At 38.0% G+C, this 72,089-nt stretch overlaps 3 protein-coding genes and 1 long non-coding RNA gene across 4 annotated transcripts; all 4 read left to right on the top strand.

Moving 5' to 3' along the window:
- The first annotated feature begins 29,959 nt into the window (after nucleotides 1-29,959).
- LOC137726553 (uncharacterized) lies at nucleotides 29,960-31,943 on the top strand. Its single transcript, XR_011067648.1, has 2 exons — nucleotides 29,960-30,222; nucleotides 31,689-31,943. It is a non-coding gene; the product is annotated as an uncharacterized lncRNA (long non-coding RNA).
- A 4,931-nt stretch (nucleotides 31,944-36,874) lies between these two features.
- On the top strand, nucleotides 36,875-38,265 carry LOC137724972 (uncharacterized). The gene is made up of 2 exons (XM_068463597.1): nucleotides 36,875-37,024; nucleotides 37,606-38,265. Exons 1-2 carry the CDS (start codon nucleotides 36,875-36,877, stop codon nucleotides 38,263-38,265), a joined length of 810 nt encoding a protein of 269 aa, XP_068319698.1.
- A 72-nt stretch (nucleotides 38,266-38,337) lies between these two features.
- LOC137724971 (uncharacterized) lies at nucleotides 38,338-40,728 on the top strand. Its single transcript, XM_068463596.1, has 5 exons — nucleotides 38,338-38,709; nucleotides 39,225-39,348; nucleotides 39,625-39,843; nucleotides 39,926-40,173; nucleotides 40,315-40,728. The coding sequence occupies exons 1-5, from the start codon at nucleotides 38,338-38,340 to the stop codon at nucleotides 40,726-40,728; spliced, it is 1,377 nt and encodes a 458-aa protein (XP_068319697.1).
- An 18,542-nt stretch (nucleotides 40,729-59,270) lies between these two features.
- Nucleotides 59,271-59,819, top strand: LOC137724970 (secreted RxLR effector protein 161-like). The gene has a single exon (XM_068463595.1). It carries the CDS (start codon nucleotides 59,271-59,273, stop codon nucleotides 59,817-59,819), a length of 549 nt encoding a protein of 182 aa, XP_068319696.1.
- Nucleotides 59,820-72,089: the final 12,270 nt, after the last annotated feature.

Below are 72,089 nucleotides of genomic sequence, written 5' to 3'. Positions count from 1 at the left end.
ATGAGATCATACCTAAACATGCTTATTAACTCCAGAAATTGCTCTCTTTATGATACATATATGTGAGTGTTCGTTTTCATGTTTACATCAATCTTCTCACATATGACTAGATTAGGGTGTGTAGTTAGAAATTCTGAGTGAAAATCGAGTGCATATCTTGTAAGGAATTGAGCAAATTCTCTAAGGCATGTTACTACATTCAAAACATGGTTTTAAATGCTTAATTGTGAACTAGTATATGGTGACTATGATTAAGAATGTACTTAAGTGTGAAGATGACTAAAAATCTGTGAGAATGATGATTTTTAACATGTCATGTGCATTGGAAATCCCTAAGACGGTTGTTGGAAGGTTTAGGTTGTGTTTTACGTGTTTAGTGTCGTTTTGTTTATTTGTTTTTATTCTGTTTTGCTCGAGGACTAGCAAAAGCTAAGTGTGGGGGTATTTGATAGGAGCATATTCATGCGACTTAAATGGCTTGTTCTCGTACATTTACGTTATGTTTCTTTAGTTATTTTAGTTCTTTATGCTTCTTTTGTGTGTTTTCAGGTTCTAAGGGCTTAGGGAGCAAGAAAGTGCATTTTGAGGCCATTTGGAGCATTTTTGGGCATGGATTGGATAGCTTATCCATGGAGCCAAAGTTTGGACGAATTTGAAGGCCTTATTTTCACTTTGGACATAAAACAAAGGGCCTAGCCCATTCTCTCTTATTCTATCCCTTATAGCCATGCAAAGAACCATCCATTCCATCAAAAACAATCCATCAATTCACATGCAAAACCACCATTAACATACATGCACCCAAACAAAGCCAACCTAGCTAACCCTACATGCATTATTTATTAGCATCTTTACAAGACATTATCATTGCATAACATTCCACTTCCACCTCTTTCCAACCTAATTCACATGCATATCAACCCTACATACATTAATTAGTCATTCTTTTCATATTACACTCAAATGCATTCACATGCATTTCAAGAAGCAAAACAACATTGTGCCGTGAGCTTCCCTTGCATTTTCAGCTTTCCTCCTTGCATTCACATGCATAACCAACCTAGTGTCACTCCCATTCATTCCCTTTAATTATTTAGCCATTATCATACATTTATTCTCCCATAAACAACCCAACAATGCCGTGAGTTCCCACTCCCATTTCCAACTTTCCATAACTTTTCCTAGTTGTTTTATTACATACATTCCCCCTTCATTATTCCAAACACATGCACCCATAATCATTCATCCCCTCCTAGCTGCAATATTCCCTCTTTTGTTCCCCCATTTCACCTATAAATAAGCATCCAACACTCCTCAAAATTCATTCACTCTTCCATACACATTTTCAGTTACAAACACTTCCATTTTCTGTGCAGTTTTTCTCCTTCATTGCAGCCACTATCCAACCACTTCCCATCCCTCCAAAACACTTCACATAATCCCCAAAGCTCACCTTAGACCTTGTGCTACAACAACGAGGAAGAAAAGAGTGCTTAAACGTTCATACAATTCAAGTTTGAGTTGTTGGAATGTTTAGGTGTTTCTTTGATTTCAAAGTTTAAATTTAATTCTCTTTGTTTTGTACGTATGAGAAGGGAAGAGAAGAGTGCCTAAACGTTCATACAATTCACGTTTGAGTTGTTGGAATGTTTAGGTGTTTCTTTGATTTCAAAGTTATGAGGAACTAAACCCCCTTTAGCTAGGGGGTGATTCGAAACTATGTTTATATTTGCATTTTGAATTGATTACGTTTGGTTGGAATTTCATAAGTTGTGGATTCAATTCGTTTAACTGTTTGATTGATAACTTATTTATGTATGTTCATTGAGATTGCAAGCTTAATTTTCATGCATAAATATGACGCTAGAATATAAGTGAATTTCACCTAATCGTTATGAACTTATATTCACAAGTAGTAGAGGTTGCTTATAAACAATCGCGTTAAACGAATTCTTGGCATAAGTTTCATGCGTATTCCATAGTAACGAATGCCTCGTCGATGTTTATGATTTCCGTTGAACTTAATGATCTTGGTTAAATGTCTCTATCATGCGTATTCCATAGTTAGGGACTTTGATTAAGAATAATTTGGTTGTAATGCGTATTCCATTCAATCCAACGAATTTAGGGAAATCTGAAAGTTAATCTAAGCGGATCTAATTAACTTGGAGCATTGAGTTTCACAACTTATCGAAAGACCAACTGAGAATCAATTTTGTTTGCAAGTGTAACATGTGTGGAGAAGAACCCCTTGGCTATTCCATCATCCATATTTTTATCACATTCATATTTACATTTTGCCTTTAATTATATTCTGTCTTTTTAATTTAATATCGTCCAACCACAATTCCCCCCCTATTTTGTTAAGTCTTAATCATTCGTATTTGTTTTATTTTTGTATCTTTAAGCTTTTGGAGTCATAAACAATTGCAAATTCGTCTAAATCAAGTTCTAGCTTCTATTTGAGTCAATTTGATTGTTTTAGACAATTTGAGTTTTTCAAAGCCATTCTGAGTCATAGTAGTCTTGTTAAGAGTATTTTAATTTAGTTTTTATGTTTTTAAGTCAATTTAGAAGGTTTTAGCAAGCCCTCCTAATCCCCGGTCTAGAACGATCCCTCACTTATCCATTCTACTACAATTGTCAAACGAGGGTTTAATTTGAGTGTCAAGTAATTCTCGCATCAGCACTCCCTTGGATGGCAGATTGCACAAGTCCTCTTCTCCTTCCTTCCTTGCTTGCGGCACTAGGGTGATGTGGTGTGAATTATGGTGTTTGATGGCTGAAAGTATGAATGAATGAATGAGTGAATGGATGGTTTGAATGGTGTGGCATAAGCTTGAATTTATAGGCTAGGTTTTGCACAATTTCTGAAGGAAAATGATTGCACAATCCTAAGGGAAAAAGGTTAAGGTTTGGCAGAAACCAAGGGGGAAAGGGATAGGGAATACACGACATAGGATTTGGGGTTTTTAGACGGAATAGGTGCGGCACCTTTTTAGGAAGAAGATAGGGCTTCTAGAAAGGATGTTTAAGGGCATATTTCTGGACCTAAATGGACAAGGACTCACGACATCGATGTAGAAGAGGGATTACAACTCCTAAACCTCCAAGGAATGGCCTATATACGGCACACAAAGGGATTAGGCTTCTAGAATCTAAATTATGTGTTTAAATGTATAACTAATCCCTTCTAAATAGCTAGAATTAAGGCACAAACTGATTTGAATAAGATAGGATAGGATAATGCTAGATTTAGGAAAGGTTAAGGTTGGTTAGGATAGGATAAGATAAGGTTGGATAATGTTCCTTATTTCTTGCTCTTTCCTTATCTTCTTTGTATTTGAACTTCTTTCTCTAGATTTGTAGGATTTCCTAGCCTCCCTTGACTTCAATTTCGTCCATCCACTTTGCTCCATAGTTAAGCTATCCAATCCATGCCCAAAACTGCTCTCCAAATGGCTCCAAAATGCACTTTCTTGCTCCTTTTGCCATTAGGACCTAAAAACATACGAAAATAGCTTAAAAGACTATAATAAGTAGTAATTAACTAACTAAATGCAAGGAATCAACATAGCTAAGTAGCATAAATATGCTCCTATCAATTCAAATGGTGCAACTTCCCATGACAAAAAGTTAACTTCTTGTGCATGTAATAATTCAAAAACAAAACCACCCAATACCATTACAGAAGTAAATTAAAGATAACCGCCCTTCATGCATATGTATTATATGCACAACGCATGTCACATCCCGGCCCGGGGCGGATCACTTCCCGGGCCCGTTCCACCACCGTAGCACGATATTGTCCGTTTTGGGCTTACCATTCCCTCACGGTTTTGTTTTTGGGAACTCACGAGCAACTTCCCAGTGGGTCACCCATCATGGGATTGCTCTAGCCCCTTTCTCGCTTAACTTCGGAGTTCCTACGGAACCCAAAGCCAGTGAGCTCCCAAAAGAGGTAGGGATTGGAATATACATTTAAGGATCACTCCCCTGGGCGATGTGGGATGTCACAATCCACCCTCCTTAGGGGCCCGACGTCCTCGTTGGCACATTTCTGGCCAGGGATTGGCTCTGATACCAATTTGTCACATCCCGGCCCGGGGCGGATCACTTCCCAGGCCCGCTCCACCACCGTAGCATGATATTGTCCGCTTTGGGCTTACCATTCCCTCACGGTTTTGTTTTTGGGAACTCACGAGCAACTTCCCAGTGGGTCACCCATCATGGGATTGCTCTACCCCCTTCTCGCTTAACTTCGGAGTTCCTACGGAACCCGAAGCCAGTGAGCTCCCAAAAGGCCTCGTGCTAGGTAGGGATTGGAATATACATTTAAGGATCACTCCCCTGGGCGATGTGGGATGTCACAACGCATGCGCACTATATCCACTAAACTTGGCATTCGTGTCATGTTTCTCGTGTTCGTGTCGTTTTCGTGTCATACCCGATAGCTTAACGGGTCGTGTCATGTAATACCCATTAAAGTAAACGGGTAATATGACCTGACCCGAAATCAACCCGTTAATATTATCAGGTAATATGATCCGACCCGTTACCCATTAAGAAAAATATATTTTAAATCAATAAAAATGAAAATGAAAAATATAATTTGACCCAAAAAAATGTAAAACATAATGCTAAATTAGTATATACATACTAAATTTCGGAGTTAACCCCTTCATGAAAGTTGTAAAACTTTTCATTACGAGTGATTACATTTTTCACACTTCTACAATAATTATTATTACTTTTGCACTCAAACAAAAAGCATTGTTCATGAGATTTGAAGGGTTTTAAAAATCTAAACAACCATGTAACCATCATCTAAGCATTGAGGATGCAATTATGAACGTTTATTATGCTTTCACATCTTTCAAACTTATACATTAATGATTATGAATTTTGTTTATTTTGAACACCCTTAAGAATACTATTCATGAGAGTTTGTATGGTTTTAAAAATTCAAACAATCATACATCCATCCTCAAAGCGTAGAGGATGCGACTACGAGCGTTTGCATATATTTTCATATTTTTCGCACATGTAAATTAATTATTATAATTTTTTTTAATGTGTTTGGTATTTTTATCATTAATGTGTTTTATGATTTTTAATCTCAATCTTTGCCTATAATATACTATAAAAATAAATAAATAAATAAAACTTAAATTTTAAAATTTATATAGAATAATAATTAATAAACAATATATACATATTCATTATATCTATTGTATTTTATAGTAAGGTTTTTTTTAGTAGTTTAAAAAATTAAAATCATTAAAATAACTTTTTTTCTTATCGTGTCGAAATAGGTTACCCGTGTGTCATTATCGTGTAAACCTGTTAAGAACCCATTATTAACGAGTTATTATCATGTGACCTGATAATAACTCGATTAGTTATCATGTTGACCCGAAAACCGTTATTTTCGTATCGTTTACGTGTCGTGTTAACGGGTCGATTAAGAAATTGTTAGGTCTAATATCCACATACTATGCACACACTAAGCAGAGGGGCGTTGAGGGGGAGTGAAAGATGCAGTCGCACAAGGGCCCAAATTTGAAGGGGCCTCCAAAATTTTTGCCATCTAATGTTATGTAATCATGTTATATATTTAGAAAATTACTTTTTAGTACTTTAAAATCTCATTGTGCATTCCTTATAAGAGTAAATTTTTTTCCTTTCTAAATATAAAAGGGTAATGCTAAAGAGACTAAATTTGTGAACTAAACGATGAGTCACCAATAGAAAATAATCACGTTTATCAATGCTTAAGTAATAATCCAATCATCAACTTACATGTCATTTAATTTACAAAATTTTGTCTACAAATTTAGTATCCCTAGCATCACTCAATATAAAAATTTCTAGTACAATGAGATATTCTAATTGTCAATAATAACACCCTAAAAACGATAGTTTTCCAATTTTATTATATAATAAGGTTATATATATTCAAGTGAACTTTAAAGTTAGAGTTTTGAAGTTTTTTTTTCTTTTTTCATGTTTGGTTGTTTAAGATTAAACTGCTTTTGATTATCTAGTGAAGGTTATGTTTGTAGCTTTTTTACTTATAATTAATGACATTTGTACACTTGCAATCAGTGAGTGCTAAAGTTTATTTTGATTTAAGTGATTGTTTTATAACATCAATACATTCAATGATCCAGGGCCCCCGAAATCTCAAAGACGGCACTGAATGATCCAAGATATGCACACTGCATGCTGCGTGTGACATCCCACATCGCCCAGGGGAGTGATCCTTAAATGTATATTCTCATCCCTACCTAGCACGAGGCATTTTGGGAGCTCACTGGCTTCGGCTTCCGTAGGAACTCCGAAGTTAAGCGAGTAGCGCACGAGAGCAATCCCATGATGGGTGACGCACTGAGAAGTTGCTCGTGAGTTCCCAAAAACAAAACCGGTGAGGGAATGGTAAGCCCAAAGCGGACAATATCGTGCTACGGTGGTGGAGCGGGCCCGGGACGGGAGTGATCCTTAAATGTATATTCCCATCCCTACCTAGCACGAGGCCTTTTGGGAGCTCACTGGCTTCGGGTTCCGTAGGAACTCCGAAGTTAAGCGAGAAGAGGGCTAGAGCAATCCCATGATGGGTGACCCACTGGGAAGTTGCTTGTGAATTCCCAAAAACAAAACCGTGAGGGAATGGTAAGCCCAAAACGGACAATATCGTGCTACGGTGGTGGAGCGGCCCGGGAAGTGGTCCGCCCCAGGCCGGGATGTGACAATTGGTATCAGAGCCTAACCCTAATTGTGGTGTGCCGACGAGGATGTCGGGCCCCTAAGGGGGGTGGATTGTGACATCCCACATCGCCTAGAGGAGTGATCCTTAAATGTATATTCTCATCCCTACCTAGCACGAGGCCTTTTGGGAGCTCACTGGCTTCGGGTTCCGTAGGAACTCCGAAGTTAAGCGAGAAGAGGGCTAGAGCAATCCCATGATGGGTGACCCACTGGGAAGTTGCTCGTGAGTTCCCAAAAACAAAACCGTGAGGGAATGGTAAGTCCAAAGCAGACAATATCGTGCTATGGTGGTGGAGCGGGCCTGGGAAGTGGTCTGCCCTGGGCCGGGATGTGACACTGCGTCCTGAATACTAAAAACATATATTCTAGGATTGGAAAATTAACATTTTCCAAAATCCCTTTCAGTCAAATTAAGTACCCAAACAAAATATTAATTAAAACCCACTACTTTTGTAATATATTACTATTAAACATTGGAAAATTTATGAGTTGACATGTGGAAAAATCACATCTTACATATATTGAATGCAATGCACACCTCAAGTAGGTTACAACAAGACATGAGGATCATGTACACCACATCTACCTTGTCTTGTCAATTTGCTAACTAGTTTGCCAACCAATCCATTTAGAAACAAAGCATGGAAGATAAAATTTGCTATCCAATTTGCACTTTATTATTTAGGATTTCACTAATACAAGGATGGTGCATTTTCGAAGATATGAAACCCTAAAATAATGGGGTAAGTCTCGTCTCTTTTGGTGCCTAGTCTTGAAAATAATCCAAAGACCAACAGGACTGGGTTTACAGTAATGTGTGGAAAAAAATTGATATTTGATGTGGTACAACATTGGGTATGTTCCAATTTTTGTTTCACTTCAATTGTATAATTTCACAAAATTTTTCCGATGTGTGCATACGACGTGCAAGTTGCGTACATATGGTGTGCATGTCTTGTGCATGGCATATTATGTGCATATGATATTATAAGGTGATATGCATATTATGTGCATTTAATGTGCATTTGGTGTGCATTGTATGTGCATGTTATGTTCATATAACAAGGATACATAGTACGCATGTTTATTATCATAAAACACTTAGCTAATACATTTGCACAACTGATGCGAGATTTATACGCACACAAATTAAACCCTCTTTTCGTCAAATTGTAGTATATGTATAAGTAGGGATTGTTCTGGACCGGGGATTAGGAGGGATTGTTAATCACTTGGATTTGACTCAAAAACGTAAAAACGTAATATAAAACACTAAACTAGACTCAAAGAATGTAAAACTAAACTTTAAAACACTAAAACAAACCAAAGACTCAAAATGCTTTAAAACATAAACTAAATTGATTTCTAACTAATTTGACATTAAAGTAAAGGGGGATTTAAGTTTATACGAAATTAAATTAAATGAACAAATTAAAACAGAATGTAAATATGAAATTGATGAAATGGAATGAATGGATGATAGAATAGCTAAGGGGTTCTTCTCCACACATGTTACACTTGCATACAAGATTGATTCTCAGTTGATCTTTCGATAAATTATGAAACTCAACGCCCCGGGTTAATTAGGTCCGCTTAAATTAACCGTCAAGTTTTCCTTAAGTTAATGAATTGGATGGGTTAGCGCAACGCAATTCACCACATTCTCCAAAAGTCCTTTACGTGAACAGCACAATAAAGATACAATCAAAGATCATTAAGCATTATGAGAACTATAAGTGTTGACGAGGCATTCGTTACTATGATGAGCATGAAACTCGTGCCAAGAATTCATTTAACGCGATTGTTTATAAGCAACCTCCACTACTTGTGAATATAAGTTCATAACGATTAGGTGAAATTCACTTATATTCTAGCGTCATATTTATGCATGAAAATTAAGCGCGCATTCTTAATAAACATTCATAAATAAGTTATCAATCAAACGGTTAAACAAATTGAATCCACAACTTATGAAATTCCAACGAAAGTTAATCAATTCATATTGCAAATATAAACATAGTTTCGAATCACCCCCTAGCTAAAGGGGGTTTAGTTCCTCATAACTTTGAAATCAAAGAAACACCTAAACATTCCAACAACTCAAACTTGAATTGTATGAACGTTTAGGCACTCTTCTCTTCCATTCCTCATACGTACAAAACAAAGAGAATTAAAATGAAACATTGAAATCAAAGAAACACCTAAACATTCCAACAACTCAAACTTGAATTGTATGAACGTTTAGGCACTCTTCTCTTCCTCGTTGTTGTAGTACAAGGTCTAAGGTGAGGTTGTGTTGAATGGATTGGGGAATTATGGAAATGGATGAGGAGTGGTGTTTGGATTATAAGGGAGAGATGGGAAGCTCACGGCTAGGGAAGAATGGAAGTGTTTGAGGGGTGTTGTGTTGTGAATGAGATGATGAATGAATGAATGCTAGGGTATTTATAGGAGTAGTGGAGGGAACATAGGGCTGTTTGTTTAAGCATGCATGTGCTGGAATGTGGTGGAAAACAGCTAGGAAAGCTGGAAAGGAGAATGAATGCCACGGCAAAGACAATTTTGTGAATGATGGCAGGTTGTGTGATGGTTTTGTTGTTGGTTAAAGCTTGTGAAAGCATGTGCAATGTGTGGTGGATGAATGAGATTGCATGTGGCTTTATGGTTGAATGATTAAAGGGTGCATGTGGGTGGATATGTGGCTGAAAATGATGAATTAGACAACCTGGAAATGGCAAGGGAAATGCACGGATTAGACTTGTTGTTTGTGTGAAGTGTGTGTGAATGCATGTGAGTGGCTGATTTGTGTGTTGGGAAATCATGTGAATTAAAGGGATGAAGGTGGGTTATGCATGGCATGGGTAGGAGTGGAATGATAGCTAGGTTATGATGATGAATGCATGTGGAATTGCAAGGAGGAAAGGTGCAGAAAATGGAAGGGGATGCACAACATTGGGTAGTGTTGTGTGATTTGTTTTGTGGTTAATGGGAATGTGGTTGAATGATTAAATGGACATGTGGGGTGTAATTGCAAAGGGAATGCAAAGTGAATGAATAATGAATGCATGTGCACTGTTTTTGGGAGAAAGGTGGCTGAATGTGCATGTGAATTAGGTTGTGAAAACATGTGGAATGTGGCTGGAATTGATGAGTAATGCACGGCTTTGTTGTTGGTTCTTTGGTGATGAATGCAATGATGAAATGGATGGGAGTGCATGTGGATTAGGTGGTGTAATGATGAAGTGGGAAGTGGAAGAATGTGGTTGGAAATGGCTAAGGGGATGCACGGCTAGGAAGAAGAATGAATGATGTGCATGTGATTTGAAATGCATATGTTTAAATGGTTGAAATGTGTAGATGATTATGAGTATGATAAGTGATAAGTGAATGATATGTTAAGTGATAAATGAATGATATGTGGTGAGTGATAAGTGAATGGAAGTGATAAGTGATAAGTGAATGGAAGTGATAAGTGAATGGTTTGATAAGTGATAAGTGAGTGGAAGTGATAAGTGATAAATGAATGATATGTTAAGTGATAAATGAATGATATGTGGTGAGTGATAAGTGAATGATATGATAAGTGAATGCTTTAAGTGTTTAAAATAGGGAACAAAGCCCTTCCTTGCATGGCAAGGAAGGGGGACACAAGGAAACACACGACAATGTCCTAAGGTTGCAAGGAATGTTGTTTTTGTGTTCTAAATTGCGTAGGAGTCTTCAATGATGCTTAAACATGAGGTCTTTTAGGATTTAACTTTCCTACTTCAAGTCTTTAATTTCGTCCATCCTCTTGGCTCCAAGCATATGATATCCATTCCAATCTCTAATTTGCTCCAAAAGGCTCCAAAAGGCATCCTTTTGCATACCTTGCCCTTAGAACCTGAAAACACACAAAAGAAGCATAAAGGACTAAAATAACTAAAGAAACATAACGTAAATGCACGAGAACAAGCCATTTAAGTCGCATGAATATGCTCCTATCAAACTCCCCCACACTTATCTTTTGCTAGTCCTCGAGCAAAACAAAACAAAAGAAACCAAAAACAAAACAAAACGAACAAAACACAACCTATACCTTCCAACAATCGTCTCAGGGATTTCCAATGCACATGACAAGTTAAAAATCATTATTCCCACAGATTTTAGCCATCTTTATACTTAAGTACATTTTTAATCATAGTCACCACATACTAGTTCACAATTAAGCATTTAAAACCATGTTTTGAATGTAGTAACATGCCTTAGAGAATTCCCTCAATTCCTTACTAGATGTACTCTCGTTTTTCACACAGATTTTCTAACTTCACACCCTACACTAGTTATATGTGAGAAGATTGATGTAAACATGAAAACGAACACTCACATATATGTATCATAAAGAGAGCAATTTCTGGAGTTAATAAGCATGTTTAGGTATGATCTCATGAATGGAATGCTACTACTTAGAAGCGAGAACCAGTGACACCATAAGCTTATACCAAGTTCAAACTCCACAAATTGAAACACATAACAATCAAGATAGAAGTCAAAGGGTTGTAACGGGGCTAGGGTATTGGCTAACAATGAAAGGTGAAGGATAAACAAACATTCTTAAAGCAATAGTGAGCAAAGTATTGAATTAGGTACTTAGAATTCCCTTTAGAACGCAGAAGTCAACTTTGAACACCCAAGGGGAAGTCACAAAACTTAGGGCCATATTCAACTTTTTTGGGCCCTTTCTTCAACAATCACACTTGTGAGTCCATTCTCACTTATTTTCACTCTTTTTCGTTCTTTTCTTCTTCTTTTTCTCACATTTTTTTTTTCTTTTTCCCGTGCCTCCTTTAAGACTTAGGCACATACATACACACAAAAAAAAATCCCTTCCCCCACACTTATTTTCTGCAACATATTAATCAAAAGGAATTCATTATCCGTCATGCTTACTATGCTTCAAGAACAAGGGTACGGATGGTCCTAATCTAGGCTAGGTGAGGATGATATGGGTTAACAAAGAACATGGGCTAAACAAGGCTCAACGGGGTTAAAACTTACAACATATACGAAATATGGGAAGTAAGGCTATTTGGCTATGGTGGCAACTACACAACTTCATCTTGATATATGTTATGCAATTCAATGTCATGCTTTGAATGAAACGGATATAAGTTCTAGCATTTAGTTCTATCATGATACAATTGCATTCTAAGTAGCAACCAAGCAAGGAATAATGAGATCATGCAACAACTTTAGAAAACAAAGAATCACAGAATATAACTCTCCAAAGAAGGTAATGGCTCGAGTCTCACAGGGATGTAGCGTTATTATGAGTTCCTTCCTTCAAGCATGTTACAAAAACGAATTTTTCTTTTATGATTGCATGTGAAGTCATACATTATAACCATAACTAAACATATACCAAGAGTAAATCAAACTTTCATCCATGTTTATAACTCTTTTTAACAGTCATGCAATTACAAACCAAATCCTCATCATAACGTTGGAAGGTTCCCTAAGACACAAAAACAACTCAAAACACTCTTTTTAGGCTTTTCAAAAAAATGTTTTTCAAATTTTTATGTGATTTTCGGAGTTATAAAACAAAACACGCTAAAACAATTCAAAAACACCTTAAAAACATTTAAAACAGCAAGGAACAACACTTGAAGTTATGGGTGATAAAATTCAACGAATTTGCATCAACATACTTAGTTACCCCCCCCCCCCCCCCCCACACTTAAATCAAACATTGTCCTCAATGTTTTAAGCATAGATTCACACAAAGCATAAGTAAATACACAAAAAGCACTTAAACATACTAAACATGGCAGAATGTAATTAACAAAGAGAAGAGTTTAGAGACGCAAATCTGGTTATAGAGTGTAAATTCCATCTTCTCCTTGGTAATTGCATTGAGGCTTTTGATCTTTGTGATTCCACAGGCTTACTCTTGAACTGGTTTCTGCCCATCGTTGATTTTCCTTTGTGCTACTTCTTGAACTGGGCAGCATGATGGTTCTTTTGGTCTCCCCCGAAGGTCTGAGCTTATCCCTTTTATCTGTTTCTTTGTTCAATCTTTCCAATTCGTATTGAAAAGGGTTGGAGGATAACTCAGCCTATGTTTGTCTCCACATGCTTCAATGTATCATTTTCACTTGCCTTACTCGCTCCCCTTTGCAGAAGTGGTGATAGGAGCATATTCATGCGACTTAAATGGCTTGTTCTCGTGCATTTACGTTATGTTTCTCTAGTTATTTTAGTCCTTTATGCTTCTTTTGTGTGTTTTCAGGTTCTAAGGGCAAGGTATGCAAAAGGATGCCTTTTGGAGCAAATTAGAGATTGGAATGGATATCATATGCTTGGAGCCAAGAGGATGGACGAAATTAAAGACTTGAAGTAGGAAAGTTAAATCCTAAAAGACCTCATGTTTAAGCATCATTGAAGACTCCTACGCATTTTAGAACACAAAAACAACATTCCTTGCAGCCTTAGGACATTGTCGTGTGTTTCCTTGTGTCTCCCTTCCTTGCCATGCAAGGAAGGGCTTTGTTCCCTATTTTAAACACTTAAATCATTCACTTATCATATCATTCACTTATTATAAGCATTCACTTATCATATCATTCACTTATCAAACCATTCACTTATCACTTCCATTCACTTATCACTTATCACTTCCATTCACTTATCACTTATCACTTCCATTCACTTATCACTCACCACATATCATTCATTTATCACTTAACATATCATTCATTTATCACTTAATACATCATTCACTTATCACTTATCATACTCATAATCATCTACACATTTCAACCATTTAAACATATGCATTTCAACTCACATGCATCATCATCATGCAACCAACCTTGCCACATGCTTTCCAAGCTTTCCCCCTTCATCATTAAACCACATTCACTCCCATTTCTCTCCCCTTAACAGCCCTAAACCGTGCATAATTAAAGGACACCATTCAACACACACATGCACCAAAAGACAACATTGGCATGCATCACATGCATTTCCAACACTTCCCCCTTTGTGCCGTGCCTTCCCTTCCACTTTCCAACCACATTCTTTCAACATCTCATCTCATTTCATACACAACACACCACAAACACTTCCATTCCTTCTCTTTGCTGTGAGTCCCCTTAGAATCCAAAACCATCTTTCCATTTCCATCACTCCTCACTCCATTCCACACTTCCATTCCCCCAAACCAACTATCCTTAGACCTTATGCTACAATAAAGAGGAAGAGAAAAGGGCCTAAACATTCATACAATTCAAGTTTGAGTTGTTGGAATGTTTAGGCGTTTCTTTGATTTCAATGTTTAATTTCAATTCTCTTTGTTTTGTATGAGGAACTAAACCCCCCCTAGCTAGGGGGGTGATTCGAAATATATGTTTATGCTTGCATTTTGATTTGATTACTTCTAATTGCGTTTCATAAGTTGTGGATTCAATTTGTTTAACCGTTTGATTGATAACTTATTTATGTATGTTTATTAAGAATGCGCGCTTAATTTTCATGCATGAATATGACGCTAGAATATAAGTGAGTTTCACCTAATCGTTATGAACTTATATTCACAAGTAGTGGAGGTTGCTTATAAACAATCGCGTTAAACGAATTCTTGGCATAAGTTTCATGCAATCATAGTAACGAATGCCTCGTCAACACTTATAGTTTTCATGATGCTTAATGATTCTTGCTTGTTTCTCTATTATGCAATTCATGTAGGGAACTTGTGAGGAATGCTTTGGGTTGTCGTATGCAATCATCCAATTCATTAACTTAAGGAAAACTTGACGGTTAATTTAAGCGGACCTAATTAACCCGGGGTGTTGAGAATTCATGGTTTATTGAAATGCAATTGGAAATCATTTTATTATGCAAGTGTAACATGTATGGAGATGAACCCCTTAGCTAGCCATACCATCCATTCATTTCCGTCAATTTCATATTTACAATTTGTTTTCTTTACAATCTATCCATTTTAGTTTAAATTCGTCAAAGATCAATCCCCCCATATTTCGTTAAAGTCTTAGTCTTAATCTTTTTTATTTTTAGTTTTGAATTCTTCGAGTTTAGTATAGCATTTTAGTTTGTGTTTTTAAAAGCATTTTGAGTCTTTTGATTTGTTTTAGTGTTTTAAAGTTTAGTTTTACATTCTTTGAGTCTAGTTTAGTGTTTTATATTATGTTTTTACGTTTTTAAGTCAAAACCAAGTGATTAACAATCCCTCCTAATCCCCGGTCCAGAACGATCCCTACTTATACATATACTACAATTTGATGAAAAGAGGGTTTAATTTGTGTGCGTATAAATCTCGCATCAAATTTTGGCGCCGTTGCCGGGGATTAGAAAATTTACTAATCCCTTGGATTGTTTGTTTCTGTATTGTCTTTTAGATTTAGTTTTTTTTTTTTTTTTATTATTTGTGTTTTGTTTGTTAAGAACAAGATGGCACTTGATAATGCTTCTCTTTTGTCACAACTCATGGAAAGGTCCCAAATGCAAAGGGTCGATATATTTGATCTTCAATCAAGGAATAACGTGTTTTCCAATACTTACAGTTCAGATTGGAGTGATCATTCAAACTCTATGTGGTGGGAACCTCAACATGTTCAAGAAGAAGGATATTGGCAGCCATACGATGAGTTCTATTCAAGACCTATGCACCCACCACAACCTCATATTCAATATGCCCAACCAAATTTAAGTTCGTCAATAAATTATAACCAAAAGCTTGATGAATTAATTTGTTTGGTGCAGGGCTTACAAAATCATGACAATGAGGCTCAACAAGAAGGATATTGGCAGCCGTATGAGGAGTTCTATTCAACGCCTATGCAGCCACCACAACCTGCCCAAAGTAATGTAGGTAATTCAAATGATAATGATACGATTTTTCAATTACTTACTACTCTGGAAAAGCAAATTGGGCAGATAGCGGAGTTCGAAGGACAATTTTGCGACCAAGGCGAACACCCTAGTTCAACCATTGCAAATCAGAAGGGAGAATTTGAAACTGCCAAGGAAATCATGTTGAGAAGTGACAAGGAGGTTGGAACGGACCCTCAACCATCAAAATCAAATCACAAGGAAGAGGAATACACCCAACCCACGGAAAGGGTGGAAACACCTTTGCCGGAGGCACCTATTGCTCCTATGCCATCTAATACAGGTATGGTTGTTCCAAATTTCATTATTTTTAACCCCGTTCCAACAAGTATCCCTATTCCTTGCAGATTCATGACTTCCAAGGAAGAAGGTGAAAAAGACATCTTGGAAGCCCTTCCAAAGGTGACAAGTAGGGAATGTCATGAATCCATAAAAGAGGACGTTCTTGAAACTACAAAATCCAAAGAAGTTAAATTTGATGACATTGGACAAGTAATAACCATCACTTGCAATCTGGCCAAGTCCAATATCCCTGAAACTTTCAAAGGAGTGGTATTTGTCATTGAGTTCTTGTCGGACAAAACAAGTAAGTATTTTTTTCCAAATTCCATTAGATTTTATACTAACTTGCTATTTTTTTTGAATCAGGCACCTACACTAGAATTCAAACCAATGCCGGTTCACTTCAAGTATCACCTTCCATTCAAGGACCAATTCCATGCCGTTTGATTTTATTTATGTTAATAAAAGAGGATATACAAAATAAAAATAAAAAAAAAAAGATCCTAAACATGGAGAAAGGTGGAGCTTCACAAAGGTTGTTTGCGTGAAGTCCCACTACGAGGCGCAGAAGCGGAAGGCGCAGAAGCGGGAGGCATAGAAGCGGGAGGCATCGAAGCGGAAGGCATCGGAGCGGGAGGCATCGGAGCTAGAGCATTCCAGGCCTCAATACTTGGCCAAGCGCTGGATGACCCAGGAAAAAGGTGCCTCTGGAGATAAGACGTAAGCCTTTGACGGTCACTGTGAATTCGACCCTCAGATTCTTGCAGCTCATCAAGCTTCCTCTTCATCCCCGACGAATAGTTATTTGCAAGCACATGCAAACTTCTATTCTCGTACTTAAGCTGCTGGATCTCTTGCTTAAGTCTTTCCACCTCTGCCATCAACGATTCCACCTGACGGGAGCGGGCAAGCAGGCGTAGGCCCATGTTGGACACAGAGCTCGCACACTGAACACTAAGTGCGAGGGACTCTTGAACGGCCAACTCATCGGACCGTCCTGACAGCAGCCTACTATCTTTTGGAGTGAGGAGGTTTTTAGCTACTATTGTAGCTGTTGTGGCGTCCTGCATCACAGAGTCTTCACCTGAAAGAGGACCGTTAGAAGATAAAAAAGAAGGGCGCCATACATTACCTTGACGGGGCGCAACCGGATCGCTGCTGAGACTCAAATCTAAGCTAAGGTTCGATGAGTTTGCCATTTTTTTCAAAAGTGTTCAAAGAGAAGGGGTGGATGGAGTTAAAAATTTCACAAAGGGCCGGAGTCGAGTTTCAGGAATGGGAAATCTTCAGAGTGTGTATATTGGCGGTGATCGATAGCTCTATAAAATGCCAAGGCGACGCGTCCACCGATTCAAAGAGCCGGATTTTTCGGCGTAAGTTAGGCGACGCTCCCTCGGCTTTTCAGAAAACGCGTTCAACTTTGTCAAAAGATTTCTGACAAAGCTGAAAACACGTGGAGGCCATCATCGCAACTACACGTCTTTAGCCGACAAGCGCAAAGTTCGGCGACGCTTTTTCTGCTTTTCAGAAAACGCGTGCAGCTTTGTCAAAAGGAGCCGCATCTGCACTACCACGTGTCGTTCAGAAAGAGAAGGGGCGTCGTTCAGAAATCGAAGGGGCGCCTGCTCAAAAATCGAAGAGGCGTATTCAAAGATCGAAGAGGCGCCACTATTTCAAAAAGCCGGAATTGCGGGATCAAAACGTTTGTCGACAAGGGTAAAAAGTACCACCACTTGATATTATCTATATATATGTCGACCTTCGTCTTTTATGGCAGGGCAAACCTGAAGAAAATGCCCAACTCTCCCTCACCTCTGAGGGCGCACTCCCAGCAAAGCCTTTCAAAATACTCAATTCTTTCTTCTTCCCCAAAGATGATACCAGATGCCTGGAGTACATATGACCCAGGAGGAAACGACGGATTGAAGCATGTGCTGATTCATCCACCGCTTCTTCAAAGCAAAGGTATCTCATATCATCAAGGTCAAAAGCAAAAGTATCTCATATCATGCTCTTTCCCTGTCTTTTTCTTTGTCCTTGTTCTTACTCGCATGGCAAAGTAAAAGAAGCAATCAGCCGACACTTGGAGTCAATCTTCCGATCTGGAGCCAACTGCCTGGAATCTATTCCTGATTGCTTACCTAGCGTTGCTCTCGAGTAGTCATCTTCAACGGTTGATACACTTCCGGAGAAGGGACCACTTCTGCAAAGGGGAGCGAGTAAGGCAAGTGAAAATGATACATTGAAGCATGTGGAGACAAACATAGGCTGAGTTATCCTCCAACCCTTTTCAATACGAATTGGAAAGATTGAACAAAGAAACAGACCAAAAGGGTAAGCTCAGACCTTCGGGGGAGACCAAATGAACCATCATGCTGCCCAGTTCAAGAAGTAGCACAAAGGAAAATCAACGATGGGCAGAAACCAGTTCAAGAGTAAGCCTGTGGAATCACAAAGATCAAAAGCCTCAATGCAATTACCAAGGAGAAGATGGAATTTACACTCTATAACCAGATTTGCGTCTCTAAACTCTTCTCTTTGTTAATTACATTCTGCCATGTTTAGTATGTTTAGTTGTTGTTTGTGTGTTTACTTATGTTTTGTGTGAATCTATGCTTAAAACATTGAGGACAATGTTTGATTTAAGTGTGGGGGGGGTAACTAAGTATGTTGATGCAAATTCGTTGAATTTTATCACCCATAACTTCAAGTGTTGTTCCTTGCTGTTTTAAGGTGTTTTTAAGTTGTTTTAGAGTGTTTTAGTATGTTTTGTTTTTATAACTCCGAAAAGCACATAAAAATTTGAAAAATTGTTTTGAAAAGCCTAAAAAGAGTGTTTTGAGTCGTTTTTGTGAGTTTGTGTCTTAGGGTACCTTCCAACACAATGATAAGGATTTGGTTTGTAATTGCATGACTGTTAAAAAGAGTTATAAACATAGAGAAAAGTTTGATTTACTCTTGGTTTATGCTTAGTTATGGTTATAATGTATGACTTCACATGCAATCATAAAAGAAAAATTCGTTTTTGTAACATGCTTGAAGGAAGGAACTCAAACAAACGCTACAACCCTGTGAGACTCGAGCCATTACCTTCTTTGGAGAGTTATTTTCTGTGATTCTTTGTTTTCTAAAGTTGTTGAATGATCTCATTATTCCTTGCTTGGTTGCTACTTAGAATGCAATTGTATCATGATAGAACTAAATGCTAGAACTTATATCCGTTTCATTCAAAGCATGATATTGAGTTGCATAACATATATCAAGATGAAGTTGTGTAGTTGCCACCATAGCCAAATAGCCTTACTTCTCATATTTCGTATATGTTGTAAGTTTTACCCTCGTTGAGCCTTGTTTAGCCTTTATTCTTTGTTTACCCACATTATCCTCACCTAGCCTAGTGTAGGACAGTCCACACCCTTGTTCTTAATTGATAGTGAGCATGACTTAAATGAATTCCTTTTGAGTACATTTTGCAAGAAAATGAGTGTGGGGGAGTAAAAGTTTGTTCTTAAGTTTGTATGTTTTGAGAGTCAAAAGAAAAGAAGAAAAAAAAAATTGTGAAAAACATATGAAAAAGAAAAACAGAAAAGAAGAGAAAAGAAAGAAAGAAAAAAAAAAAAAAAAAAAAGAGCTTGTTCCCCCTTGTTGTTCAAAAGTTGAGTTTTCATTCAAAAGTGAATTCTACGTTAATTCAAATGCTTTGCTCGCTATTTCTTTAAGAACCTTTGTTTTCCATATACCTTCTTTGTTAGCCAAACACCTTTAGCCCCGTTACACCCCTTTGACTTCTATCTTGATCGTTATGTGTTCAATAATGTGGAGTTTGAAATTGATATGAGCTTATGGAATCACTGGTTCTCATTCTGAGTAGTAGCATTCCATTCATGAGATCATATTCATGTCATTATCGTAAATCCAGAAAATGCTTTCCTTGTTATAACATATGTGAGTGTTCGTCTACATGTTTACATCAATCTTCTCACATATAACTAGTGTAGGGTGTGTAGTCAGAAAATCTGTGTGAAAAACGAGTGCATATCTTGTAAGGATTTGAGCAATTTCTCTAAGGCATGTTACTACATTCAAAACATGGTTTTAAATGCTTAATTGTGAACTAGTATATGGTGACTATGATTAAGAATGTACTTAAGTGTGAAGATGACTAAAATCTGTGGGAATGATGATTTTTAACGTGTCATGTGCATTGGAAATCCCTAAGACGGTTGTTGGAAGGTTTAGGTTGTGTTTTACTTGTTTTGTTTCGTTTGGTTTTGTTTTGTTTTTCTTTCTGTTTTGCTCGAGGACTAGCAAAAGATAAGTGTGGGGGTATTTGATAGGAGCATATTCATGCGACTTAAATGGCTTGTTCTCGTGCATTTACGTTATGTTTCTCTAGTTATTTTAGTCCTTTATGCTTCTTTTGTGTGTTTTTAGGTTCTAAGGGCAAGGTATGCAAAAGGATGCCTTTTGGAGCCTTTTGGAGCAAATTAGAGATTGGAATGGATATCATATGCTTGGAGCCAAGAGGATGGACGAAATTAAAGACTTGAAGTAGGAAAGTTAAATCCTAAAAGACCTCATGTTTAAGCATCATTGAAGACTCCTACGCATTTTAGAACACAAAAACAACATTCCTTGCAGCCTTAGGACATTGTCGTGTGTTTCCTTGTGTCTCCCTTCCTTGCCATGCAAGGAAGGGCTTTGTTCCCTATTTTAAACACTTAAATCATTCACTTATCATATCATTCACTTATTATAAGCATTCACTTATCATATCATTCACTTATCAAACCATTCACTTATCACTTCCATTCACTTATCACTTATCACTTCCATTCACTTATCACTTATCACTTCCATTCACTTATCACTCACCACATATCATTCATTTATCACTTAACATATCATTCATTTATCACTTAATACATCATTCACTTATCACTTATCATACTCATAATCATCTACACATTTCAACCATTTAAACATATGCATTTCAACTCACATGCATCATCATCATGCAACCAACCTTGCCACATGCTTTCCAAGCTTTCCCCCTTCATCATTAAACCACATTCACTCCCATTTCTCTCCCCTTAACAGCCCTAAACCGTGCATAATTAAAGGACACCATTCAACACACACATGCACCAAAAGACAACATTGGCATGCATCACATGCATTTCCAACACTTCCCCCTTTGTGCCGTGCCTTCCCTTCCACTTTCCAACCACATTCTTTCAACATCTCATCTCATTTCATACACAACACACCACAAACACTTCCATTCCTTCTCTTTGCTGTGAGTCCCCTTAGAATCCAAAACCATCTTTCCATTTCCATCACTCCTCACTCCATTCCACACTTCCATTCCCCCAAACCAACTATCCTTAGACCTTATGCTACAATAAAGAGGAAGAGAAAAGGGCCTAAACGTTCATACAATTCAAGTTTGAGTTGTTGGAATGTTTAGGCGTTTCTTTGATTTCAATGTTTAATTTCAATTCTCTTTGTTTTGTATGAGGAACTAAACCCCCCCTAGCTAGGGGGGTGATTCGAAATATATGTTTATGCTTGCATTTTGATTTGATTACTTCTAATTGCGTTTCATAAGTTGTGGATTCAATTTGTTTAACCGTTTGATTGATAACTTATTTATGTATGTTTATTAAGAATGCGCGCTTAATTTTCATGCATGAATATGACGCTAGAATATAAGTGAGTTTCACCTAATCGTTATGAACTTATATTCACAAGTAGTGGAGGTTGCTTATAAACAATCGCGTTAAACGAATTCTTGGCATAAGTTTCATGCAATCATAGTAACGAATGCCTCGTCAACACTTATAGTTTTCATGATGCTTAATGATTCTTGCTTGTTTCTCTATTATGCAATTCATGTAGGGAACTTGTGAGGAATGCTTTGGGTTGTCGTATGCAATCATCCAATTCATTAACTTAAGGAAAACTTGACGGTTAATTTAAGCGGACCTAATTAACCCGGGGTGTTGAGAATTCATGGTTTATTGAAATGCAATTGGAAATCATTTTATTATGCAAGTGTAACATGTATGGAGATGAACCCCTTAGCTAGCCATACCATCCATTCATTTCCGTCAATTTCATATTTACAATTTGTTTTCTTTACAATCTATCCATTTTAGTTTAAATTCGTCAAAGATCAATCCCCCCATATTTCGTTAAAGTCTTAGTCTTAATCTTTTTTATTTTTAGTTTTGAATTCTTCGAGTTTAGTATAGCATTTTAGTTTGTGTTTTTAAAAGCATTTTGAGTCTTTTGATTTGTTTTAGTGTTTTAAAGTTTAGTTTTACATTCTTTGAGTCTAGTTTAGTGTTTTATATTATGTTTTTACGTTTTTAAGTCAAAACCAAGTGATTAACAATCCCTCCTAATCCCCGGTCCAGAACGATCCCTACTTATACATATACTACAATTTGATGAAAAGAGGGTTTAATTTGTGTGCGTATAAATCTCGCATCAAGTGGTCCCTTCTCCGGAAGTGTATCAACCGTTGAAGATGACTACTCGAGAGCAACGCTAGGTAAGCAATCAGGAATAGGTTCCAGGCAGTTGGCTCCAGATCGGAAGACTGACTCCAAGTGCCGGCTGATTGCTTCTTTTACTTTGCCATGCGAGTAAGAACAAGGACAAAGAAAAAGACAGGGAAAGAGCATGATATGAGATACTTTTGCTTTTGACCTTGATGATATGAGATACCTTTGCTTTTGAAGAAGCGGTGCATGAATCAGCACATGTATTTCCTCCTGGGTCATCTTTACTCCAGGCATCTGGTATCATCTTTGGGGAAGAAGAAAAATTTGAGTATTTCGAAAGGCTTTGCTGGGAGTGCGCCCTCAGAGGTGAGGGAGAGTTGGGCATTTTCTTCAGGTTTGCCCTGCCATAAAAGACGAAGGTCGACATATATAGAGATAATATCAAGTGGTGGTACTTTTTACCCTTGTCGACAAACGTTTTGATCCCGCAATTCCGGCTTTTTGAAATAGTGGCGCCTCTTCGATCTTTGAATACGCCTCTTCGATTTCTGAGCAGGCGCCCCTTCGATTTCTGAACGACGCCCCTTCGCTTTCTGAACGACACGTGGTAGTGCAGATGCGGCTCCTTTTGACAAAGCTGCACGCGTCTTCTGAAAAGCAGAGAAAGCGTCGCCGAACTTTGCGCTTGTCGGCTAAAGATGTGTAGTTGCGATGATGGTCTCCACGTGTTTTCAGCTTTGTCAGAAATCTTTTGACAAAGTTGAACGTGTTGTCTGAAAAGCCGAGGGAGCGTCGCCTAACTTACGCCGAAAAATTCGGCTCTTTGAACCGGTGGACGCGTCGCCTTGGCTTTTTATAGAGCTATCGATCACCGCCAACATACACACTCTGAAGATCTCCCGTTCTTGAAAATCGTCTCCGACCCTTCGAAATTTAACTCCATCCACCCATTCTCTTTGAACACTTTTGAAAAAAAATGGCAAACTCATCGAACCTTAGCTTAGATTTGAGTCTCAACAGCGATCCGGTTGCGCCCCGTCAAGGTAATGTATGGCGTCCTTCTTTTTTATCTTCTAACGGTCCTCTTTCAGGTGAAGACTCTGTGATGCAGGACGCCACAACAGCTACAATAGTAGCTAGAAACCTCCTCACTCCAAAAGATAGTAGGCTGCTGTCAGGACGGTCCGATGAGTTGGCCGTTCAAGAGTCCCTCGCACTTAGTGTTCAGTGTGCTGTGTCCAACATGGGCCTACGCCTGCTTGCTCGGTCCCGCCAAGTGGAATCGTTGATGGCAGAGGTGGAAAGTCTTAAGCAGGAAATCAAACAGCTTAAGTACGAGAATAGAAGTTTGCATGTGCTTGCAAATAACTATTCGGCGGGCATGAAGAGGAAGCTTGATGAGCTGCAAGAATCTGAGGGTCGAATTCACAATGACCGTCAAAGGCTTGCGTCTTATCTCCAGAGGCACCTTTTTCCTGGGTCATCCAGCGCTTGGCCAAGTATTGAGGCCTGGAATGCTCTAGCTCCGATGGCTTCCGCTCCGATGCCTCCCGCTTCTATGCCTCCCGCTTCTGCGCCTTCCGCTTCTGTGCCTCGTAGTGGGGCTTTACGCAAACAACCTTTGTGAAGCTCCACCTTTCTCCATGTTTAGTATCTTTCTTTTTTTTTTTTCTCTTTTTTTTTATTTTTTTATTTTTTTATTATTATTATTATTATTATTATTATTATTATTTTATTTATTTACTAACATAAATAAAATCAAACGGCATGGAATTGGTCCTTGAATGGAAGGTGATACTTGAAGTGAACCGGCATTGATTTGAATTCTAATGTAGGTGCCTGATTCATAAAAAACAAGAAGTTAGTATAAAATGTAATGGAATTTGAAAAAAATGACTTACTTGTTTTGTCTGACAAGAACTCAATGACAAACACCACTCCTTTGAAAGTTTCAGGGATATTGGACTTGGCCAGATTGCATGTGATGGTTATGACTTGTCCAATGTCATCAAATTCAACTTCTTTGGGCATTGTTGTCTCAAGTATATCCTCTTTGATGAATTCATGAAATTCCCTACTTTGCACCTTTGGAAGGTCTTCCAAGATGTCTTTTTCACTTTCTTCTTCCTTGGAATTCATGAACCTGCAAGGAATAGGGATATTAGGTGGAATGGGGTTAGAACTAATTGGAACAACCTTACTTGAATTAGATGGCGTAGGAGCAATAAGTGCTTCCGGCAAAGGTGCTTCAAATTCTCCCTTCGGATTTACAATGGTTGAACTAGGGAGTTTGCCTTGGTCGCAAAATTGTCCTACGAACTCCGCTATCCGCCCAATTTGCTTTTCCAAGTGGTCCAACCTTTTGTCTTCTTGTCGAGCCTCATTGTCTTGATTTTGTGAGCCCTGCACCAAACAAATTAATTCGTTAAGCTTTTGATTATAATCTATTGACGAACTTAAGTTTGGTTGGGTATATTGAATATGAGGTTGTGGTGGCTGCCAATATCCTCCTTGTTGAGCATTTTGAGGTTCCCACCACATAGAGTTTGAATGATCACTCCAATCCGAATTGTAAGTATTGGAAAACACGTTATTCCTTGATTGAAGATTCAATATATCAACTCTTTGCATTTGGGACCTTTCCATGAGTTGTGACAAAAGAGAAGCATTATCAAGTGCCATCTAGTACTTGAATTCAACAAACAAAACACAAATAAAAAAAACTAAATCTAAAATACATAACAGAAACAAACAATCCAAGGGATTAGCAAATTTTCTAATCCCCGGCAACGGCGCCAAAATTTGATGCGAGATTTATACGCACACAAATTAAACCCTCTTTTCGTCAAATTGTAGTATATGTATAAGTAGGGATCGTTCTGGACCGGGGATTAGGAGGGATTGTTAATCACTTGGATTTGACTCAAAAACGTAAAAACGTAATATAAAACACTAAACTAGACTCAAAGAATGTAAAACTAAACTTTAAAACACTAAAACAAACCAAAGACTCAAAATGCTTTAAAACATAAACTAAATTGATTTCTAACTAATTTGACATTAAAGTAAAGGGGGATTTAAGTTTATACGAAATTAAATTAAATGAACAAATTAAAACAGAATGTAAATATGAAATTGATGAAATGCAATGAATGGATGATAGAATAGCTAAGGGGTTCTTCTCCACACATGTTACACTTGCATACAAGATTGATTCTCAGTTGATCTTTCGATAAATTATGAAACTCAACGCCCCGGGTTAATTAGGTCCGCTTAAATTAACCGTCAAGTTTTCCTTAAGTTAATGAATTGGATGGGTTAGCGCAACGCAATTCACCACATTCTCCAAAAGTCCTTTACGTGAACAGCACAATAAAGATACAATCAAAGATCATTAAGCATTATGAAAACTATAAGTTTTGACGAGGCATTCGTTACTATGATGAGCATGAAACTCGTGCCAAGAATTCATTTAACGCGATTGTTTATAAGCAACCTCCACTACTTGTGAATATAAGTTCATAACGATTAGGTGAAATTCACTTATATTCTAGCGTCATATTTATGCATGAAAATTAAGCGCGCATTCTTAATAAACATTCATAAATAAGTTATCAATCAAACGGTTAAACAAATTGAATCCACAACTTATGAAATTCCAACGAAAGTTAATCAATTCATATTGCAAATATAAACATAGTTTCGAATCACCCCCTAGCTAAAGGGGGTTTAGTTCCTCATAACTTTGAAATCAAAGAAACACCTAAACATTCCAACAACTCAAACTTGAATTGTATGAACGTTTAGGCACTCTTCTCTTCCATTCCTCATACGTACAAAACAAAGAGAATTAAAATGAAACATTGAAATCAAAGAAACACCTAAACATTCCAACAACTCAAACTTGAATTGTATGAACGTTTAGGCACTCTTCTCTTCCTCGTTGTTGTAGTACAAGGTCTAAGGTGAGGTTGTGTTGAATGGATTGGGGAATTATGGAAATGGATGAGGAGTGGTGTTTGGATTATAAGGGAGAGATGGGAAGCTCACGGCTAGGGAAGAATGGAAGTGTTTGAGGGGTGTTGTGTTGTGAATGAGATGATGAATGAATGAATGCTAGGGTATTTATAGGAGTAGTGTAGGGAACATAGAGCTGTTTGTTTAAGCATGCATGTGCTGGAATGTGGTGGAAAACAGCTAGGAAAGCTGGAAAGGAGAATGAATGCCACGGCAAAGACAGTTTTGTGAATGATGGCAGGTTGTGTGATGGTTTTGTTGTTGGTTAAAGCTTGTGAAAGCATGTGCAATGTGTGGTGGATGAATGAGATTGCATGTGGCTTTATGGTTGAATGATTAAAGGGTGCATGTGGGTGGATATGTGGCTGAAAATGATGAATTAGACAACCTGGAAATGGCAAGGGAAATGCACGGATTAGACTTGTTGTTTGTGTGAAGTGTGTGTGAATGCATGTGAGTGGCTGATTTGTGTGTTGGGAAATCATGTGAATTAAAGGGATGAAGGTGGGTTATGCATGGCATGGGTAGGAGTGGAATGATAGCTAGGTTATGATGATGAATGCATGTGGAATTGCAAGGAGGAAAGGTGCAGAAAATGGAAGGGGATGCACGCCATTGGGTAGTGTTGTGTGATTTGTTTTGTGGTTAATGGGAATGTGGTTGAATGATTAAATGGACATGTGGGGTGTAATTGCAAAGGGAATGCAAAGTGAATGAATAATGAATGCATGTGCACTGTTTTTGGGAGAAAGGTGGCTGAATGTGCATGTGAATTAGGTTGTGAAAACATGTGGAATGTGGCTGGAATTGATGAGTAATGCACGGCTTTGTTGTTGGTTCTTTGGTGATGAATGCAATGATGAAATGGATGGGAGTGCATGTGGATTAGGTGGTGTAATGATGAAGTGGGAAGTGGAAGAATGTGGTTGGAAATGGCTAAGGGGATGCACGGCTAGGAAGAAGAATGAATGATGTGCATGTGATTTGAAATGCATATGTTTAAATGGTTGAAATGTGTAGATGATTATGAGTATGATAAGTGATAAGTGAATGATATGTTAAGTGATAAATGAATGATATGTGGTGAGTGATAAGTGAATGGAAGTGATAAGTGATAAGTGAATGGAAGTGATAAGTGATAAGTGAATGGAAGTGATAAGTGAATGGTTTGATAAGTGATAAGTGAGTGGAAGTGATAAGTGATAAATGAATGATATGTTAAGTGATAAATGAATGATATGTGGTGAGTGATAAGTGAATGATATGATAAGTGAATGCTTTAAGTGTTTAAAATAGGGAACAAAGCCCTTCCTTGCATGGCAAGGAAGGGGGACACAAGGAAACACACGACAATGTCCTAAGGTTGCAAGGAATGTTGTTTTTGTGTTCTAAAATGCGTAGGAGTCTTCAATGATGCTTAAACATGAGGTCTTTTAGGATTTAACTTTCCTACTTCAAGTCTTTAATTTCGTCCATCCTCTTAGCTCCAAGCATATGATATCCATTCCAATCTCTAATTTGCTCCAAAAGGCTCCAAAAGGCATCCTTTTGCATACCTTGCCCTTAGAACCTGAAAACACACAAAAGAAGCATAAAGGATTAAAATAACTAAAGAAACATAACGTAAATGCACGAGAACAAGCCATTAAAGTCGCATGAATATGCTCCTATCAACAACAATAAAATGTCATATAATCCCCATTATGGTTGATGCGGTTCTTTTCCCTTCACTAGTTGATGAGAATCCTCAAATCCCTTGTTGCGTTCCTCCTCCATTTCGACATTTCCCTCCCAAAAATGCTCATACGACTCAATATGACTCAATATGGCCCCGACGCTTTTGGAACAATTCAAAATTAGGAATGTGATCCTTTCTCCAGACATGTCAGCCTTCGTTTTCTGCTTGTTTGCACGGTAGAGCGCTTCGTTGGCTTCACCATTGAGGTCCACAAGCTCTTTTTCTACCTTCATTAGATTATGGTTCCAATACTCGGCAACACCCGTCTCATAGTCGAGTTTCCCGCGGACCTAATATATACTTTTTAGCGATGTCTCCGAGTCCACAAAGCTAAATGATGACGTAGGATTTGCCTTCGGCAGCCTAGGAATTGGAGGAGGTTCCATATTGTACCACCTGTGGAACTCTGTGTTAAAGTCCTTGGTTTCATGTGAGAACTTGGACATGTTTGTGTTCTCAATTGTTTTGGCTATCTGAGAAGTCTAATTTTTTAGGAAGGGAATGTATTGAAGGTGTTTATATGGTGAGGATGTGATGCATGTGACCTTCCAAATGTTGTTACTTCATTTCCAACATAAAGGTTAGGGTGTTATCAAATCTCACACCCCTTACATCACGCTGTGCATGGGTTGGTCTAGGCATATCTAACTACTTTGTAATGGTGGGGACTATAAATTCAACAAGACATAGGTTCGAAACTTGGAGGTTTTTACATCTTTTTTTTTTTTTTTTTTTTCTTTTTTTCCTTTCTATACCCATTGTTATGGTTTTAAGTCATCGTCTGAATGACCTTTTGAAACCTAAAATCCAATACTTTGTATATGCTGATAACAATATACAAGCACAGCACAAATCATATGGAGATGACATGTGCATGTCATGTGTAAATTGTGTGTGAAGTGTACTCTAAGTGTAATTTTCCTAAAAAAGTTAGCCGATATTTCTACAAATCATCGTGTATTCGATCCTCTTCTTTTTGTTGGATATAATACGATATTATATTGGATTAAGGCAATTTATCAACGACTGATCTTGCCAGGCGACTTCATCAAATTTCCAATCAAGGTTTCGGCTCCTTCAATTTTTGGAGAAATTATAGTGTAGTACAGTAGTACCACGTCAGCCGTGAAAGTTTAAATTTTGCCATCTATTATTATTTTTATACACCTGGAATTTAATATTTGTTTTTCTTTTTAAATAAATTAAAAAAAAACAGAAAAAATGAAAATAGGAGATCGGACGTCTCCTTTCCCCTCATGCGTTTGGATGCAAGGATGGTGCTGGTGATAATCAGACTAGGGACATGATTTCGATCTCTCTCTCTCCCCCTCATCTGGGCCGAATCCTAGTTTCCTCTGCGCCGCCTTCAACGGCAAAGCGCAGCAAACCCTAATCGTCTAACCTTCAAATCAAACCAGTTTCCTTCTTGCATGAATAATTAGAGGAAATAATCAGAGCAAAATGGTGTGGGGTCGGGATTACTGGATTGGGTTGGAGGGAGAAGGAGATCGCGATCTCCGATGTTCTTCTTTTTTTCTTTTCTTAAATTTGTTAAAAGGTAAAAATAATATTAAATTCCAGCTACTTAAAAATATGACAAATGGCAAAATTTGAATGGAAGTAGCACGGCTGACGTGGTACTACCGTGCTACTCTAAATTTCTACAATTTTTGTGCTTTTGCACGGTACCAAAACTCAAGCAAACCCTAAATCCAAAATCCAGGGGGAAGCTTTCTCTGAATCAGAAGCTGAAACGATGTCGTACGACGACGTGGAGATCGAAGATATGGAGTGGAACGAGGAGCTGCAGGCTTACACGTACCCGTGCCCGTGCGGTGACGTGTTTCAGATCACAAAGGACGACCTGAAATTGGGGGAAGAGATCGCTCGGTGCCCTAGCTGCTCTCTCTACATCACCGTCGTTTACAACATCGAAGATTTCTTGGATAAGAAAAGCAGCAAGCCCATCGAGCCCCCAAAGCTGCAGCCCATCACCGTCGCGTAAAATTTCAGGTTAATTTTGATATAAAATTGTTCTGTGATTTAGTTTTCTTAATTTTTTGTAATAATTATCTTATGAATTTCTGTCGATTACTCTGTTTATCAACTTCAATGTGTGGTACCTGTTTCTGGAGAGAAAAAAAAAGGGGTGTTTTTTTTTTTTTTTTTTTTGTGAATTAGTCAGTTCGGCTTTTCGACTGTTTCCCATTTCTGGGAATGCCCATCATGATGTTGAAGCTGGGATGGATTGGTTTGCAGATGTATGTTTCCGTTACTTTTCGAATGCGTGTTAAATGGGACTCGAACTATACCCTTATGAAACCGCCATAGGAAGCTCTTTGCGTGTTTCTTCTTTTCTATGAAAAGTGTGATTTGGGATAGTGCTTATGAGGAAATTAGTGGTATTTCTGGAGTCTAATCGGCTTTGAATGGAAACTCAAATTTACCCTTTTAGGCAGTATACTTTGTTCAGAGAGTATGATGCCTGAGTTGTTGGCAGTTTCAAGTGTGGAAACTTAACGCGGAAGTGGATGGTTCCGTAGTTAGTTTGTCAGGGTGGACTGGAGCTGTGGTGTCCTGAGGGACTGCAATCATTCTTTGAGGTTTGGGTTTCCTGCTAATTTACCAATTAGCTGATCTCTGGATTCTTTACTTGAAGCTGAAGTTTGCCTTGGGGAAGGGATGCCCCAAAGTCATGGTTGAAACTGACCACATCACTAGCTTCAGTGTTGCTGCAGCAAAGTATTGGACATTATCACCCTTTGGAGCCTTGTTACTTCTATACTAACACTCTAATAGGAAAGCGTGCTCTGGCCTTTCTCATGTGTGTAGGAAATTAATTGATAGTGTTGCCTTTTGCTCTCCCCATTTTGTGGGAAAAGGCTTTGTTGTTGTTGTGTTGCCTTTTGCTCTCACTGGAAAGTGCTGGACTTTGTTTCTGCCCATTCAAGTCAAGGTTAATTGATTTGCTTGTAGTTTATTTCATCTTTTGCCTTTCGCCCTTGTTAAGAAAAAATGAATTTCGAGCAGTTTCACCTATTGGTTCAAATATTTTTCCATTTGTGCTGCTTTGGGCATTCCTTCATTGCAGTTCCATAAGTTGATTCCAAAGATGAAAAGGTGGTTAACATGGTTCTGTATACATCAGTGGAGTAAAAAACTAATGTAATTTTTTGTTTTGTGCTATTATGAAAAATGGCTTATTATAATTTAGTAAAGCATTTTGAGCATGAATAGTAGCAGCAGCACCGTGACTAGACATTACTTTTAGGTTCGTTTAGGTTGTGTTGCTGCATTTAGTTTGACGGGAGAATTGCAGCTCGCATGGATAAAAATCAATTGGAAATCATTACTTTCACATAAGAATTGCTATATTGTGCATGGCTCGTGGGTTTTCACGCAGCTACTTAAAAATAATTTCATTTCGGTATAGCTTGTGATCCTTCTAATGCTCTTCTGCTAATGCTTGTGTCTTGTAGATGGCATTACCCGGAGGCCGCAAAGTGGGCGGAAGGATTCTTCGCAAGTTTTGTGAGATTCTTAGGTAGATATGATGTGTTTGAGTGAGGGGTGACGGGTGAGGAATCTTTTTGTATTCAACCAGCAAAGAAAAAAGTAGAATGTGATATGCTGAGGCCATTCTTAGAGTCTTGATTGAGCTATTATAAGTGTTTGTTTGACATTTATTATTTGTATTCTGATACTAGTAAAAATAAAGAGTACTCTTAAACTCACTCAATTGTCCTATTTCTTCACCCACTTTTTAATGAAACCGGGTGACCTGCCACTAACGCCGATCTGAAAAGGTGGATAACGGGTATGGCCTGAATTTGAGGCAGGTGTAAGGGATTTGGGTGCGGCTGGGTGTCAGCTGGGGACGGGATTCCACGGGATGCACCCAAACTTGAGAGAGGCAGCAGCAAAGCACCACCAGCTCAGCTCATGATTTTCCCTAAAAAGCTTCCATCTTTCCAACTCCATGAAGCTCCAAACCTCATTCAAAGTCATGGGTAGGTTGCTTTGAATCCAAAGTTTCATAGAACAAACCTGCAGAGAAAATATATTAATATTTATTCTTTGGAAAATTAAAAGAAAAAGTTTAGATATATATATATATATTAGAGGTTATTTTAGGAATAATACTAGGAGGAGAAATAGCGTTGTAATTTTTATTTTTTATGGTGGGTGAGATGTGGATGAGAAAATAGGACGTTGGGTGAATCTAGCAATTCTTTAGTCATTTAAAACAATCTGAAAATGTTAGAATGTGTTTCGGTCTCAATGTATTATCACCTTTTTGATGATGTGACGTTACTATTCCACTCAAGTTAATTGGAAGGGAGCTAAAGCGTGATTGTATCGGGCAATTTGTATTTGTTAGAGCACCTCCAGCGTATGTTGGAGCCCGATAGACAGGCAAGGAAGGAGACCCACACTTCCTAGCAACAACCTGCAGCCTATGCGGGCACTTGGGGAGGGAAAGGGCCCGAGTGAGAGGCTTGGTGCAAATTGGTGGCCCGCGAGCCCGATGGGAATGTGATGCAACGCTAACATCAGGGGTCTAGGTCCAGTGTATACAGTCAATGCTTCCAATCATCCCAGTAAAATCTCGCATCTCGGCCTTCTTCAGAAGCCTTTGCAAGTCCATCTCAGTAGGTGTTCGGAGGTACTCTGCAGTGTAGATAGATTCGATTGTTGAGCAAAACCTCATCAGGGGCTCAAGAATGGTTGATTTCCCCATCCTCGCTATCTCATCCACTTGGTTTGTAGATGCTCCATATGCAAGCATCTGCAAGGTAACATTAATTTTTTGCTCAGGAAGGAGACCCATAACACCAAAAGCATCTTTCTTTTGCACAAAGTAAGAATCATGGTTGCAAACAGCAATTATTATTTTGTTGAACAAATGTCGTTTCATTCTAAAACGACGTCTAAAGTACGTATCAGAGAATGTATTGTTACGGACAAAATAATTGTCCAAGAGAACCGTACCTTGTCATTGCCTGCTTCTATCAAGGTTTGCAGAACGGCTGGGCTTGGAGATCTGAGCCACAGCTTGGATGACTCGACGCGAATGTGAGGCTCTTTGGCTTCTTGCTTCGTCATCTCTCATTCTACGCTCTTCATCCTCTGCCTCTTCCATCTCATTTTGGCCACCTGGAGATTGAACATTTCTTCCCCTTGCTTAAACAATTCTTTCTCTTGCTCCTCGATTTCCCACAACATCCTTGAAGAAGAAGACATTGTAAGAAGGAAGCAGAAACTATGAATAATGATAGAGATTTTGATTTTGGTGTGTGATTACTTAGGATGGATGATGGGTTATATGGAGGAAAAAGAAAGGATTAGGTTGTAGATAATGCGACGTGGCATGTTGTCATTCGTTAAAAATCTGATTAAAATCTATCCTCAAAGATTGTAAACAAATTGTGACACGTGGCGCTACGTGATTGGTTAAAAATCTTATTAGAAATCTATCATCAACGATTTTGAAAAGGTAACGACACATGGCATGACGGCATTGGATAAATATCTTATCGAAATCTATTACCAAAAATTGTCTTCTCGGATAATGACACGTGGCGCAACGAGAACCATTAAAAATCTTATCCAAAATTACAAATAAAATTATTTTGTATTATTTTATAAAATAAAAAATACTAATATTTTATTGCCTATAGTCATGGCTATTTAGTGTGGGGTGAAGATGCAAAATGCAATTATTGTTCATTAAAGGCAGTTACTGTTCATTGGAGGCTATTCAATAGTGACTTGCCCTAGGGGACCTTTGCAATGGTGAAGTTGCTCTTATAACATAAACCTGTAGGTTTTTAACGCTGTATTGGCATATAGTTATAGGTTTAAAGTCATATTGTCCTAATTCAAATCATGCTAATTTCATCTCTCAAGTTAAACAAATTTCAAAGTAATGTTTTCTTTTAGAAGCCTCAGTTTCGTTGTTTAAATAACAAAATATTAGCCCACCCCCTTCACATTCTTGACTCTGCCCTTGCTTCTTATTTCCTTTCACATCCCTATTACATTGCTTGATGATCTAAACCGTCTATTTAATGAGAGAATTTCAAGTTGATGGTGTATATCAAGATGTATAACAGATACATCTCTTGTTGGTTGAAAACGCTCTAATGCGCAATTTTAAGCGGATGTAAATTACCCATTTGGTCGGAAGATATAAATATTTATATAAATTATCTTTTTTTTTTTTTTACATTTCTTCAAGAGATAAAAGAAAACAATAACAACGTGAGTTTCATAGTAGATTGCCCCAAATTTAAATATACATATTTTCCATTGAGACAAAATGTGATTTTTCAATCTCAAATTTGCATCTCTACATTTATCGAATACTTGTTAGTTGTTACCGGGGAAAAAAAAAAAAAAAAAAAACTTAATCCAAAGAGAATATTATATCAATGATATGACTCAATTAGAGCAATAATGCTTGAACTAAAATTTCATTAGATGTGGTCCCTGAATTTAACAAAATGTCGAGCGATGGTCCTTGAGCCTAACTGTATTTATTTTTCATCCAGTTTGATTACGTGGCCTGTCCATGGGATCCACACTTGTGGATTAAAATAATAGGTAAATTACATTGTGCACCCTCAGGTTTAGGTGCTATTGCAACTTCATACATTTTTAAAACATTTCAATCTCATACATTATTTATCATTTCAATTCAATGTCATACATCCGTCGCAATTTTTGTTAATTTTTCAGTTATCTGCCTACGTGGACGCCGTGGGCTCCACAATATAAGTGCCACGTTATGTGACTTTGTTATATCTTTCCATTTACTTAGTTAATTTCTATTTATTGTAGTAATTTAAGTTATTTAAGTTATTTTTGTATTATTGTAGGTCCAGTTGGTAAAGATGACAATAAATAGCTAAATGGAGTAATTTGGAGCAGTTTTGGATTTGGATTGGATAGCATGCATGAATAGCATCTGGGCTGGATGTTTTGGGTGTTTAAATGGTGTTAGACATGTGCTCAACTCTGGAGAAATTAAAGTTGAGGCTTGGAAGACAAGGAATTACACAAGAAAGAGGAATCCTAGTTGGAGAAGAGCATTATCTTATCCTATCTTATCCAATATTATTTTATCTTATCTCCAGCTGCAAACAGGAATCCTAATCACATTCCAACACTTTTTACCTTATTCTTAGAGTTCTAAAATAATTTAAAACGCCAAAGCCCTTTCCTCCTTGGATTCAGCCGTTTCCCCTTATATATGAAATTTCTGCAAAGATTTAGGGTGTGCCGCGCCTACCATTCATCCATTGAAGTTGTTGGAATTTTCAGAGTTCTTTCTATCTTTTGTTTTAAGTTTCAATGTTTATTTTAGATTGCTTTTTAGTTATGATGAACATGTGTAACTAAGTTTCATTTTAGTTAGAGGTGAATTCTAAGCCATGATCATATGTTTTATATAAATTGATTACATCCAGTTATTGTTTCATAAAATATGAATGTGATTTTCCCATATATATACGAAATTCCTGCAGAGATTTAGGGTGTGCCATGCCTACCATTCATCCATTGAAGTTGCTGGAATTTTCAGAGTTCTTTCTATCTTTTGTTTTAAGTTTCAATGTTTATTTTAGATTGCCGAGAATGAGCTTGTGCCAGTGGTGAAGAATGCTGAGAATGAGCTTGTGCCAACCCGTATCCAAACAGGTTGGGAGAGTTTGCATTGATTATAGAAAGCTCAACGCCACCATAAGGAAGGACCACTTTCCCTTGCCGTTCATTGATCAAATGCTTGAAAGGTTAGCCGGTCATTCTTTTTATTGTTTTCTTGATGGTTATTCGGGATATAATCAAATTATCATAGCTCCGGATGACCAAGAAAAGACCACTTTCACGTGTCCCTTTGGTACTTTTACCTATCGTCGCATGCCATTCGGTTTATGCAATGCACCTGCCACATTTCAAAGATGCATGGTAAGTATATTTTCAGATTTTGTGGAGAAGATTATTGAAGTTTTCATGGATGATTTTAGTGTATTTGGTGATTCGTTTGATGATTGTTTACATAATCTCACTTTAATCTTGAAAAACAAGGCATAGTTCTAGGACACATTGTTTCGGCCAAGGGCATTGAAGTTGATAAATCAAAAATAGATCTTGTACGCTATTTACCCTCTCCTACTTCGGTTAGAGAGGTTCGTTCTTTTCTTGGACATGCAGGATTCTATAGGTGATTCATCAAGGACTTTTCAAAGATTTCCACCCCCCTTTGCCGACTTCTCCAAAAAGATATCCCATTCAAGTTCGATGAGGAATGTGAGAAAGCATTCAAACACTCAAAGAGATGCTCACTTCGGCCCCCATCATTGTTCCACCAGATTGGAGCCTTCCTTTTGAGCTTATGTGTGATGCCTCAGATTATGCATTAGGAGCTGTTTTAGGCTAAAGGAAGAACAAGCAGCCACATGTCATCTAGTATGCATCTCGGACCTTGAATGATGCCCAATTGAACTACTCCACAACGAAAAAAGAACTTCTTGTTGTTGTTTTTGCTTTAGATAAGTTTTGTTCTTCTTATTTACTTGGCACTAAAGTTATAATTTACACTGATCATGCAGCGTTGAAGTACTTACTCACCAAGAAGTAGGCCAAACCAAGGCTTATTCACTGGATGCTTCTACTTCAAGAGTTCAATATCGAAATCCGGGACAAGAAAGGAAGTGAAAACGTGGTGGCTGACCACTTGAGCCGTATGGTGCATGAAGAAGATGTTGTGCCTATCCCAGAGACATTCCTAGATGAGCAGCTGCTATCCATCGAGGTAAGTGAGCCATGGTATGTTGATTTAGTGAATTATTTGGTGTCTAAACAAGTTCTAAGCAACCTAAATAAGCACCAACGTGATAAACTTAAAAAAAAGGCTCGGTTTTATGTGTGGGATGATCCTTATGTTGAAGTTGTTAGGGTTTCCTAGCCGTTAGGGTTAGGTCTCCTAGTCTTTAGGGATAAGTTTTTTGAGTTTGATTTAGTCTTGTACCACATTGTTAGGGTTGTGAAACGTGGGCTGCATATTTTTAGCTTTCAATTCTCTTTGTAAGGCTATTTAAAAGACATGTTTACACTTTGAATAAACAGAGACATTCTCCCAGGCATTTGAGTGTTCTAGCAAATATATGTTTACGTGATCTTTTGTGAGTGTTCAACTTAGGGTTTTCAACATTTGGTATCAGAGCCCCACCACGGGGCCTGATTGAAGTTATTTTCATCGTTTAAAACAGCACCATGACGACTGAAAGCAATTTTGTGCAACCTACAATCCCAAGGTTTGATGGACACTATGATCATTGAAGCATGCTCATAGGGAACTTCTTGCGCTCCAAAGAATATTGAAGCTTGGTGGAGACAGGCATTCCTACAGTAGCAGATGAGTGTGATCTCACAGATGGACAGAAGAAAACTGTTGAAGATCAGCGACTAAAGGATTTGAAGACTAAGAATTACTTGTTCCAGACCATTGATCGATCAATCCTGGAGACAATATTGAAGAAAGATACCGCGAAGGACATCTGGGACTCCTTGAAGCAGAAGTACCAAGGCACGGCAAGAGTCAAGCGTGCACAGTTACAAGCTCTTCGAAAAGAGTTTAAGATTCTGCATATGAAGGAAGGGGAATCAATGAATGAGTACTTTGCACGTACTCTCACCATAGCCAACAAGATGAGGATTCATGGGGAAAAGATGGAAGATGTGGTGGTCATCGAAAAGATTCTGCGATCAATGACTACTAAATATGACTATGTGGTATGTTCCATCGAAGAATCAAATGATCTCGACATCCTGTCCATTGATGAACTGCAAAGCAACGTGCTTGTACACGAACAAAGGATGGGGAGACATACATCGGATGAGCAAGCTGTAAAGGTTACTTATGATATTCACCAAGGTGGGCGAGGGGGACGCAGTAGTTTCCGAGGAAGAGGACGAGGAAGGGGTAGAAATGGCCCTGACAAGACTACCCTCAAATGTTACCACTGTTATGAACTTGGACATTTTCAGTGGTAATGTCCTAAGAAGGGGAAGGATTCAAAAGGCTTTTATGCAGAAACTAATGATGAAATGTTATTGATAGCCTACATGGATATCAAGGAAGATAACAAGGAAGAATTATGGTTCCTGGACTCGGGATGCATCAATCATATGTGTGGTAAGAAGGAGCTGTTTATAGATTTGGACGACACTTTCAGGAAGTCTGTGAAGTTGGGGAACAACTCAAGCTTGGACGTGATAGGAATGCGAAATATTCGAATGGAGGTCAATGGAATCATGCAAGTCATCACTGGAGTGTTCTATGTACCGGATTTAAAAAACAATTTACTGAGCATTGGTCAGTTGCAAGAGAAGGGTCTTGCCATTTTTATCAAAAGTGGCAAGTGCAGGATTTATCATCCAGAAAGAGGACAGATTTGGGAGACCACAATGGCAGAAAATCACATGTTTATCTTGCAGGTACGCACACAATTACAAGGGCATAAATGTTTCAACATGATTACAGACGATCAACATCAATTATGGCATCACAGATATGGACACTTGGGTTGGAGTGGTCTACAAGTCCTTCAACAAAAGAGTATGGTGAAGGGCTTACCAAAATTCCAAACATACATGCAAGTTTGTGAAGAATGTCTGGTGGGAAAACAACAACGAGATCCATTTCCAAAGAAGAGTACGTGGAGAGCATCTCAGATTCTTCAACTCGTGCATGCAGACATATGTGGGCCTATCAATCCAATCTCCAACAGAAAAAAGAGGTATCTAATTAGTTTCATTGATGATTATAGTAGGAAAACATGAGTGTACTATTTGGTTGAGAAGTCAGAAGCTCTTAGTATTTTCAAAAGTTTCAAGACTAGGGTTGAAAAGGAAACTAGCCCAAGCATAGGACTCTACGTACAGATCGTGGGGGTGAATTCACTTCACACGAGTTCACAGATTTTTGCAACATGCATGGAATTCAAAAGCAGTTGACAGCTGCTTACACTCCCCAACAAAATGGCGTCGTGGAGAGGAAGAATCGAACCATCATGAACATGGTTCGAAGCATGCTTACAGAGAAGAAAATTCCAAGAACCTTCTGGCCAGAAACAGGTAATTGGGCCATTCATGTGCTCAACAGAAGTCCAACCCTAGCAGTGAGGAGTATGACGCCAGAAGAAGCCTAGAATGGCTCTAAACCATCAGTGGAGCACTTCAGGGTTTTTGGTTGCTTAGCACACGTGCATGTTCTTGTTAGCAAGAGAATCAAGCTCGATGACAAGAGTATGAAGTGTATTCTACTCAGAGTCAGTGAGGAATCCAAGGCATATCATCTGTACAATCCAGGTTCTAGGAAGATAGTGATAAGTCGGGATGTTGTTTTTGAAGAAAACAAAGCTTGGGACTGGAGTGACCATCACCAAGAAACAATCATGGCTGATCTCGAGTGGGACATGAATGAAGAAGGAGATCCGAGGAATGATGAGGCCGATGAACCAACACTGGAAAGCAAGGAATCAGATCATAATGACCAGACTGAGATGACTGCCATCGAAGGACGAGTTAGACGACAACCAGTGTGGATGAGAGACTATGTAAGTGGAGAAGGTCTCTCCGAGGAAGAAGATGTGAGTCACTTAGTTCTATTCGCTGAATCTGATCTCATTACCTATGAAGAGGCTATGAAAAGTGACAAATGGAAGAAACAATACATGGGAGCTGATAGAGATGCCACCAGAAGGGAAAATAGTTTGGGTAAAATGGATTTACCAAACTAAGTTCAACGAGAAAGGTGAAGTGGACAAGTACAAGGCTCACCTGGTTACAAAAGGGTATAGCCAGCAATATGGAGTAGATTATGCAGAAGTATTTGCACCTGTGGCACAATTGGATATAGTCCGTGTCATTCTATCACTTGCAGCGAGGAATGATTGGACTGTATACCAATTAGATGTTAAAGCTTTCCTCCATGGAGAAATAAATGAAGAAGTGTTCATAGCATAGCCTCTAGGTTATGAACAAAAGGGGCAGGAGCATAAAGTCTATAAGTTTAAAAAGGCTCTATACGGTCTTAAACAGGCTCCTCAAGCCTGGTATAGCCGCATTGAGTCTTATTTCATGAAGGAAGGCTTCGAGAAGTGCCCACATGAACATACCTTGTTTGTCAAGAGAGGAGGTAAAATGTTAATTGTCTGCCTTTATGTTGATGATCTTATATTCACTGGGAATGATGAGTCAATGTTCAAAGATTTCAAACATTCAATGATGACTGAATTTGATATGACTGACCTTGGAAGAATGAGTTACTTTCTTGGCTTAGAAGTGATTCAAAGGTCTGAAGGCATCTATGTTAGTCAACGGAAATATGCTCAAGAAGTGTTGGAGAGGTTTAATATGGACCAATGTAATGCAGTTCATAACCCTATTGTTCCTGGTTTCAAATTGATGAAGGATGAAGAAGGAGTAGAAGTGGATAACACTCTGTACAAATGAATCGTGGGCAGTCTTATATACTTGACTGCAACACGACTAGATATGATGTATGTTATTAGCCTGATTAGTAGGTGATGCGAGATTTACTTGACACTCAAATTAAACCCTCGTTTGACAATTGTAGTAGAATGGATAAGTGAGGGATCGTTCTGGACCGGGGATTAGGAGGGATTGTTAATCACTTGGATTTGACTTAAAAGCGTAAAAACATAATATAAAACACTAAACTAGACTCAAAGAATGTAAAACTAAACTTTAAAACACTAAAACAAATCAAAAGACTCAAAATGCTTTTAAAAACACAAACTAAAATGCTATACTAAACTCGAAGAATTCAAAACTAAAAATAAGAAAGATTAAGACTAAGACTTAAACGAAATATGGGGGGATTGATTTTGGACGAATTTAAACTAAAATGGATAGATTGTAAAGAAAACAAATTGTAAATATGAAATTGACGGAAATGAATGGATGGTATGGCTAGCTAAGGGGTTCATCTCCATACATGTTACACTTGCATAATAAAATGATTTCCAATTGCACTTCAATAAACCATGAATTCTCAACACCCCGGGTTAATTAGGTCCGCTTAAATTAACCGTCAAGTTTTCCTTAAGTTAATGAATTGGATGATTGCATACGACAACCCAAAGCATTCCTCACAAGTTCCCTACATGAATTGCATAATAGAGAAACAAGCAAGAATCATTAAGCATCATGAAAACTATAAGTGTTGACGAGGCATTCGTTACTATGATTGCATGAAACTTATGCCAAGAATTCGTTTAACGCGATTGTTTATAAGCAACCTCCACTACTTGTGAATATAAGTTCATAACGATTAGGTGAAACTCACTTATATTCTAGCGTCATATTCATGCATGAAAATTAAGCGCGCATTCTTAATAAACATACATAAATAAGTTATCAATCAAACGGTTAAACAAATTGAATCCACAACTTATGAAACGCAATTAGAAGTAATCAAATCAAAATGCAAGCATAAACATATATTTCGAATCCCCCCTAGCTAAAGGGGGGTTTAGTTCCTCATACAAAACAAAGAGAATTGAAATTAAACATTGAAATCAAAGAAACGCCTAAACATTCCAACAACTCAAACTTGAATTGTATGAACGTTTAGGCCCTCTTCTCTTCCTCTTTATTGTAGCATAAGGTCTAGGGATAATTGGTTTGGGGGATGGAAGTGTGGAATGGAAAAGGAGTGGTGGAGAAGTGGAAAGGGAATGGAAAAATGGTTTTTGGATTATAAGGGGAGAGATGGGAAGCTCACGGCTAAGAGAGAAAGGGATGTGTTTGTGGTGTGTTGTGTATGAAAATGAGATGTCCATGAATGAATGAATGCAAGGGTATTTATAGGAGTAGTGGAGGGAACATATGGCTATGTCATTTGTAGGTGAAGTAAGTGTGTGAGGTTGGTGAAGTAAGTGGAGGTTGTAGGTGAAGTAGGTGGATGTTGTAGGTGAAGTAGGTGGATGTTGTAGGTGAAGTGGATATTGTAGGTGAAGTAGGTGGATGTTGTAGGTGAAGTAGGTGGATGTTGTAGGTGAAGTAGGTGGATGTTGTAGGTGAAGTAGGTGGATGATATGTTAAGTGATAAGTGATAAGTGATATGATATGTGGTTATGATATGATAAGTGGTTAAGTGGTGATGATAAGTGATAAGTGATTAAGTGATATGATATGTGGTGATGATAAGTGATAAGTGCATGTGGGTTAACTAATGAAGGAAATGCATGTGCAATGACAATGTGTTAGAATGGATGTGTGTTATGCATGGCATGATTGGGATTAGGAAAGGTTTAAATGTCCTAAAACTAAAGAGAACAAGGTTCCAACACTTTGGCTCCAATTAGGTCTTCAATTTCGTCCAACACTTTGGCTTCAAGCATAAGCTATCCGTCCTTAGCCCAAAAGTGCTCCAAAAGTCTCCAAAATGCATCTTTTTGCTCCTTTAGCCCTTTGGACCTACAAACACACGAAAATAGCTTAAAGTACTAAAATAACTAAAGAAACATAACGTAAATGTACGAGAACAAGCCATTTAAGTCGCATAAATATGCTCCTATCAAATACCCCCACACTTAGCTTTTGCTAGTCCTCGAGCAAAACAGAAAAACAAAACAAAAAGAACAAAACACAACCTACACCTTCCAACAATCGTATCAGGGACTTCCAATGCACATGACAATTTAAAAATCATTATTCTCATAGATTTGAGCCATCTTTACACTTAAGTACATTCTTAATCATAGTCACCACATACTAGTTCACAATTAAGCATTTAAAACCATGTTTTGAATGTAGTAACATGCCTTAGAGAATTCCCTCAATTTCTTACTAGATGTACTCTCGTTTTTCACACAGATTTTCTGACTACACACCCTACACTAGGTATATGTGAGAAGATTGATGTAAACATGTAGACGAACACTCACATATGTTATAATAAGGAAAGCATTTTCTGGAGTTAATAAGCATGTTTAGATATGATCTCATGAATGGAATGCTACTACTTAGACGCGAGAACCAGTGACACCATAAGCTCATACCAAGTTCAAACTCCACAATTGAAATACATAACACTCCATATAGAAGTCAAGGGTTGTAATGGGGCTTGGGGTAATTGGCTAAAAATGAAAGGTAAGGATAACAAACGTTCTTCAAGCAATAGTGAGCAAAGTATTGAATTAGGCACTTAGAATTTCCTTTAGAATGCAGAAGTCAACTTTGATCACCCAAGGGGGAATTACACAGAACTTAGGGCCATATTCATCTTTTTTGGACCCTTTCTTCAACCATCAACGCTCGTGAGTTCATTTTCACTTATTTTCATTTTTTTTTTTTTAAGCTCTTTTTTCTTTCTTTCTTTCTTTTCTCTTTTTTTTTTTTTTTTTTCTTTTTCTTTTCTTTTGAATCTCAAAACATAAACACTTAAACATTCTCTCCCCCACACTTATTTTCTTTCATAATGTAACTCAAAAGGAATTCAATTAAGTCATGCTCACTATCTTTTAAGAACAAGGGTGGGGATTGTCCTAAACTAGGCTAGGTGAGGAAAATGTGGGTAAACAAAGAATAAAGGCTAAACAAGGCTCAACGGGGTTAAAACTTACAATATATACGAAGTATGGGAAGTAAGGCTATTTGGCTATGGTGGTGGTCACTACACAACTTCTTCTTGAATATGTGTTATGCAAATCAATAACATGCTTTGAATGAAATGGGCATGAGTTCTAGCATTTAGTTCTATCATGATACAATTGCATTCTAAGTAGCAACCAAGCAAGGAATAATGAGATCATGCAACAACTTTAGAAAATAAAGAATCACAGAAAATAACTCTCCAAAGAAAGTAATGGCTCGAGTCTCACAGGGATGTAGCGTTTGTTTGAGTTTCTTCCTTCAAGCATGTTACAAAAATGAATTTTTCTTTTATGATTGCATGTGAAGTCATACATTATAACCATAACCAAGCATATACCAAGAGTAAATCAAACTTTTCTCTATGTTTATAACTCTTTCTAACCGTCATGCAATTATAAACCAAATCCTTATCATTGTGTTGGAAGGTACCCTAAGACACAAACTCACAAAAACGACTCAAAACACTCTTTTTAGGCTTTTCAAAACAATTTTTCAAAATTTTATGTGCTTTTCGGAGTTATAAAAACAAAACATACTAAAACACTCTAAAACAACTTAAAAACACCTTAAAACAGCAAGGAACAACATTTGAAGTTATGGGTGATAAAATCCCACGAATTTGCATTAACAACATTAGTTACCCCCCCACACTTAAATCAAACATTGTCCTCAATGTTTTAAGCATAGATTCACACAAAACATAAGTAAACACACAAACAACAACTAAGCATACTAAACATGGCAGAATGTAATTAACAAAGAGAAGAGTTTAGAGACGCAAATCTGGTTATAGAGTGTAAATTCCATCTTCTCCTTGGTAATTGCATTGAGGCTTTTGATCTTTGTGATTCCACAGGCTTACTCTTGAACTGGTTTCTGCCCATCGTTGATTTTCCTTTGTGCTACTTCTTGAACTGGGCAGCAGGATGGTTCTTTTGGTCTCCCCCGAAGGTCTGAGCTTACCCTTTTGGTCTGTTTCTTTATTCAATCTTTCCAATTCGTATTGAAAAGGGTTGGAGGATAACTCAGCCTATGTTTGTCTCCACATGCTTCAATGTATCATTTTCACTTGCCTTACTCGCTCCCCTTTGCAGAAGTGGTCCCTTCTCCGGAAGTGTATCAACCGTTGAAGATGACTACTCGAGAGCAACGCTAGGTAAGCAATCAGGAATAGATTCCAGGCAGTTGGCTCGAGATCGGAAGATTGACTCCAAGTGCCGGCTGATTGCTTCTTTTACTTTGTGATGCGTTATTTATACGCACACAAATTAAACCCTCTTTTTATCAATTGTAGTAAGTATGTAAGTAGGGATCGTTCTGGACCGGGGATTAGGAGGGATTGTTAATCTCTTGGAAACTGACTTAAAAACGTAAAAACAATATAAAACACTAAACTAGACTCAAAGAATTCAAAAATACTTTAAAACATAAACTAAACTGATTCTAACAAGTTCAAAAGACTCAAAACTCTTAAAAACACAAACTAAATTGATTTCTAACTAATTTGACATTAAAGTAAAGGGGGATTTAGGTTTTGATAGAATTAAACTAAATGAACAAATTGCAATTAAAACAGAATGTAAATATGAATGTGAATAAAATATGGATGATGGAATAGCCAAGGGGTTCTTCTCCACACATGTTACACTTGCATACAAGATTGATTCTCAGTTGGTCTTTCGATAAATTATGAAACTCAACACTCCGGGTTAATTAGGTCCGCTTAAATTAACCGTCAAGTTTTCCTTAAGTTAATGAATTGGATGGGTTAGCGCAACGCAATTCACCACATTCTCCAAAAGTCCTTTACGTGAAAAGCACAATAAAGATACAATCAAAGATCATTAAGCATTACGAAAACTATAAGTGTTGACGAGGCATTCGTTACTATGGAATACGCATGAAACTTATGCCAAGAATTCATTTAACGCGATTGTTTATAAGCAACCTCCACTACTTGTGAATATAAGTTCATAACAATTAGGTGAAACTCACTTATATTCTAGCGTCATATTCATGCATGAAAATTAAGCGCGCATTCTTAATAAACATACATAAATAAGTTATCAATCAAACGGTTAAACAAATTGAATCAACAACTTATGAAATTCCAACGAAAGTTAATCAATTCATAATGCAAGCATAAACATGTATTTTGAATCACCCCCTAGCTAAAGGGGGTTTAGTTCCTCATAACTTTGAAATCAAAGAAACACCTAAACATTCCAACAACTCAAACTTGAATTGTATGAACGTTTAGGCACTCTTCTCTTCCATTACAAAACAAAGAAAATTGAATTTAAACATTGAAATCAAAGAAACACCTAAACATTCCAACAACTCAAACTTGAATTGTATGAACGTTTAGGCACTCTTCTCTTCTTCGTTATTATGGCACAAGGTCTAAGGGATGTTGTTGGTGTGTTGAATGGATTGGGGACTTATGGAAATGGATGAGGAAAGATAGAAAATGGAAAGAAACCCACGGCAAGGAAATGAATTTTAGGATGTGAAGATGGTGTGTGTTTGTGTTGTGGTGTGAGAAATGGAGAGATGTGAATTGAATGGGGAGTGAATGAATGCAAGGGTATTTATAGGAGTAGTGGAGGGAACATATGGCTATGTCATTTGTAGGTGAAGTAGGTGGATGTTGTAGGTGAAGTAGGTGGATGTTGTAGGTGAAGTAGGTGAAGTAGGTGGATGTTGTAGGTGATTATGAGTGATAAGTGATAAGTGTATGATATGTTAAGTGATAAGTGAATGATTATGATAAGTGATAAATGAATGTATGATATGATAAGTGGTGAATGATATGTTGTGAATGATAAGTGGTAGTGTTTAAGTATTTAAAATAGGGAACAAAGCCCTTCCTTGCATGGCAAGGAAGAGAGACACAAGGAAACACACGACAATGTCCTAAGGTTGCTAGGAATGTTGTTTTTGTGTTCTAAAATGCGTAGGAGTTTTCAATGATGCTCAAACATGAGGTCTTTTTAGGATTTAACTTTCCTACTTCAAGTCTTCAATTTCGTCCATCCTTTTGGCTCCAAGCATATGATATCCATTCCAATCTCTAATTTGCTCCAAAAGGCTCCAAAAGGCATCCTTTTGCATACTTTGCCTTTAGAACCTGAAAACACACAAAAGAAGCATAAAGAACTAAAATAACTAAAGAAACATAACGTAAATGTACGAGAACAAGCCATTTAAGTCGCATAAATATGCTCCTATCAAATACCCCCACACTTAGCTTTTGCTAGTCCTCGAGCAAAACAGAAAAACAAAACAAAAAGAACAAAACACAACCTACACCTTCCAACAATCGTATCAGGGACTTCCAATGCACATGACAAATTAAAAATCATTATTCTCACATATTTGAGCCATCTTTACACTTAAGTACATTCTTACTCATAGTCACCACATACTAGTTCACAATTAAGCATTTAAAACCATGTTTTGAATGTAGTAACATGCCTTAGAGAATTCCCTCAATTTCTTACTAGATGTACTCTCGTTTTTCACACAGATTTTCTGACTACACACCCTACACTAGGTATACGTGAGAAGATTGATGTAAACATGTAGACGAACACTCACATATGTTATAATAAGGAAAGCATTTTCTGGAGTTAATAAGCATGTTTAGATATGATCTCATGAATGGAATGCTACTACTTAGACGTGAGAACCAGTGACACCATAAGCCCATACCAAGTTCAAACTCCACAAATTGAAATACACAACACTCAAGATAGAAGTCAAGGGTTGTAACGGGGCTTGGGGTATGTGGATAACAAAGAAGGGATATGGAAAACAAAGGTTTTTAAAGAAATAGTGAGCAAAGCATTTGAATCAACTTAGAATTCACTTTTGAATGAAAACTCAACTTTTGAACAAAAAGGAAGAGTTTAGACAATTTACACCCAAAATTGGTGTTTTGGAACCTTTCTTCAATCACTTATTCTTTCATTTTTTTTTTCTTCTCTTTTTTTTTTTTTTTTTTTTTTTTTTTTTTTTTTTTTTTCTTTTGAATCTCAAAACATCAACAATTAAACATTCTCTCCCCCACACTTATTTTCTTTCATAATGTAACTCAAAAGGAATTCAATTAAGTCATGCTCACTATCTTTTAAGAACAAGGGTGGGGATTGTCCTAAACTAGGCTAGGTGAGGAAAATGTGGGTAAACAAAGAATAAAGGCTAAACAAGGCTCAACGGGGTTAAAACTTACAACATATACGAAGTATGGGAAGTAAGGCTATTTGGCTATGGTGGTGGTCACTACACAACTTCTTCTTGAATATGTGTTATGCAAATCAATAACATGCTTTGAATGAAATGGGCATGAGTTCTAGCATTTGGAACTATATGATGAAACGCCATCTAAGTAGCAACCAAGCAAGGAATAATGAGATCATGCAACAACTTTAGAAAACAAAGAATCACAGAATATAACTCTCCAAAGAAGGTAATGGCTCGAGTCTCACAGGGATGTAGCGTTATTATGAGTTCCTTCCTTCAAGCATGTTACAAAAACGAATTTTTCTTTTATGATTGCATGTGAAGTCATACATTATAACCATAACTAAACATATACCAAGAGTAAATCAAACTTTCATCCATGTTTATAACTCTTTTTAACAGTCATGCAATTACAAACCAAATCCTCATCATAACGTTGGAAGGTTCCCTAAGACACAAAAACAACTCAAAACACTCTTTTTAGGCTTTTCAAAAAAATGTTTTTCAAATTTTTATGTGATTTTCGGAGTTATAAAACAAAACACGCTAAAACAGTTTAAAAACACCTTAAAAACATTTAAAACAGCAAGGAACAACACTTGAAGTTATGGGTGATAAAATTCAACGAATTTGCATCAACATACTTAGTTACCCCCCCCCACACTTAAATCAAACATTGTCCTCAATGTTTTAAGCATAGATTCACACAAAGCATAAGTAAATACACAAAAAGCACTTAAACATACTAAACATGGCAGAATGTAATTAACAAAGAGAAGAGTTTAGAGACGCAAATCTGGTTATAGAGTGTAAATTCCATCTTCTCCTTGGTAATTGCATTGAGGCTTTTGATCTTTGTGATTCCACAGGCTTACTCTTGAACTGGTTTCTGCCCATCGTTGATTTTCCTTTGTGCTACTTCTTGAACTGGGCAGCATGATGGTTCATTTTGGTCTCCCCCGAAGGTCTGAGCTTATCCCTTTTATCTGTTTCTTTGTTCAATCTTTCCAATTCGTATTGAAAAGGGTTGGAGGATAACTCAGCCTATGTTTGTCTCCACATGCTTCAATGTATCATTTTCACTTGCCTTACTCGCTCCCCTTTGCAGAAGTGGTCCCTTCTCCGGAAGTGTATCAACCATTGAAGATGACTACTCGAGAGCAACGCTAGGTAAGCAATCAGGAATAGGTTCCAGGCAGTTGGCTCCAGATCGGAAGATTGACTCCAAGTGCCGGCTGATTGCTTCTTTTACTTTGCCATGCGAGTAAGAACAAGGACAAAGAAAAAGACAGGGAAAGAGCATGATATGAGATACTTTTGCTTTTGACCTTGATGATATGAGATACCTTTGCTTTTGAAGAAGCGGTGCATGAATCAGCACATGTATTTCCTCCTGAGTCATCTTTACTCCAGGCATCTGGTATCATCTTTGGGGAAGAAGAAAAAATTTAGTATTTCGAAAGGCTTTGCTGGGAGTGCGCCCTCAGAGGTGAGGGAGAGTTGGGCATTTTCTTCAGGTTTGCCCTGCCATAAAAGACGAAGGTCGACATATATAGAGATAATATCAAGTGGTGGTACTTTTTACCCTTGTCGACAAACGTTTTGATCCCGCAATTCCGGCTTTTTGAAATAGTGGCGCCTCTTCGATCTCTGAATACGCCTCTTCGATTTCTGAGCAGGCGCCCCTTCAATTTCTGAACGACGCCCCTTCGCTTTCTGAACGACACGTGGTAGTGCAGATGCGGCTCCTTTTGACAAAGCTGCACGCGTCTTCTGAAAAGCAGAGAAAGCGTCGCCGAACTTTGCGCTTGTCGGCTAAAGATATGTAGTTGCGGTGATGGCCTCCACGTGTTGTCTGAAAAGAAGAAATCTTTTGACAAAGTTGAACGCGTCTTCTGAAAAGCCGAGAAAGCGTCGCCAAAATTACGCCGGAAATTCCGGCTTTTTGAATCGGTGGACGCGTCGCCTTGGCTTTTTTATTGAGCTATCGATCACCACAACAAACACTCTCTGAAGATTTCCCATTCTTGAAGATCGACTCCGGCCCTTTGAAATTTAACTCCATCCCTTTTCTTTGAACACTTTTGAAAAATGGCAAACTCATCGAACCTTAGCTTGGAATTGAGCCTTAGCAGTGATACGGGCGCGCCGCGTCAAGGTAACGTATGGCGCCCTTCTTTCTTATCTTCTAACGGTCTTCTTACAGGTGAAGACTCCGTGATGCAGGACGCCACAACAGCTACAATAGTAGCTAGGAACCTCCTCACTCCAAAAGATAGTAGGCTGCTGTCAGGACGGTCCGATGAGTTGGCCGTTCAAGAGTCCCTCGCACTTAGTGTTCAGTGTGCGAGTTCTGTGTCCAACATGGGCCAACGCCTGCTTGCCCGCTCCCGTCAGGTGGAATCATTGATGGCAGAGGTGGAGAGTCTTAAGCAAGAGATCCAGCAGCTTAAGTACGAGAATAGAAGTTTGCATGTGCTTGCAAATAACTATTCGTCGGGCATGAAGAGAAAGCTTGATGAGCTGCAAGAATCTGAGGGTCGAATTCACAGTGACCGTCAAAGGCTTGCGGCTTGTCTCCAGAGGCACCTTTTTCCTGGGTCGTCCAGCGCTTGGCCAAGTATTGAGGCCTGGAATGCTCTAGCTCCGATGGCTTCCGCTCCGATGCCTCCCGCTTCTGCGCCTTCCGCTCCTATGCCTTCCGCTTCTATTCCTTCTGCTTCGACGCCTCGTAGCGGGGCTTCAATTAAACATCCTCTGTGAAGGCTCCATCTTTCTCCATGTTTAGTATCTTTTTTTTTTTTTTTTTTTTTTTTTTTTTTACATAAATAAAATCAAACGGCATGAAATTTATCTTTGAATGGGCGGTGATACTTGAAATGATCCGGTAATAGTTTAAATTCCAGATTGGGTGCCTGAATCATTAACCACATGTTAGTATAAAAGAAAATTGAAATTCGGGGAGGCGGCTTACCTGTGTGCTCCAAAATGAACTCCAGAATAAACACCCCTTCGAAAGTTATGACTTGTCCCGTGTCATAAAATCCAACTTCCTTGGGAATTGTGGTTTCAAATATGTCCTCTTTGATGCCTTCTACATCTTCTCCAGCCACTACCTTCTCTTGAATCATTCTTCTTGGTGTACAAAGTCCTTTGAAGAATTCAACACCATCTAAAACTTGCTGTGTTGCACCAAGAATTTGAATAGCATTTTGTACCTTTGGGAAGGCTTCCACGATGTCCTTTTTACTCTCTTCTTGGTTGGGAATCAAAAACCTGCTAGGAAAATGGACATTGGGTGGAATAACATCAGAATAACATGGAGTTGGGACGTCCTTACTGGTGGTGGGTGGTTTAGAGGGCTTAGGGGGCTGCGGCAAGGGTTGTTCTACCCTTGCCGTGTGCATGTCTTCTTCCTCATCCTCAATTAGCAGCTCTTCATCCACTTCTAGGCTATGTTTGGACATTTTTAGGTCAGCTCCAACCTCCATAGCACTTCCCAAAGTGATAGCTTTATGGATTTCAAAATCTTCCTTCGAGTTTTCAATAGTTGAGTTGGAAAGTTCACTTTGCTCTTGAATTTGTTTCATGAACTCCATAATCTGCCCAAATTGCTCGTCCAATTTACCCAACTTCTTGTCTTGATTTTGTTCGTCCTGCGTCAAAGAGGTTAGTAATTGAAAATTTTTATCATTATCCATGGACATACTTGAACTTGATTGGAATTGTTGTGGGGGAGGTTGTGGTGGCTGCATAGGTGTTGTATTGAACTCCTCATATGGTTGCCAATATGCTTCTTGTTGAGCCTCCTTGGCTTGATTTTGTGACCCCTGCGCCAAAGAATTTATTTCATTAAGAATTTGAATATAATCTATTGGCGAACTTGAATTTAATTGAGCATATTGCATATGAAGTTGTGGTGGCTGCATAGGTCTTGAATAGAACTCCTCATATGGTTGCCAATATGCTTCACGTTGAACTTGTTGATCTTCCCACCATATAGAGTTTGAATGATCCCTCCAATCTCTTTGTGGACATTGATTGGCTTGAAATCCTTGCCTATATGAAGCACCAAATGTAGGGACACTCTGCATTGTGGTCCTTTCGGCATACGGCGACAATTTAGAAGTAAGATTTGCCAATTGAGCTTGAATGCTAGCAAAATCCATATCTTACTTCTCTAGTACCTAAAATCAAAGAAAGAGAACTAAATCAAATATCAAAAGTAACAACAAACAAAGAAAACAACACTAAGTTAGAAACTAAAACGAAAACAACTAAACCAAAAAAAAAAAAAAAAGAACCAAGGGATTAGCAAAGTTGCTAATCCCCGGCAACGGCGCCAAAATTTGATGCGTTATTTATACGCACACAAATTAAACCCTCTTTTTATCAATTGTAGTAAGTATGTAAGTAGGGATCGTTCTGGACCGGGGATTAGGAGGGATTGTTAATCTCTTGGAAACTGACTTAAAAACGTAAAAACAATATAAAACACTAAACTAGACTCAAAGAATTCAAAAATACTTTAAAACATAAACTAAACTGATTCTAACAAGTTCAAAAGACTCAAAACTCTTAAAAACACAAACTAAATTGATTTCTAACTAATTTGACATTAAAGTAAAGGGGGATTTAGGTTTTGATAGAATTAAACTAAATGAACAAATTGCAATTAAAACAGAATGTAAATATGAATGTGAATAAAATATGGATGATGGAATAGCCAAGGGGTTCTTCTCCACACATGTTACACTTGCATACAAGATTGATTCTCAGTTGGTCTTTCGATAAATTATGAAACTCAACACTCCGGGTTAATTAGGTCCGCTTAAATTAACCGTCAAGTTTTCCTTAAGTTAATGAATTGGATGGGTTAGCGCAACGCAATTCACCACATTCTCCAAAAGTCCTTTACGTGAAAAGCACAATAAAGATACAATCAAAGATCATTAAGCATTACGAAAACTATAAGTGTTGACGAGGCATTCGTTACTATGGAATACGCATGAAACTTATGCCAAGAATTCATTTAACGCGATTGTTTATAAGCAACCTCCACTACTTGTGAATATAAGTTCATAACAATTAGGTGAAACTCACTTATATTCTAGCGTCATATTCATGCATGAAAATTAAGCGCGCATTCTTAATAAACATACATAAATAAGTTATCAATCAAACGGTTAAACAAATTGAATCAACAACTTATGAAATTCCAACGAAAGTTAATCAATTCATAATGCAAGCATAAACTTGTATTTTGAATCACCCCCTAGCTAAAGGGGGTTTAGTTCCTCATAACTTTGAAATCAAAGAAACACCTAAACATTCCAACAACTCAAACTTGAATTGTATGAACGTTTAGGCACTCTTCTCTTCCATTACAAAACAAAGAAAATTGAATTTAAACATTGAAATCAAAGAAACACCTAAACATTCCAACAACTCAAACTTGAATTGTATGAACGTTTAGGCACTCTTCTCTTCTTCGTTATTATGGCACAAGGTCTAAGGGATGTTGTTGGTGTGTTGAATGGATTGGGGACTTATGGAAATGGATGAGGAAAGATAGAAAATGGAAAGAAACCCACGGCAAGGAAATGAATTTTAGGATGTGAAGATGGTGTGTGTTTGTGTTGTGGTGTGAGAAATGGAGAGATGTGAATTGAATGGGGAGTGAATGAATGCAAGGGTATTTATAGGAGTAGTGGAGGGAACATATGGCTATGTCATTTGTAGGTGAAGTAGGTGGATGTTGTAGGTGAAGTAGGTGGATGTTGTAGGTGATTATGAGTGATAAGTGATAAGTGTATGATATGTTAAGTGATAAGTGAATGATTATGATAAGTGATAAATGAATGTATGATATGATAAGTGGTGAATGATAAGTGGTAGTGTTTAAGTATTTAAAATAGGGAACAAAGCCCTTCCTTGCATGGCAAGGAAGAGAGACACAAGGAAACACACGACAATGTCCTAAGGTTGCTAGGAATGTTGTTTTTGTGTTCTAAAATGCGTAGGAGTTTTCAATGATGCTCAAACATGAGGTCTTTTTAGGATTTAACTTTCCTACTTCAAGTCTTCAATTTCGTCCATCCTTTTGGCTCCAAGCATATGATATCCATTCCAATCTCTAATTTGCTCCAAAAGGCTCCAAAAGGCATCCTTTTGCATACTTTGCCTTTAGAACCTGAAAACACACAAAAGAAGCATAAAGAACTAAAATAACTAAAGAAACATAACGTAAATGTACGAGAACAAGCCATTTAAGTCGCATAAATATGCTCCTATCACTTTGCCATGCGAGTAAGAACAAGGACAAAGAAAAAGACAGGGAAAGATCATGATATGAGATACTTTTGCTTTTGACCTTGATGATATGAGATACCTTTGCTTTGAAGAAGCGGTGAATGAATCAGCACATGCTTCAATCCGCCGTTTCCTCCTGGGTCATATGTACTCCAGGCATCTGGTATCATCTTTGGGGAAGAAGAAAGAATTGAGTATTTTGAAAGGCTTTGCTGGGAGTGCGCCCTCAGAGGTGAGGGAGAGTTGGGCATTTTCTTCAGGTTTGCCCTGCCATAAAAGACGAAGGTCGACATATATAGAGATAATATCAAGTGGTGGTACTTTTTACCCTTGTCGACAAACGTTTTGATCCCGCAAATCCGGCTTTTTGAAATAGTGGCGCCTCTTCGATCTTTGAATACGCCTCTTCGATTTCTGAGCAGGCGCCCCTTCGATTTCTGAACGACGCCCCTTCTCTTTCTGAACGACACGTGGTAGTGCAGATGCGGCTCCTTTTGACAAAGCTGCACGCGTTTTCTGAAAAGCAGAGAAAGCGTCGCCGAACTTTGCGCTTGTCGGCTAAAGACGTGTAGTTGCGATGATGGCCTCCACGTGTTTTCAGCTTTGTCAGAAATCTTTTGACAAAGTTGAACGCGTTTTCTGAAAAGCCGAGGGAGCGTCGCCTAACTTACGCCGGAAAATCCGGCTCTTTGAATCGGTGGACGCGTCGCCTTGGCATTTTATAGAGCTATCGATCACCGCCAACATACACACTCTGAAGATTTCCCATTCCTGAAACTCGACTCCGGCCCTTTGTGAAATTTTTAACTCCATCCACCCCTTCTCTTTGAACACTTTTGAAAAAAATGGCAAACTCATCGAACCTTAGCTTAGATTTGAGTCTCAGCAGCGATCCGGTTGCGCCCCGTCAAGGTAATGTATGGCGCCCTTCTTTTTTATCTTCTAACGGTCCTCTTTCAGGTGAAGACTCTGTGATGCAGGACGCCACAACAGCTACAATAGTAGCTAAAAACCTCCTCACTCCAAAAGATAGTAGGCTGCTGTCAGGACGGTCTGATGAGTTGGCCGTTCAAGAGTCCCTCGCACTTAGTGTTCAGTGTGCGAGCTCTGTGTCCAACATGGGCCTACGCCTGCTTGCCCGCTCTCGTCAGGTGGAATCGTTGATGGCGGAGGTGGAAAGACTTAAGCAAGAGATCCAGCAGCTTAAGTACGAGAATAGAAGTTTACATGTGCTTGCAAATAACTATTCGTCGGGGATGAAGAGGAAGCTTGATGAGCTGCAAGAATCTGAGGGTCGAATTCACAGTGACCGTCAAAGGCTTGCGTCTTATCTCCAGAGGCACCTTTTTCCTGGGTCATCCAGCGCTTGGCCAAGTATTGAGGCCTGGAATGCTCTAGCTCCGATGCCTCCCGCTCCGATGGCTTCCGCTCCGATGCCTCCCGCTTCTATGCCTCCCGCTTCTGCGCCTCGTAGTGGGGCTTCACGTAAACAACCTTTGTGAAGCTCCACCTTTCTCCATGTTTAGTATCTTTCTTTTTTATTTTTTTTTTTTATTTTTTATTTTTTATTTTTTATATATATATATAAATAAAATCAAACGGCATGGAATTGGTCCTTGAATGGAAGGTGATACTTGAAGTGAACCGGCATTGGTTTGAATTCTAGTGTAGGTGCCTGATTAAAAACAAATAGCAAGTTAGTATAAAATCTAATGGAATTTGGAAAAAAATACTTACTTGTTTTGTCCGACAAGAACTCAATGACAAATACCACTCCTTTGAAAGTTTCAGGGATATTGGACTTGGCCAGATTGCAAATGATGGTTATTACTTGTCCAATGTCATCAAATTTAACTTCTTTGGATTTTGTGGTTTCAAGAACGTCCTCTTTGATGAATTCATGACATTCCCTACTTGTCACCTTTGGAAGGGCTTCCAAGATGTCTTTTTCACCTTCTTCTTCCTTGGAAGTCATGAATCTGCAAGGAATAGGGATACTTGTTAGAACGGGGTTAAAAATAATGAAATTTGGAACAACCATACCTGTATTAGATGGCATAGGAGCAATAGGTGCCTCCGGCAAAGGTGTTTCCACCCTTTCCGTGGGTTGGGTGTATTCCTCTTCCTTGTGATTTGATTTTGATGGTTGAGGGTCCGTTCCAACCTCCTTGTCACTTCTCAACATGAAAGCATTGGTGGTTTCAAATTCTCCCTTCTGATTTGCAATGGTTGAACTAGGGAGTTCGCCTTGGTCGCAAAATTGTCCTTCGAACTCCGCTATCTGCCCAATTTGCTTTTCCAGAGTAGTAAGTAATTGAAAAATCGTATCATTATCATTTGAATTACCTACATTACTTTGGGCATTTTGTGGTGGCTGCATAGGCGTTGAATAGAACTCCTCATACGGCTGCCAATATCCTTCTTGTTGAGCCTCATTGTCTTGATTTTGTAAGCCCTGCACCAAACAAATTAATTCATCAAGCTTTTGATTATAATTTATTGACGAACATAAGTTTGGTTGGGCATATTGAATATGAGGTTGTGGTGGCTGCCAATATCCTCCTTGTTGAGCATTTTGAGGTTCCCACCACATAGAGTTTGAATGATCACTCCAATCCGAATTGTAAGTATTGGAAAACACGTTATTCCTTGATTGAAGATTCAATATATCAACTCTTTGCATATGAGACCTTTCCATGAGCTGTGACAAAAGAGAAGCATTATCAACTGCCATGTTGTTCTTCTCTAGTATTTGAATTCAACAAACAAAACAAAAATAAAAAACTAAAACTAAAATACATAACAGAAACAAACAATCCAAGAGATTAGCAAATTTGCCAATCCCCGGCAACGGCGCCAAAATTTGATGCGAGATTTACTTGACACTCAAATTAAACCCTCGTTTGACAATTGTAGTAGAATGGATAAGTGAGGGATCGTTCTGGACCGGGGATTAGGAGGGATTGTTAATCACTTGGATTTGACTTAAAAGCGTAAAAACATAATATAAAACACTAAACTAGACTCAAAGAATGTAAAACTAAACTTTAAAACACTAAAACAAATCAAAAGACTCAAAATGCTTTTAAAAACACAAACTAAAATGCTATACTAAACTCGAAGAATTCAAAACTAAAAATAAGAAAGATTAAGACTAAGACTTAAACGAAATATGGGGGGATTGATTTTGGACGAATTTAAACTAAAATGGATAGATTGTAAAGAAAACAAATTGTAAATATGAAATTGACGGAAATGAATGGATGGTATGGCTAGCTAAGGGGTTCATCTCCATACATGTTACACTTGCATAATAAAATGATTTCCAATTGCACTTCAATAAACCATGAATTCTCAACACCCCGGGTTAATTAGGTCCGCTTAAATTAACCGTCAAGTTTTCCTTAAGTTAATGAATTGGATGATTGCATACGACAACCCAAAGCATTCCTCACAAGTTCCCTACATGAATTGCATAATAGAGAAACAAGCAAGAATCATTAAGCATCATGAAAACTATAAGTGTTGACGAGGCATTCGTTACTATGATTGCATGAAACTTATGCCAAGAATTCGTTTAACGCGATTGTTTATAAGCAACCTCCACTACTTGTGAATATAAGTTCATAACGATTAGGTGAAACTCACTTATATTCTAGCGTCATATTCATGCATGAAAATTAAGCGCGCATTCTTAATAAACATACATAAATAAGTTATCAATCAAACGGTTAAACAAATTGAATCCACAACTTATGAAACGCAATTAGAAGTAATCAAATCAAAATGCAAGCATAAACATATATTTCGAATCCCCCCCTAGCTAAAGGGGGGTTTAGTTCCTCATACAAAACAAAGAGAATTGAAATTAAACATTGAAATCAAAGAAACGCCTAAACATTCCAACAACTCAAACTTGAATTGTATGAACGTTTAGGCCCTCTTCTCTTCCTCTTTATTGTAGCATAAGGTCTAGGGATAATTGGTTTGGGGGATGGAAGTGTGGAATGGAAAAGGAGTGGTGGAGAAGTGGAAAGGGAATGGAAAAATGGTTTTTTGATTATAAGGGGAGAGATGGGAAGCTCACGGCTAAGAGAGAAAGGGATGTGTTTGTGGTGTGTTGTGTATGAAAATGAGATGTCCATGAATGAATGAATGCAAGGGTATTTATAGGAGTAGTGGAGGGAACATATGGCTATGTCATTTGTAGGTGAAGTAAGTGTGTGAGGTTGGTGAAGTAAGTGGAGGTTGTAGGTGAAGTAGGTGGATGTTGTAGGTGAAGTAGGTGGATGTTGTAGGTGAAGTGGATATTGTAGGTGAAGTAGGTGGATGTTGTAGGTGAAGTAGGTGGATGTTGTAGGTGAAGTAGGTGGATGATATGTTAAGTGATAAGTGATAAGTGATATGATATGTGGTTATGATATGATAAGTGGTTAAGTGGTGATGATAAGTGATAAGTGATTAAGTGATATGATATGTGGTGATGATAAGTGATAAGTGCATGTGGGTTAACTAATGAAGGAAATGCATGTGCAATGACAATGTGTTAGAATGGATGTGTGTTATGCATGGCATGATTGGGATTAGGAAAGGTTTAAATGTCCTAAAACTAAAGAGAACAAGGTTCCAACACTTTGGCTCCAATTAGGTCTTCAATTTCGTCCAACACTTTGGCTTCAAGCATAAGCTATCCGTCCTTAGCCCAAAAGTGCTCCAAAAGTCTCCAAAATGCATCTTTTTGCTCCTTTAGCCCTTTGGACCTACAAACACACGAAAATAGCTTAAAGTACTAAAATAACTAAAGAAACATAACGTAAATGTACGAGAACAAGCCATTTAAGTCGCATAAATATGCTCCTATCAGTAGGTTCGTGGAACGACCTACTGAGTTGCATCTTAAAGCAGCAAAGAGGGTGTTGAGATACTTGAAGGGCACGGTGAATTTTGGGTTGGTCTATAAGAAAGGAGGAGAAGAAGAACTCTTCGGATACACTGACAGTGATTATGCTGGAGATCAGGATGATAGGAAGAGTACTTCTGGATACGTTTTTATGTTAAGTTCAGGGGCAGTCTTTTGGTCCTTAAAGAAACAACCGATGGTCACGTTATCTACCACCGAAGCTGAGTTTATAGCTGCAGCCTCAAGTGCATGTAAAGCAGTCTGGTTAAGGAGGATCTTGCGACAGCTCAATCATGATTCGCATAAATTTACAACCATTTCCTGTGATAATAGTTCTACCATTAAGCTCTCAAATAACCCAGTGATGCATGGGTGTAGCAAACATATAGATGTTCGGTTCCACTTTCTTCGAGAGCTTACCAAAGATGAGGTTGTAGAGTTGACTCAATGTTCGTCGCAGGAGTAGGTGGCAGACATCATGACCAAGCCTCTGAAGCTGGACGTGTTTCAGAAATTGCGGGGGTTGTTAGGTGTTCATTCACTCGTGGATATAAACTGATTGCTGATAGCATTCAGTTTAAGGGAGGATGTTGAAGTTGTTAGGGCTTCCTAGCCATTAGGGTTAGGTCTCCTAGTTTGTAGGGTTGTTTCAGTTGCTGTTAATAAGTCTTAGTCTGTAGGGATAAGTTATTTGAGTTTGATTTAGACCTGTACCACGTTTTTAGGGTTGTGAAACGTGAGCTGCATAATTTTAGTTTTCAGTTCTCTTTGTAAGGCTATTTAAAAGCCATGTTTACACTTTGAATAAACAGAGACATTCTCCTAGACATTTGAGTGTTCTAGCAAATATATGTTTACGTGATCTTTAATGAGTGTTCAACCTAGGGTTTTCAACACCTTATTTGTGGAAATATTGTGCTGACCAATTCATTCGTAGGTGTGTGCATGAATCGGAGTTTAATTTAATTTTAACTTTTTGTCACACTTATGCATGTGGAGGTCACTTTGGCACTCAAAGGACTGCACGTAAAGTACTTGAATGTGGTTTTTATTGGCTTACTATCTTTAAGGATGCTAGAACTTTTTGCATAACATGTGATCATTGTCAAAGAACCGAAAACATTGGTTCAAAAGACCAAATGCCGTAAGCCCCCATCCTTGTGGTTGAAATTTTTGATGTTTGGGGTATTGATTTTATGGGTCCTTTTCCTTCATCTCATGGTTTTGTTTATATTTTACCTATGGTTGATTATGTTTCAAAATGGGTGGAAGCAAAAGCCACCCGTACTAATGATTCCAAAATGGTTGCAGAATTTGTGAACACTAACATATTTGCAAGATTTGGAATGCCAAGGGTTCTTATAAGTGATGGGGGCTCCCATTTTTGCAATCAAACCATTGAGGCATTGCTCAAGAAGTATAATGTCATACATAAGGTGGCGACACCTTATCATCCTCAAACAAGTGGGCAAACCGAAGTTTCTAATCGAGAAGTCAAATAGATTTTGGAGAAGAATGTTGGGCCAAATCGGAAGGATTAGAGCTTGCGTTTGAATGATGCATTGTGGGCATATTGTACGGCCTACAAAACACCAATTGGGATGTCCCCATTTTGGCTCATCTATGGGAAACCATGTCATCTTCCCGTTGAATTAGAGCACAAAGCACATTGGGCCGTCAAAACTTTCAATATGAACCATGATGCCGCTGGAATCCATAGGAAGCTTCAATTGAATGAGCTTGAGGAAATAAGGAATGAAGCTTATGAGAATGCTCGAATTTACAAGGAGAAAACAAAAGCCTTCCATGACAAGATGATTCGTAGCAAGACATTCTCAATTGGGTAAAAAGTGTTACTCTTCAATTCTCACCTTCGATTGTTTCCAGGTAAGTTAAGTTCTAAGTGGATTGGTCATTTTGTTATTACTAATGTCTTTCCTTATGATGCAGTTCAAATTCAAAGTTTAAAGACCAGAAACGAATTCAAAGTCAATGGACATCGGTTGAAGCCATACTATGACCACTTTGAGGAGCATGTAGTGGAGGAGATACCTCTCCATACCATGGGCTCCAATGAAGTTTAAAACGAGGTATCGTCTGGCTGGAAGACGTTAAAGCAAGCGCTTCTTGGGAGGCAACCCACGCAAATAAAGAAGAACTATGAAGCTCCAACACTCCATAACCACACTCTTTATCGCTTTTACTTTGCCATGTTTATCATGTTCGTTAGTTGTGTTATTTGGTTGTTTGTTTGTGAGTCTATGCTTAAAACATTGAGGACCATGTTTGGTTTAAGTGTTGGGGGGGTAAACAAGCTGTTTTTGCATGATTTTCGTGCGATTTTATCACCTATCACTTCTAAAGTTATTATTCACTGTTTTTAAGTGTTTTTAGTGTGTTTTGAAGTGTTTTTATGTGTCTTAAACAGAAAATCCGAAAATTAAAATCGAAAAGAGTGTTTTAAAAACCCAAAAAGAGTTGTTTTTAGAGTCATTTTTGTTTTTATGTTTGTTTGTGTCTTAGGATACCTTCCAACACAATGATGAGGATTTGGTTTTTAATTGCAAGACTATTAAAGAAACTTACAAACATGGATGGAAGTTTGATATGCTCTTTGGTTTATGCTTAGTTGTAGTTGACATTTACGAATTCACATTTAATCACAAAGGTAAAAATCAGTTCTTGTAACATGCTTGCAGGAAGGAACTCAAACTAATGCTACAACCCTGAGGGACTTGAGCCTAAACTTTATTTAGAGTGTTATTAATCTTGAATTTTTGTTTTCTAAAGTCATTGCATGATCTCATTATTCTTTGCTTGGTTACTACTTAGAATGTGTTTCATCACTATAGTTCCAAATACTAGAACTCATGCTCATTTCATTCAAAGCATGATATTGATTGCATAACATACAATAAGATGAAGTTGTTTAGTTAAACCAGAGCCAAAAAGCCTTACCCTTTGCATTTGTATTGTAGGTTTAACCCCTTTGAGCCTTAATTAGCCTATTTTCTTTGTTAACCACATTATCTTTACCTAGCCTAGAATAGGACTATCAATACCCTTATTCTTAAAGGATAGTAAAGCATGACTTAGAGGGAATTCCTTTTGATCTAAAAATTGTAACAAGTGTGGGGGAAGGATTTTTCGGGGGAATCTAGGAGGATGGATGATTTATGTGCCAAAGAAAAGAATAGGGCATGGAGAAAAAAAAACGTGAAAAAGAAAGAAAAAGAAGAAGAAAAGTTGAAGAAAAAGAAAAAAGAGTTGAAAATAAGTGAGAATGAACTCACAAGTGTTGATTGTTGAAGAAAGGGTCCAAAAGTTTGAATTTGGCCCTAAGTGATGTGTGAATCTTCCTTTGTGTTTAAAAGTTGATTTCTGCATCAAAAGTGAATTCTAAGTGTCAATTTCATTACTTTGCTTACTATTGCTTTAAGAACTTTTGTTTAGCCTTACCTTTCTTTGTTAGCCAATACCTTAGCCCCGTTACAACCCTTAGACTTCTATCTTGATTGTTATGTGTTTCAATATGTGGAGTTTAAAATTGGTTTGAGCATATGGTATCCCTGTTCTCGCGTCTCAGTAGTGGCATTCCATTCATGAGATCATATACATGTTAATAATTCCAGAAAGTGCCTTCTTTGATTATACATATGTGAGTATTAGTCTACATGTTTACATCAATCTTTTCACATGTACTTAGTGTAGGAAGTGTAGTCAGAAAATCTATGTGAAAATAGAGTGTATCCAGTGAGGAATTGAGGGAATTCTCTAAGGCATGTTACTACATTCAAAATCATGTTTTAATTGATTAAATGAGAGCTCGTGAGTGGTGACTATGGTTAAGTATATGCTCGAGGGTAGGGATAACTAAATTCTATGGGAGTAGTAATCTATAATATGACATGTTGCATTGGAAATCCCTGAGGCAATTGTTGGAAGGTTTAGATTGTGTCTTGTTTGTTTTGTTTATTTCGTTTTGCTCGAGGACTAGCAAAAGCAAAGTGTGGGGGAATTTGATAGGAGCATATTTATGCTACTTAACTATGTTGTTTCCTTGCATTTAGTTAGTTAATTACTACTTATTATAGTCTTTTAAGTTATTTTCGTATGTTTGTAGGTCCTAATGGCAAAAGGAGCAAGAAAGTGCATTTTGGAGCCATTTGGAGCAGTTTTGGGCATCAATTGGATAGCTTATGAGTGGAGCAAGGTGGATGGACGAAATTGAAGTCAAGAGAGGCTAGGAAATGCTACAAATTTGGAGAAACAAGTTCAAATACAAAGAAGATAAGGAAAGAGCAAGAAATAAGGAACATTATCCAACCTTATCTTATCCTATCCTAGCTAACCTTATCCTTTCCTAAATCTAGCATTATCCTATCTTTTCTTATCCAAATCAGTTTGTGCCTTAATTCTAGCTATTTAGAAGGGATTAGTTATACATTTAAATACATAACTCAGATTCTAGAGACCTTATCCCTTGTGTGCTGCATATATGCCATTCCTTGGTGGTTTAGGCGTTGTAATTCATGTCCTACACCTATGTCATATGTCCTTATCCCTTTAGGCTTAGAAATCTATTCTGAAACATTCTTTCTAGAAGCCCTATCTTCCTCCTAAAAAGGTGCCGCACCTATTCCCTCTGGAAACCCCAAATCCCTGCCGTGTATTCCCTAACCCTTTCTCCCTTGGTTTCTGCCAAACCTTAACCTTTTTCCCCTAGGATTGTGCAATCCTTTTCCTTCAGAAATTGTGCAAGACTTAGCCTATAAATATAAGACTTTGTCATAGGTTTCAACCATCCATTCATCCATTCACTCATTCATACATTCAGCCATCAAATACCATAATTCACACCACATCACCCTAGTGCCACAAGCAAGGAAGGAAGGAGAAGAGGACTTGTGCAATTTGCCATTCAAAGGGAGTGTCGTGCATGCCATTGGAGTGTGGAGCGTTTCTTAGTTCTTTCTATCCTTAGTTTTAGTTCAATGTTTATGTTAATTTGGTTTTCAACTATGATGAACATGTTGAACTAATTTCTTTTTAGTTAGAGGTGAATTCGAAACCATGATTATATGTTTTATATGAATTGATTACATCCAATTATTGTTTCTTAAGCCGTGAATGTGATTTGCTTATCTAAGTTATCAAAACTTGTTTATGTGTGTTGATTGGGGGTCGACACTTAATTTGCATGCATGAATTTGATGCTACATTATAAGGGAGTTTCACCTAATCATTATGAACTTATATTCACAAGTAGTGGAAGTCACTAGTCATGATTGTGTTAAGTAAATCCTTGGTATGAGGTATCATGCTTTTCATAGTTACGAATGCCTTGTCAATGCTTATGGTTTTCAAAGAACTTAATGACCTTAGATATGATTTTCTATCATGCTTTTCATAGTTAGGGAACTTGATAAGGATACTTTGGTTGTGATGCATATCCCATCCAATTCAATGAATTAAGGAAAATCAGAAAGTTAATTTGTGCTATCACAGTTAATTTGGGGCGTTGTCATTCATAGTCTAAAGGAATAATAACTGGAAATTGGTTTGTATGCATATATCATGTGTGGAGAAGGACCCTCTAACTAGCCTTTCACCCATTTAATTCACCCAAATTCATTTTTACAAAGTGTTTTATGCAAAGTTTCTGTTTTAAGTTTTAAATTCATCAAAAACAATCCCCCTTCATTTAGTCTTGTTATTTGAGTCAAAATCTGTTTTCTTTTAGTCTTTTGAGTCAAGTTAAGTTTTATTTTCGTCAAAATCACTTGTGAGGTCTAGAATTGAGTCATTTTGATTGTTTGTTGTTGTTTTGAGTGTTTTAAGCTAGTTTTGAGTCTATACAGTCTAGTGTAGTGTTTTTGAGTCTTATTTGTGTTGATTAGCATCCCTAGTTAATCCCCGATCTAGAACGATCCCTACTTACATATATACTACAATTGTTAACAATAGGGTTTAATTTGTGAGTCAAGTAAATTTTCACATCAGGTAGTAGCTTTAGGGTTCTAGGGCAGCCGTCCATCGGATGTATTGCGGTACCCAGACATCCCGGTTCCCCATAGATTAGGCCAGGAGACCCCAAATCCTTCAATTAGCTAAGCCTTGAAAATGTCCATTATGGCTACTTCTAGGAATCCCAGCGCAAGCCATCGTGCATGTAGTTATACTAGGGTAGCCAGGCTTATCCACGTCTGGATATTCGGAGTGTAGAGTTTATCCTCCCATCTTGGAGAGCTGACCCATGTAGGTGTCGGGGAATTGGTTTACCCTCTCGCACTGGAGAACATGGTTGGTTGATAGGAGCATATTCATGCGACTTAAATGGCTTGTTCTCGTGCATTTACGTTATGTTTCTTTAGTTATTTTAGTCCTTTAAGCTATTTTCGTGTGTTTGTAGGTCCAAAGGGCTAAAGGAGCAAAAAGATGCATTTTGGAGACTTTTGGAGCACTTTTGGGCTAAGGATGGATAGCTTATGCTTGGCGCCAAAATGTTGGACGAAATTGAAGACCAAAGTGTTGGAACCTTGTTCCCTTTAGTTTTAGGACATTTAAACCTTTCCAATTCCCTTATCACATGCATTCACTCACCACAAACAAGTCACATGCATTCATCAATATATCTAGCTGTCATTCACATGCATTCCATCTTTTAATTTAATCACATGCACATTCACCTTGCATTTGCAGAAAATCCACTTCATAACACATGCATCTTGGCAGATTTCACATGCACTCATGCACATTCACCTTAATCATTCACATAGCTTTAATCCACATGCATTTCCACCTAGATTTCCACCTCACAACCACCAGAAATCAACCAAAACCGTGCATTCCCTTTCAATTCTGTCAAAGCACATGCATTTCCACCCTTTAATCACATGCACAAACAGCCACATGCATCTCCCATCACCATTTCAGATTTCCACCAAGTTCCTAGCTGTCATGTTCCCCCCATTCACCTATAAATACTCATTCATTCATTCTCATTCATACACATCCATTCACCACAGAAATAAGGCCTTTGTGCCAGAAATTCATCCATTCCAAACACTCTTCCATAAACTCATCCATTGCAGAAATGTAGACCATCAAACCACCCCCTTTGTGCCGTGAGTCTTCCCTACAAATCCAAACACCATCCTTCCATTCCTCCACCACTACCCAAACCATTCACACCATCAAACTATCCTTAGACCTTGTGCTACAACGAAGAGGAAGAGAAGAGTGCCTAAACGTTCATACAATTCAAGTTTGAGTTGTTGGAATGTTTAGGTGTTTCTTTGATTTCAACGTTTAATTTCAATACTCTTTGTTTTGTACGAATGAGGCATGGAAGAGAAGAGTGCCTAAACGTTCATACAATTCAAGTTTGAGTTGCTGGAATGTTTAGGTGTTTCTTTGATTCTCTTTGTTTTGTATCATAAGGAACTAAACTCCCCCTTGGTTGGGGGGTGATTCGAATATATGTTTATGCTTGCATTTTGATTTGATTACTTCTAATTGCGTTTCATAAGTTGTGATTCAATTTGTTTAACCATTTTATTGATAACTTATTTATGTATGTTTATTGAGAGTGCACGCTTAATTTTCATGCATGAATATGACGCTAGAATATAAGTGAGTTTCACCTAATAGTTACGAACTTATATTCATAAGTAGTGGAGGTTGCTTATAAACAATCGCGTTAAACGAATTCTTGGCAAGTGTTTCATGCATTCATAGTAACGAATGCCTCGTCAACACTTATAATTTTCATAGAGCGTAATGATTCTTGCTTGTACCTCTTCTATGCATTCATGTTGAGGACTTGTGGGGAATGTTTTGAATTGTCGCATGCATCATCCAATTCAATAACGTTAGGAAGATTTGAAGGTTAATTAGTGCATCACGGTTAACTTGGGGTGTTGAGAATTCATGGTTTATTGAAATGCAATTGGAAATCATTTATTATGCAAGTATAACATGTATGGAGATGAACCCCTTGGCTAGCATCCATCCATTCATTCCATTTCATCACATTCATATATACTATCTGTCTTAATTCGAATCTGTACATTTTATTTAATTTCGTATAAAACTCAATCCCCCTTTACTTTATTGTCCAAATTAGTAGAAAGTGTTTTAGTTTATGTTTATAAGTGTTTTGATTCATTTTGTTACATAATTTCGTCCAAATTCACCAAAGTGCTCAAAACTGCCCAGAAAGTGATTTTAAGGCAGTTTTGAGTGTTTTGGGTGATGTTTGAGTCTTTTGGTTTGTTTTAATGTTTTAAAGTTTAGTTTTACATTCTTTGAGTCTAGTTTAGTGTTTTATATTACGTTTTTACGTTTGTGATTCAATTTGTTACATAAATTCGTCCAAAGTACTCAAAGTGCTCAAAACTGCCCAGAAAGTGATTTTAAGGCAGTTTTGAGTGTTTTGGGTAATGTTTGAGTCTTTTGGTTTGTTTTAGTGTTTTAAAGTTTAGTTTTGCATTCCTTGAGTCTAGTATAGTGTTTCATATTGTTATTTTACGTTTTTGAGTCAAATCCAAGTGGTTAACAATCCCTCCTAATCCCCGGTCCAGAACGATCCCTACTTATACTTATACTACAATTGACAAAAAGAGGGTTTAATTTGTGTGCGTATAAATCACGCATCAAATTTTGGCGCCGTTGCCGGGGATTAGAAAATTTGCTAATCCCTTGGATTGTTTTATTTTCATTTGTTTTTATTTTATTCCAGATTCTTATGTTATTTTGTTTCTTGTTCTAGGTACCAGTTTATGACTCGGAGTTCTCATCCGATTCGTGAACATATCCTGGAGTGATTGGGTTCTTCGTCCGGCTGCAAGACGTAAAAGAAAGCGCTACTTGGGAGGCAACCCAATGCACTGAATAAACAAAGCATGTTAAAAAAAAAAAAAAAAAAAAAAAAAAAAAAAAAAAAAATTTATATATTAAATAAAGATACTAAACATGGAGAAAGATGGAGCTTCACAAATGTTGTTTACGTGAAGCCCCACGACGAGGCATCGGAGCAGAAGGCATTGGAGCGGAAGGCATCGAAGCGGAAGGCAGCGGAGCGGAAGGCATCGGAGCGGGAGGCATCGAAGATAGAGCATTCCAGGCCTCAATACTTGGCCAAGCGCTGGATGAGCCAGGAAAAAGGTGCCTCTGGAGGAAAGACGAAAACCTTTGACGGTCACTGTGAATCCGACCTTCAGACTCTTGCAGCTCATCAAGCTTCCTCTTCATGCCCGTCGAATAGTTGTTTGCAAGCACGTGCAAACTTCTATTCTCATACTTCAGCTGCTGGATCTCTTGCTTAAGTCTTTCCACCTCTGCCATCAATGATTCCACCTGACGGGACCGAGCAAGCAGGCGTTGGCCCATGTTGGACACAGAACTCGCACACTGAACACTAAGTGCGAGGGACTCTTGAACGGCCAACTCATCGGACCGTCCTGACAGCAACCTACTATCTTTTGGAGTGAGGAGGTTCTTAGCTACTATTGTAGCTGTTGTGGCGTCCTGCATCACGGAGTCTTCACCTGTAAGAAGACCGTTAGAAGATAAAAAAGAAGGGCGCCATACGTTACCTTGACGCGGCGCGCCCGTATCACTGCTAAGGCTCAATTCCAAGCTAAGGTTCGATGAGTTTGCCATTTTTCAAAAGTGTTCAAAGAGAAGGGATGGAGTTAAATTTCAAAGGGCCGGAGTCGATTTTCAAGAATGGGAAATCTTCAGAGTGTGTTTGTTGTGGTGATCGATAGCTCAATAAAAAAGCCAAAGCGACGCGTCCACCGATTCAAAAAGCCGGAATTTCCGGCGTAATTTAGGCAACGCTTTCTCGGCTTTTCAGAAGACGCGTTCAACTTTGTCAAAAGATTTCTTCTTTTCAGACAACACGTGGAGGCCATCACCGCAACTACACATCTTTAGCCGACAAGCGCAAAGTTCGGCGACACTTTCGCTGCTTTTCAGAAAACGCGTGCAGCTTTGTCAAAAGGAGCCGCATCCGCACTACTACGTGTCGTTCAGAAAGCAAAGGGGCGCCTGCTCAGAAATCGAAGAGGCGTCATTCAGAAATCGAAGAGGCGCCACTATTTCAAAAAGCCGGATTTGCGGGATCAAAACGTTTGTCGACAAGGGTAAAAGAACAATACCACCACTTGATATTATCTCTATATATGTCGACCTTCGTCTTTTATGGCAAGGCAAACCTGAAGAAAAATGCCCAACTCTCCCTCACCTCTGAAGGCGCACTCCCAGCAAAGCCTTTCGAAAGACTCAATTCTTTCTTCTTCCCCAAATATGATACCAGATGCCTGGAGTACATATGACCCAGGAGGAAACAGCACAACAAATACATGTGCTGATTCGTTCACCGCTTCTTCAAAAGCAAAGGTATCTCATATCATAAAGGTCAAAAGCAAAAGTATCTCATATCATGCTCTTTCCCTGTCTTTTTCTTTGTCCTTGTTCTTACTCGCATGGCAAAGTAAAAGAAGCAATCAGCCGGCACTTGGAGTCAATCTTCCGATCTGGAGCCAACTGCCTGGAATCTATTCCTGATTGCTTACCTAGCGTTGCTCTCGAGTAGTCATCTTCAACGGTTGATACACTTCCGGAGAAGGGACCACTTCTGCAAAGGGGAGCGAGTAAGGCAAGTGAAAATGATACATTGAAGCATGTGGAGACAAACATAGGCTGAGTTATCCTCCAACCCTTTTCAATACGAATTGGAAAGATTGAACAAAGAAACAGACCAAAGGGGTAAGCTCAGACCTTCGGGGAAGACCAAAAGAATCCTGCTGCCCAGTTCAACAGTAGCACAAAGGAAAATCAATGATGGGCGGAAACCAGTTCAAGAGTAAGCCTGTGGAGTCACTATGATCAAAGCCTCAATGCAATTACCAAGGAGAAGAGGGAATTTACACTCCATAACCAGATTTGCGTCCCTAAACTCTTCTCTTTGTTAATTACATTATGCCATGTTTAGTATGTTTAAATTGCTTTTTGTGTGTTTACTTATGCTTAAAACATTGAGGACAATGTTTGATTTAAGTGTGGGGGGGGGGGGGGGGTAACTAAGTATATTTAATGCAAATTCGTGGGATTTTATCACCCATTACTTCAAATGTTGTTCCTTGCTGTTTTAAGGTGTTTTTAAGTTGTTTTAGAGTGTTTTTAGTGTGTTTTGTTTTATAACTCCGAAAATCACATAAAAATTTGAAAAACATGTTTTAAAAAGCCTAAAAAGAGTGTTTTGAGTCATTTTTGTGTGTTTGTGTCTTAGGGTACCTTCCAACAAAATGATAAGGATTTGGTTTGTAATTGCATGACTGTTAAAAAGAGTTATGAACATAGAGAAAAGTTTGAATTACTCTTGGTATATGCTTGGTTATGGTTATAATGTATGATTTCACATGCAATCATAAAAGAGAAATTTGTTTTTGTAACATGCTTGAAGGAAGGAACTCAAACAAACGCTACAACCCTGTGAGACTCGAGCCATTACCTTCTTTGGAGAGTTATTTTCTGTGATTCTTTGTTTTCTAAAGTTGTTGCATGATCTCATTATTCCTTGCTTGGTTGCTACTTAGAATGCAATTGTATCATGATAGAACTAAATGCTAGAACTTATATCCGTTTCATTCAAAGCATGACATTGAATTGCATAATATATATCAAGATGAAGTTGTGTTGTTGCCACCATAGCCAAATAGCCTTACTTCCCATATTTCGTATATATTAGTTTTAACCCCGTTGAGCCTCGTTTAGCCTATTTTCTTTGCTAACCACATCACCCCTTACCTAGCCTAGAGTAGGACTTTCCTATACCCTTGTTCTTGAAGTATAGTGAGCATGACTTAAATGAATTCCTTTTGATTAATATGTTGCAGAAAATAAGTGTGGGGGAAGGGATTTTTGTGTGTATGTATGTGCCTAAGTCTTAAAGGAGGCACGGGAAAAAAAAAAAAAATGTGAGAAAAAGAAGAAGAAAAGAAAGAAAAAGAGTGAAAATAAGTGAGAATGGACTCACAAGTGTGATTGTTGAAGAAAGGGCCCAAAAAGTTTGAATATGGCCCTAAGTTTGGTGTGACTTCCCCTTGGGTGTTCAAAGTTGACTTCTGCGTTCTAAAGGGAATTCTAAGTGCCTAATTCAATACTTTGCTCACTATTGCTTAAAGAACATTTGTTTTCCCTATCCTTTCTTTGTTAGCCAAACACCTTTAGCCCCGTTTCAACCCTTATGCTTCTATCTTGATCGTTATGTGTTCAATAATGTGGAGTTTGGAATTGATATGAGCTTATGGAATCACTGGTTCTCGTTCTAAGTAGTAGCATTCCATTCATGAGATCATATATATACATGTTAATAATTCCAGAAAATGCTTTCCTTGTTATAACATATGTGAGTGTTCGTCTACATGTTTACATCAATCTTCTCACATATACCTAGTGTAGGGTGTGTAGTCAGAAAATCTGTGTGAAAAACGAGTGCATATCTTGTAAGGATTTGAGAAAATTCTCTAAGGCATGTTACTACATTCAAAACATAGTTTTAAATGCTTAATTGTGAAATAATATGTGGTGACTATGAGTAAGAATGTACTTAAGTGTGAAGATGACAAAAATCTGTGGGAATAATGATTTTTAACTTGTCATGAGCATTGGAAATCCGTGAGACGATTGTTGGAAGGTGTAGGTTGTGTTTTGTTCGTTTTGTCTA

Source organism: Pyrus communis, chromosome 2, assembly GCF_963583255.1.
Source record: "Pyrus communis chromosome 2, drPyrComm1.1, whole genome shotgun sequence".
Taxonomy (NCBI): Eukaryota; Viridiplantae; Streptophyta; class Magnoliopsida; order Rosales; family Rosaceae; genus Pyrus; species Pyrus communis.
This window is presented reverse-complemented; position numbering and strand designations above follow the sequence as displayed.

What these genes read in the sequence shown, in the direction of transcription:
- LOC137724972 (XM_068463597.1), top strand. Translation starts at nt 36,875, where the DNA reads ATGCTTCTACTTCAAGAGTTCAATATCGAAATCCGGGACAAGAAAGGA. An exon ending in AGCAGCTGCTATCCATCGAG is followed by an intron (nt 37,025 to 37,605) that starts GTAAGTGAGCCA and finishes AGCTTGGTGGAG; the next exon opens with ACAGGCATTCCTACAGTAGC.
- LOC137724971 (XM_068463596.1), top strand. Translation starts at nt 38,338, where the DNA reads ATGGATATCAAGGAAGATAACAAGGAAGAATTATGGTTCCTGGACTCG. An exon ending in AGACTATGTAAGTGGAGAAG is followed by an intron (nt 39,844 to 39,925) that starts GTCTCTCCGAGG and finishes GGCTATGAAAAG; the next exon opens with TGACAAATGGAAGAAACAAT. An exon ending in CAGCGAGGAATGATTGGACT is followed by an intron (nt 40,174 to 40,314) that starts GTATACCAATTA and finishes GGTCTTAAACAG; the next exon opens with GCTCCTCAAGCCTGGTATAG.
- LOC137724970 (XM_068463595.1), top strand. Translation starts at nt 59,271, where the DNA reads ATGTACGAGAACAAGCCATTTAAGTCGCATAAATATGCTCCTATCAGT.